The 55893-nt window shown below is 38.8% G+C and overlaps 2 long non-coding RNA genes across 3 annotated transcripts; one reads left to right on the top strand and one right to left on the bottom strand.

Annotated features, from left to right (window-relative positions):
• The first annotated feature begins 1453 nt into the window (after positions 1 to 1453).
• LOC130684229 (uncharacterized) lies at positions 1454 to 55318 on the top strand. The gene is made up of 3 exons (XR_008998419.1): positions 1454 to 1553; positions 35571 to 35633; positions 55206 to 55318. It is a non-coding gene; the product is annotated as an uncharacterized LOC130684229 (long non-coding RNA).
• Positions 29519 to 43542, bottom strand: LOC130684228 (uncharacterized). Of its 2 annotated transcripts, none has more exons than XR_008998418.1 (3): positions 43499 to 43542; positions 39735 to 39911; positions 29519 to 30043 (listed from the first exon to the last, which is right to left on the bottom strand). It is a non-coding gene; the product is annotated as an uncharacterized LOC130684228 (long non-coding RNA). The 2 variants fall into 2 exon arrangements; XR_008998417.1 differs by lacking the exon at positions 29519 to 30043 and adding an exon at positions 38547 to 38838.
• Positions 55319 to 55893: the final 575 nt, after the last annotated feature.

The following is a 55893-nucleotide window of genomic DNA, read 5'->3' on the forward strand; positions in this document are numbered from 1 at the left end:
AAGGGCAGGCTGCCCCAAGATGTGCCACCGCGACATGTAGATTATTTCAGAGTTGAGAGCAGTCAAGTCCCAAAAGACTCAGAAAGAAACTTTGATGCCTCCAACTGCATAAAAAGAATTTAGATCGAGAACTTCTCCAGGAGATCTATCACCATAATGAGCTATACTGTAATGTAAACTAGGTGCAGTAGTAGATAGGAAGGGATGTGGTGTAATCTGTTTAAATTCCTTGATGCGGCCCCTCATCGTTTCTGTGTGGCCCATCAAGTATTTTTGTTTACCAAACATTCACTCTTTTTATCTTCCTCTGAATTACTTTCCCTCCCTTTGAAGTTCTTAGACCCCTGTGCCCTTGACTCAGGCTGACATATACACCTCATTGTCCCTGATTGTCTTTGGAATCCATGTCTGTGGCTTGCCTATATGTATGCAATTAAGCTTTATTTTTTTTCTCCTGTTAATCTGTGTCATATTGATTTGATTCTTAGACCAGCTATAAGAACCTCAAAGAGTAGAAGAATTTTCTTCCCAACAGGGGCAACTGTAGAAATGTTTTTGTCAGTTTTCATGATACTTATTCTATGCCTGTGTATCTGAAATAACCCAACATAAGCGTGAAATGAGTTGGTCTGATTATTTTGATTTTCTTCAGTCAGGCCATTCATTAATAGATTTGTGGGATGTTTTATTAGCAGCGTGTGGCATACTATTGATGTCTTTATTATTTACCCTTGGGATTTAAGGATTGCTTTATGATTTACTATTTTTTCTAGAGTATACTTGTGCTACAGACAACTTAGAAGACAGATTTTTTTGAGATATGTATAGCAAGTGTAAAATATGCTGTCAGCATCTTAGATAAAGCTCTACCAGAGAGGAGCTTAGTATATAACACATCTCTCAGATGTGGCAACTTCATAAAAATTATAAAAACTGCAGGTGATGCCAGAAGTGAGCTCTTAAATTCAAAATGTTGTCATTTACCCTTTTAGATTTCTTAACCATCCAGGAATGGACAAAGGCAAATTATTTACATCCTTACCTTCCTTTTATAAAGAAACATGTTTTAGGAGTCAAACTTGAGTATTAAAACTCTCAAAACTTGCACATCTTGCGCTAAGTCACCCATTTATATTCCTCATTCTTCAAGATATGATTGAGATTATTTGCTACAGTTTGTTTATATTTCCTGGCCAGAGCCAGTTCTTATGTTGGGAAGGAATTCAGTTCGGAGATACAGGGAAGTCAGAGTGAAAACAAAGACAAGACAGCAAAGTAAATTTTATTTTACTCTGTACAAAGTATCAGAGCGGGCCTGCCTAAGGGTAGACAGGTAGGCTACTAAAGAGCATGATCCTACAGCTTCGGTCTTGTCCATGTCACCCAGGCAACAGGAACTTGCAAGCCCAAATCAGAGCTCTCCCTAGCTCCTCCCTGCTTATCTGGAGTAGAACAGAGACAGAGTGAAGACTTGTGCTGAAGCCTGGAGAATAGAATGAAATAGCAAAGTGACAAAGAAGTTTACCACTGGAAGAGCTCAGAGAAAAAACATAGTAAGTTGAGCAGAGAGAAGTCTTTGTTTAAGGCAAAAAGTACACACCTCAAGAAAGGGTAGTGTGGGCAACCTCAGGGAGGAGGTGCCCGTAAAGGTTGAGGGTTGAGGGTTTTATGGGGGCCTTTTGGGTAGGGGTCAGCATAAGGCATGATGTATACAGGTGATTCATAATTCCTTTTATGTTTTATCTTAAGAATAGGATTATTTAGGTGACTGTGTTGGTCTGGATCTCATCATTCTTTATCCACTTAGGTTCATTTACACTTCAGAGGTCTATCTCTTGTCCTGTTACAAAGTCACTTAATTGATAAGGGGCTAAGAGAAGAAGAACAGCATATAGATTAAGTTAAAGAATAATCTGGGCCTTTTTCTTAGGCTGAATAGACGTATGATGGTATGACCTGACATGACCCTTTCCCATTTCCCTGCCCTGCCTCGTGGGGTAGGGCATTTTAATTGACAGTCTTTGGCCTTGGAGTCCTGATTATGATTGGTACAGTGAAGACATGGACTGCAATCTGATGTTTTTCTTTATCTGAGGAATTGCTTTTCATCCGGAAAATATCCAGACATTCCAGGTCACTCCAGGTCACTCCTGGTCATTGAAACTTCAATTAATCAACTAATTAACTCTATGAGTCCTTTCTGGCTCTCTGGTTTTATCTGGTTAACTCTTTGAGGCCCTTTTAGTGGGCTTTACTGGCTTTCTTCTCTCTGCCTAACAGTATCTGTCTTTCTGCCTAACACACTGAGTAAAAATACATACTTCTTATATTGATCAGAGAGGTAAACAAGCCATTCTGTCATCACCTTCCTTGCATTTCTGTGAATTGAATTATGTTTTCTAGCAGTTTGATTTTCTGTTTGACACAGAACAGTGATAAAATAGCATATGTTTTTCTCTGAATTTTCCAGGTTGCTTATTGAGCATTGAAAAACTATGAATTTATTCAATATACTTTAAGTCATTGTTAGTCACCATTATGTTTTACTTATACTTTTAGTTTAAGTAAAATTTGTAGACATTCATTAGGCATTAAACAGTATTTTGTCTAAGTCAAACTGTAGTGCATTCATGTTGGGTTAATATGTTCCATTTCCCCCATTAATTCATCCTCCCTCTCTCCTTTTTTCTTCTCCTTTTTACTCCATGTATTTGGTAAATATTTACAGTGTTTTATTTAAAGTTGCATAGTCATTCCTTTGTCTCCAAGGAACTTACAGTTGAGCAGCTAATGATATCCCCTTTTGAAAATCTTACCTGGTTTATGACTCATGAACTTTCCTTGGTAGAGACATGTTATCATCCATTTGTAGACAGTTTTCTTCTATTGTCTTCTGCTATGTTGCAAGCTATTTTTTATGACTTATTTGACGTTAATTGATTCAATCACCTCTTCAAAAGATACAAATACATCTGTGTCTTTCAGTCCCCTATCAACTCCTCAGTTCTTCAAGATCTTACAAAAATAATTCAGACTGTGGTGAATTCATTAACAGATTCCTGTCATAATTTAGGATTGTCAGACCTGTCAGTGTGTGCAGAGCATATTCAAAATGAGTATTGTCCCTAACCTGTTTATAAAAGAAAAATAACAAATTCCTATTCTTTTAATATTCTTATTGTACCTTGAAATTGTCCATTGTTATTTTCTTTTAAATGAGAACATTTTGTTTTTTTCTCAGCCATCTTAGACCACAATTCTTTTGGAATTTTCTTATGTCAGTAGGCTCACAGTGGTTTAAGGGAAATGTAATATTTGAAAAGCCAATTTATTACCCTGAAAATTATTAAAGTAGCATCAATTTTCTGACACTTCCTAATTTTTAATGGTGGTAATTCTTACTCTGGGAAAATAATTGATACTTAAAAGTCCTACTGAGGTCATACTTGCATTCAGTTTTTCCAGAAATTAGATTTCTTCCATAAGATTGCTTGTTGACCATTATATGCATATTTTCAGGATACACTAGAAATATAAATGATTTGAATATTTAAACCTTTTGTATACCCATGAATACAAATGCTCAATGTTATCTTAGTTTTGCCACTAGATTAAAAAGCAGATGACCCAGGTTTAGTTCCTGGTGCTCTTTTCCCAGGGACATCCAGTCACATGCCTGTGATTATCACTGAGCATCTTATACCTAGTCCAGGCCCCGACTTCTCTCCTCAACTCCAAACTCCCATATCTTACCACATAATCAGCTTCTCCCCTCCAGGTCTAATTGCATCTCAGGCTCATACATTCAGATCTGAACTCCTCATCTGCCCCTCTCAACCCACCAACCTACACCACTCCCAGCCTTGATTCATCCTTACCTCTTTCCTTCCTCTCATTATCACACATTCCATCATCAGGGAACTAGGCTGGCTCTATTTTGAAAGGCATCCAGAAACAAACCACTTTTTACCCCTCCATCTCACTGCTCTGGTCTGCGTGCCATCGCCTTTGATCTGGAGTGCTGTAAAATTATTACCTATTTGTCTTGCTTTTACAAAACTTACCTCTCACCGCACACAGTCACACACTGTGTGGGTTATATGCTATTACTTTCACTATTTAAAAATATTGGCACAGCAGTCAGAGTGATCCTGTTAAAGTATTTGCTCCGAATATGTCCTTCCACTCAATGACCACCTATTTCACTAATTGTCTTAATAATCTTCATATATTTTTCTCCTAGTCCAGGATCCAATCCAGGAACCACATTATATTCAGTTAACCACATTACATTAATCTCTTTCATCTGGAATAGTACCTTAGCCTTTCTTTGTCTAAAATGACATCATGTATTTTTAAAACCTTGTGTGTGAGAACATTGAAGTTCTATTCTTGGCAGATTTCAAGTGTATAATACAGCGTTAACAACTATAGTCACCATATTATACATTAGCTCCTCAGACCTTAATTCATCTCATAGATAAAAGTTTGTACCATTTTATAAAGCTCTCTCCTTAGTTCCCTCACCCCCTCAGCCCCTGGTAACTACAAGTCTATAAAAATACCTGTTTCTATGAGCTCATTTTTTTTTTTTTTAAGATTCCACATATAAGTGAGGCCATGCAGCATTTGTTTTCCTGTCTGGCTTACTTGGCTTAGCATAATGCTGTTAAGATCCATCCATGTTGTTATAAATTGTAGTGTTTCTTTTTCGTGGTTTAGTGATATTCCATTGTATGTATGTATAGCATATTCTTTACCCATTCATCCATTGATGAACACAAGTTGTTTCCATATTTTGGCTTTTGTTGGTAGTGGTGCATTGAACATAGGTGGGCAGATACCTCTTCCATAACCTATTTTCAATTTTCTTTGTATAAATACCTAGAGGTGGGATTGCTAGAGCATAGGAGAGTTCTATTTTTAATTTTTGGAGGAACCTCTATACTTTTTTCCATAGTGCCTGCACCAGTTTCCATTCCCACCACCCATGCACAAGGGTACCATTTTCTACACATAAAAATAGATGGATGTTTTTGAAGAATAAACTAGGTTTAGATTATGTACTTTTTGGAAAGAATACGATTGAAGGGAAATTCTTTCCCTCTCAGGACACATCTTCTCACATCAAGATAGCCCTTTGTAATTTATATCATTTTGTGATTGGTAACTAATTTATAAAGAGATATGTGTAGATTATATAGATATCCTTTTCCTCATTAAATCTTCAGCTAATAGTTTTAGATCCACTGATGATTCTTGGCCTAGTCAATTATTTATTGATTAATTAATCAATTGTTTAAAAGATGACTTTCTATATACTTTATTGCTTCTACATTATAGTGTGAAGAAGAGCTTTCCTTTCACCTTCATTCATCAATTTATTTACTTATATCAGAGTGTGTTCTTGGATTTTTATTAAAATTATTTGGGTTATATGCTATTACTTTCACTATTTAAAATAAGTCACAAGTTGTCCCATATTTGGTTGGTTCTGGGAACTTTGCTTTTATATTTTCATCTTCTTTTGTTCAGTGACACATAGGTGCAAAGAATTTTCTTCACTTGTATTCATGTACTGTCTGAATCACAAAGGTACCATCTTAATGAAATCCAAATAGAAGCATTAAGTAAAAGTATAATTTTCAAAAAGTTAAAAACATGACTCATATATAGCCCTATTGAATATAAGTTAAATAATATTTAATTTATTAATGAAGGGCCCAATAGGATGGTACATCTGGTGAAAGGGGAACTTGAGAGGATGGGTACTTACAGCCAATGAAACACAGAATGCTGAAATAAGATTACACAGTTAGATATCAAACTGGTTAATGTAATAGACAACAATAAAACTGTAACCATTAGTATTATCTTTTCTATAAACAGAAGTATGCAAATTAATAACTAATTTCACAGAGACCAGGCACTAACTGATATAAAACAGTAAAATCAAGCAAAGTTACATTTTCTGAGATATTTAAATAATCCTTGGGTGGGCCTGTTACACAATGCTTAATATTACATTGCAAAAACAGGCACTATCCTTTGCTTTACTTCCAAATTATGGACAATTTTCCTTATTACCTTAAAATGCCAAGTCAGAACTTCTGAGTTCTATTCTTCAATTTTAATAGAAAATATAAAATGTTCACTGGTGTCTTTTGTGCATCTTAAATTTCTTACTGCAATTTAAGCCCAATCACCTGTGAAGTTGGAATTTGTCTTCTGTAATAATCCAACCTGAATGTGAAGACTCACTATACTCTTGGCCTCCTCTTCTTTGAAATAATTAGCCCTTTACATGTTTTCTGGTATTTTCTTTCTTTTCAATCTTTCGGCATTTTTTTCTTTTTCTGGAAAAATTTGGTTTTCTCATAGTTCTTAAAATTGTAGAGTCTCAAACATGATATTCTGATAACAAGTACCTCTACATGTGGCATTTATGCTATTTCAACTTATCCATATCTGAAGGTATGGTACAGGAGAGCAGTCTAGACTTACTATTTTTTAACCAATAAATTAAAATATGGTATATCAAAAATCACCATGTTTTCTATTTATGCTATAAATATGTTTGTTACTCATTAATTCTTTCATTTAGCTGTGCATTCACTTAACCATTCATTCATTCCTTAAAATTTTTTATTATAGAAAAAAATGCGTAACAGAAAATTTGCCATCTTAACTATTTCTGAGTGTGCATTTCAGTAGTGGTAAGCATATTCACATTCTTGTGCACCCATCTCCAGAACCTTCATTTTGCAAAACTGAAACTCTATACTCTTTAAGCAATGACATGACATTTTTCCCCCGCTCCCAGCTTCTGGCAACCACCATTCTACTTTCTGTTTCTATGAATTTGACTACTCTAGACACTTTGTACAAGTGGAACCATACAATATATACTTCTGGTGACTGGCTTATTTCACTGAGCATAATGTCCTCAAGGTTCATCCATGTTGTAACATGTATCAGAATTTCCTTCCTTTCTAAGGCTGAATAATATGTCAGTGTATGTATAAACCACATTTTGTTTATCCACTCATCTGTCAAGACATGTGTGTTGCTTCCACCTCATGACTATTGTGGAGAACAGTCAGAATAGCATAATAACATATTCATACTAGGAATATGGCTATGCAGATACCTCTTTGAGTTTCTGCTTTCAATTCTTCTGGATATATACCTAGAAGTGGAAATGCTGGATCATATGGTAACTGCATTTTTACTTTTTTGGGGAACCTCCATATTGTTTTCCATACCAGCTATACCATTTTACATTTCTATGAGCAACTCAAAAGTGTTCCAATTTCTCCGTATCCTTTCTAACACTACTTTTCTGTTTTTGTGATTGTAGCCATCCAAATGGATATAAGGTGATGTCTTATTGTGGTTTGGATTTGCATTTCCCTAATGATTACTGATATTGAACATGTTTTCATATGCTTGTTGGCCATTTGTGTACAATCTGTAGTCACTCATTCATTTTTAACCATCCATTGAGTGCCTGTTAAGGCTCCAGACCTTGCACTAGTGCTGGAGAAACAAAGATGAATACAATAAGTCTCTAGATCTCAAGAAGTTCATAGTCTACTTAGGAAACTAACCTGTCAATAAATGACTCAGAAACAAACTGATAAGCATCCTGAGAAAGGTGTATACAAAGTACTTTCTGGTCATTCATCTTACTGTATATCTCTAGTATTTTTCTTCTCAGTATTTGCTTCTGAATATACTGGTGGCCACTTATATCTTATTCCTTCAGAGATAATTTATAAGTTTGTCTCTGCACCTACTTACACTTACCTTTCATTAGTCATTGGCTTTTGCAACTAAGTTGAATTTCTTCAGGTCCCATGGTAAAGTTTTACTAATTGAACTACTTGGTTCAATCCACAAACCTAATACCTATATGCTACGCTAATAGAAATCCATCCATTTTCTCTCAGGAAATAGCTGAAATAGTAGTAGAGTCAGACTTACATAAAGTATTAATTAACAAGGAATCATAACAGATCTCTCCATGCAGGGAAAGTATCAGTGATTTACATCAGGCTAATGTATAACTATTAATCACCCATTAATCTTTGACTTAATTCCATATATTCTTTAGTCGGATGTATGTCAGCCTGTGGTAATTTGGCATTTCTTAGAAATCACTGCTAATGTATTTCCCTGGATAGGTATAAACAGGGCAACATTTACTGAAATCTACAAAATAGTTCCAGTTGTAGCCTGTCAATTTATTTCTACCCTGAGACAACATCTTCTAAATATAAGAGTATGATCCTTTTTTTTTTTTTTGATAATTATTTTTTATTGAAGGGTAGTTGACGCACAGTATTACATTACATTAGTTTCAAGTGTACAACACAGTGATAAAACATTTATATACATAATTCTAGGTTCCAACTATCACCCTACCAAGCTGTTACAATATCTTGACTATATTCCTTATGCTATACATTACATCCCGGTTACTTATTTATTTTACCATTGGAAGTCTGTCCTTTTTTTTTTTGTTTTTTTTTTTTTTGTGAGGGCATCTCTCATATTTATTGATCAAATGGTTGTTAACGACAATAAAATTCTGTATAGGGGAGTCAATGCTCAATGCACAATCATTAATCCACCCCAAGCCTAATTTTCGTCAGTCTAAAATCTTCTGAGGCATAACAAACAAGTTCTTACATGGAGAACAAATTCTTACATAATGAATAAGTTACATGGTGAACAGTACAAGGGCAGTCATCACAGAAACTTTCGGTTTTGCTCATGCATTATGAACTATAAACAGTCAGTTCAAATATGAATACACATTTGGTTTTTATACTTGATTTATATGTGGATACCACATTTCTCTCTTTATTATTATTATTTCTAATAAAATGCTGAAGTGGTAGGTAGATACAAGATAAAGGTAGAAAACATAGTTTAGTGTTGTAAGAGAGCAAATGTAGATGATCAGGTGTGTGCCTGTAGACTATGTGTTAATCCAAGCTAGACAAGGGCAATAAAACATCCACGTATGCAGAAGATTTCTCTCAGAACAGGGGGGGTGAGGTTCTAAGCCTCACCTCTGTTGATCCCCAATTTCTCACCTGATGACCCCCCTGCGACTGTGCCTGTCTTAGGTTGTCCTCCCTTGAGGAATCTTACCCGTCTCTGGCTAACCAGTCATCTTCCGGGGCCATACAGGGAAATGTGAAGTTGGTAAGTGAGAGAGAAGCCTTATTGTTTGAAATGGTTAGCTTTTTATTTCCTTGCATATTTATGCCCTGTAGCTTCTATGCCCAGCATTTGTCTTGAGGTATCTTTACCACTTGGAAGAATTATGATACTCGGTAAATTTGATATGAGACACGAATTCTATTTAAGGGTTGTAATTAGGAAGGAAGAAGAAAAGCTATAGAAGTAGCAGGCGGAAGAAAACATGGGAAGATTGATTATTTCTTTGACATATCTTCTTGTAGAGTAACTTCAGCATGTATAGGTTTTAAGCTACTACTTAAATTGCGCACACACATTAACATAATAGGAGTATAGTTACATAACCAAAGCATATCTGTAATTACCAGCCATCTCCAGTGAAACCAAGAAAACCAGTTAGGCACCTTAGGCATTTGTGAAAACTTATCTATGATATGGCGGATATTGTCCAACTGAACTTGAACAGTCTGAGAGAAATCAGACAAATTAAAACAAACCATTCCTGGGGAATGTTCACATCCCTTATGTTCTTTTAACAGTAAATAGTCTGTAGTTGTAAGATTTTGGAGCGCTACAATTTGCACTTCTTCTAATTCTTGGTTGAGTTCCAACAGTATAGATCCAGTCAAATTTGTTGTTTTACTGTATGCACAGGCCAGCTTAGATATCTCCTTCATTCCCATGGCAAGTCCAGGAGCTGGTGGGATGAGTGCATCTCCAACTGTAGCAGTGCGTGGATCTTTGTTGGGGTTTTTTGATGATCATCTTCTGGCATGAGTCTTCCAGAGAGTGCTGATGTTGGAAGTTCTCTTTCATATCGTATCTTAGTTCATTTTCGGGGTAGCCCAATTAGGCTTTGATCTTCTGTATAAACGCAAACAGGCCCTTTGCCTACACTTTTATATGCCCTTCATACCCTTGTGTAGAACTCATTGGAGGTTACCACACAGGAACTGCCCCTTTTTTTTGTTTTGTTTTGTTTTGTTTTGTTTTTGGTATCACTAATCTACACTTAGATGACGAATATTATGTTTACTAGACTCTCCCCTATACCAGGTCTCCCCTATAAACCTCTTTACAGTCACTGTCCATCAGCATAGCAAAATGTTGTAGAATCACTACTTGCCTTCTCTGTGTTGTACAGCCCTCCCTTTTCTCCTACTCCCCCATGCATGTTAATCTTAATACCCCCCTACTTCTCCCCCACCCTTATTCCTCCTTACCCACCCATCCTCCCCAGTCCCTTTCCCTTTGGTACCTGTTAGTCCATTCTTGAGTTCTGTGATTCTGCTACTGTTTTGTTCCTTCAGTTTTTCCTTTGTTCTTATATTCCACAGATAAGTGAAATCATTTGATATTTCTCTTTCTCTGCTTGGCTTGTTTCAGTGAGCATAATACCCTCCGGCTCCATCCATGTTGCTGCAAATGATTGGATTTGCCCTTTTCTTATGGCTGAGTAGTATTCCATTGTATATATGTACCACATCTTCTTTATCCATTCATCTATCGATGGACATTTAGGTTGCTTCCAATTCTTGGCTATTGTAAATAGTGCTGCGATAAACATAGGGGTGCACTGATCTTTCTCATACTTGATTGCTGCATTCTTAGGGTAAATTCCTAGGAGTGCAATTCCTGGGTCAAATGGTAAGTCTGTTTTGAGCATTTTGATGTACCTCCATATGGCTTTCCACAATGGTTGAACTAACTTACATTCCCACCAGCAGTGTAGGAGGGTTCCCCTTTCTCCACAGCCTCGCCAACATTTGTTGTTGTTTGTCTTTTAAATGGCAGCCATCCTTACTGGTGTGAGGTGATACCTCATTGTAGTTTTAATTTGCATTTCTCTGATAATTAGCGATGTGGAGCATCTTTTCATGTGTCTGTTGGCCATCTGTATTTCTTTTTTGGAGAACTGTCTGTTCAGTTCCTCTGCCCATTTTTTAATTGGGTTATTTGTTTTTTGTTTGTTGAGGCGTGTGAGCTCTTTATATATTCTGGACGTCAAGCCTTTATCGGATGTGTCATTTTCAAATATATTCTCCCGTACTGTAGGGATCCTTTTTGTTCTATTGATGGTGTCTTTTGCTGTACAGAAGCTTTTCAGCTTAATATAGTCCCACTTACTCATTTTTGCTGTTGTTTTCCTTGCCCGGGGAGATATGTTCAAGAAGAGGTCACTCATGTTTATGTCTAAGAGGTTTTTGCCTATGTTTTCTTCCAAGAGTTTAATGGTTTCATGACTTACATTCAGGTCTTTGATCCATTTTGAGTTTACTTTTGTATATGGGGTTAGACAATGGTCCAGTTTCATTCTCCTACATGTAGCTGTCCAGTTTTGCCAGCACCACCTGTTGAAGAGACTGTCATTTCGCCATTGTATGTCCATGGCTCCTTTATCAAATATTAATTGACATATATGTCTGGGTTAATGTCTGGATTCTCTAGTCTGTTCCATTGGTCTGTGGCTCTGCTCTTGTGCCAGTACCAAATTGTCTTGATTACTATGGCTTTATAGTAGAGCTTGAAGTTGGGGAGTGAGATCCCCCCTACTTTATTCTTCTTTCTCAGGATTGCTTTGGCTATTCGGGGTGTTTGGTGTTTCCATATGAATTTTTGAATTATTTGTTCCAGTTCATTGAAGAATGTTGCTGGTAGTTTCATAGGGATTGCATCAAATCTGTATATTGCTTTGGGCAGGATGGCCATTTTGACAATATTAATTCTTCCTAGGCACGAGCATGGGATGAGTTTCCATCTGTTAGTGTCCCATTTAATTTCTCTTAAGAGTGACTTGTAGTTTTCAGAGTATAAGTCTTTCACTTCTTTGGTTAGGTTTATTCCTAGGTATTTTATTTTTTTTGATGTAATTGTGAATGGAGTTGTTTTCCTGATTTCTCTTTCTGTTGGTTCATTGTTAGTATATAGGAAAGCCACAGATTTCTGTGTGTTGATTTTGTATCCTGCAACTTTGCTGTATTCCGATATCAGTTCTAGTAGTTTTGGGGTGGAGTCTTTAGGGTTTTTTATGTACAGTATCATGTCATCTGCAAATAGTGACAGTTTAACTTCTTCTTTACCTATCTGGATTCCTTGTATTTCTTTGTTTTGTCTGATTGCCGTGGCTAGGACCTCCAGTACTATGTTAAATAACAGTGGGGAGAGTGGGCATCCCTGTCTAGTTCCCGATCTCAGAGGAAAAGCTTTCAGCTTCTCGCTGTTCAATATAATGTTGGCTGTGGGTTTATCATAGATGGCCTTTATTATGTTGAGGTACTTGCCCTCTATTCCCATTTTGCTGAGAGTTTTTATCATGAATGGATGTTGAACTTTGTCAAATGCTTTTTCAGCATCTATGGAGATGATCATGTGGTTTTTGTCTTTCTTTTTGTTGATGTGGTGGATGATATTGATGGACTTTCGAATGTTGTACCATCCTTGCATCCCTGGGATGAATCCCACTTGGTCATGGTGTACGATGGTTTTGATGTATTTTTGAATTCGGTTTGCTAAAATTTTGTTGAGTATTTTTGCGTCTTCGTTCATCAGGGATATTGGTCTGTAGTTTTCTTTTTTGGTGGTGTCTTTGCCGGGTTTTGGTATTAGGGTGATATTAGCTTCATAGAATGAGTTTGGGAGTATCCCCTCCTCTTCTATTTCTTGGAAAACTTTAAGGAGAATGGGTATTATGTCTTCCCTGTATGTCTGATAAAATTCCGAGGTAAATCCATCTGGCCCGGGGGTTTTGCTCTTTGGTAGTTTTTTGATTACCGCTTCAATTTCATTGCTGGTAATCGGTCTGTTTAGATTTTCTGTTTCTTTTTGGGTCAGTCTTGGAAGGTTGTATTTTTCTAGGAAGTTGTCTATTTCTCCTAGGTTTCCCAGCTTGTTAGCATATAGGTTTTCATAGTAGTCTCTAATAATTCTTTGTATTTCTGCGGGGTCCGTCGTGATTTTTCCTTTCTCGTTTCTGATACTGTTGATTTGTGTTGACTCTCTTTTCCTCTTAATAAGTCTGACTAGAGGCTTATCTGTTTTGTTTATTTTCTCGAAGAACCAGCTCTTGGTTTCATTGATTTTTGCTATTGTTTTATTCTTCTCAATTTTATTTATTTCTTCTCTGATCTTTATTATGTCCCTCCTTCTGCTGACCTTAGGCCTCATTTGTTCTTGTTTTTCCAATTTCGATAGTTGTGACATTAGACCGTTCATTTGGGATTGCTCTTCCTTTTTTAAATATGCTTGGATTGCTATATACTTTCCTCTTAAGACTGCTTTTGCTGTGTCCCACAGAAGTTGGGGCTTAGTGTTGTTGTTGTCATTTGTTTCCATATATTGCTGGATCTCCATTTTGATTTGGTCATTGATCCATTGATTATTTAGGAGCGTGTTGTTAAGCCTCCATGTGTTTGTGAGCCTCTTTGCTTTCTTTGTACAGTTTATTTCTAGTTTTATGCCTTTGTGGTCTGAAAAGTTGGTTGGTAGGATTTCAATCTTTTGGAATTTTCTGAGGCTCTTTTTGTGGCCTAGTATGTGGTCTATTCTGGAGAATGTTCCATATGCACTTGAGAAGAATGTATATCCCGCTGCTTTTGGATGTAGAGTTCTATAGATGTCTATTAGGTCCATCTGCTCTACTGTGTTGTTCAGTGCTTCCGTGTCCTTACTTATTTTCTGCCCAGTGGATCTATCCTTTGGGGTGAGTGGTGTGTTGAAGTCTCCTAGAATGAATGCATTGCAGTCTATATCCCCCTTTAGTTCTGTTAGTATTTGTTTCACATATGCTGGTGCTCCTGTGTTGGGTGCATATATATTTAGAATGGTTATATCCTCTTGTTTGACTGAGCCCTTTATCATTATGTAGTGTCCTTCTTTATCTCTTGTTACTTTCTTTGTTTTGAAGTCTATTTTGTCTGATATTAGTACTGCAACCCCTGCTTTCTTCTCACTGTTGTTTGCTTGAAATATGTTTTTCCATCCTTTGACTTTTAGTCTGTACATGTCTTTGGGTTTGAGGTGAGTTTCTTGTAAGCAGCATATAGATGGGTCTTGCTTTTTTATCCATTCTGTTACTATGTGTCTTTTCATTGGTGCATTCAACCCATTAACATTTAGGGTGACTATTGAAAGATATGTACTTATTGCCATTGCAGGCTTTAAATTCGTGGTTACCAAAGGTTCAAGGTTAGCCTCTTTAGTATCTTACTGCCTAACTTAGCTCGCTTATTGTGCTGTTATATACACTGTCTGGAGATTCTTTTCTTCTCTCCCTTCTTGTTCCTCCTTCTCGATTCTTCATATGTTGGGTGTTTTGTGCTGTGCTCTTTCTAGGAGTGCTCCCATCTAGAGCAGTCCCTGTAAGATGTTCTGTAGAGGTGGTTTCTGGAAAGCAAATTCCCTCAGCTTTTGTTTTCTGGGAATTGTTTAATCCCACCATCATATTTGAATGATAGTCGTGCTGGATTCAGTATCCTTGGTTCAAGGCCCTTCTGTTTCATTGTATTAAATATATCATGCCATTCTCTTCTGGCCTGTAGGGTTTCTGTTGAGAAATCTGATGTTAGCCTGATGGGTTTCCCTTTATAGGTAACCTTTTTCTCTCTAGCTGCCTTTAAAACTCTTTCCTTGTCCTTGATCTTTGCCATTTTAATTATTATGTGTCTTGGTGTTGTCCTCCTTGTATCCTTTCTGTTGGGGGTTCTGTGTATTTCCGTGGTGTGTTCGATTATTTCCTCCCCCAGTTTGGGGAAGTTTTCAGCAATTATTTCTTCTAAGATACTTTCCATCTCTTTTCCTCTCTCTTCTTCTTCTGGGACCCCTATAATACGGATATTGTTCCTTTTGGATTGGTCACACAGTTCTCTTAATATTGTTTCATTCCTGGAGATCCTTTTGTCTCTCTCTATGTCAGCTTCTATGCGTTCCTATTCTCTGATTTCAATTCCATCAATGGCCTCTTGCATTCTATCCATTCTGCTTATAAACCCTTCCAGAGTTTGTTTCATTTCTGCGATCTCCTTTCTGGCATCTGTGATCTCCCTCCGGACTTCATCCCATTTCTCTTGCGTATTTCTCTGCATCTCTGTCAGCATGTTTATGATTCTTATTTTGAATTCTTTTTCAGGAAGACTGGTTAGGTCTGTCTCCTTCTCTGGTGTTGTCTCTGTGATCTTTGTCTGCCTGTAGCTTTGCCTTTTCATGGTGATAGGAATAGTTTGCAGAGCTGGGACGAGTGATGGGCTGGAAGGACTTCCCTTTTTGTTGGTTTGTGGCCCTCCTCTCCTGGGAGAACAGCGACCTCTAGTGGCTTGTGCTGCGCAGCTGCGCGCAGACAGGGTTTCTGCTTCCTGCCCGGCTGCTATGGAGTTAATCTCCGCTGTTGCTGTGGGCGTGGCCTGGCTTGGGCAGCTACTCCAAAATGGTGGAGTCGCGTTGGAGCAGGAGCGGCCGGGAGGCTATTTATCTCCGTAAGGGGCCTCCCTGCTCCCTGCAGCCCAGGGGTTAGGGTGCCCAGAGATCCCGGATTCCCTACCTCTGGATTAAGTGTCCCACCCTGCCCCTTTAAGACTTCCAAAAAGCACCCGCCAAAACAAAACAACGACCACAGAAAAAAAAAAAAAGAAAAAAAAAAAAAAAGAAAAAAAGTGGCCGCTCATTTTTCTTTATTCTCCGGCGCCAGCCTCAGACCTCAGCTCACTGGTCTTGCTGCCATGTTTCCCTAGTATTGGGGTCCCTATCCCTTTAAGACTTCCAAAAAGCGCTCGCCAAAAGAAAACAGCAAAAAAGAAAAAAAAAAAATGGTCACGCGCTTTTCTTATGTCCTCCAGCGCCCGGCCTTCAGTGCCTGCTCACTGTTCTTGCTGCCCTGTTTTCCTAGTATCGAGCGCCCTGCACTCTGGCCCGGATGGCTGGGCTGGGTGTTCGGCAGTCCTGGGCTCCGTCTCCCTCCCGCTCTGCCTGCTCTTCTCCCAGAGTCCAGAGACATATCCACACATACCTGGTCCATTTGATTTTCCACAGACATGCTGCAATAATTCAATGGTGGTGAAACAGTTGGGTATGTGTACAGGAAAAAATAAAGATAACCTCTATTCTTACTTGATATCATACCAAAAATTAACTTGAAATGGACTTAAAAATGAGAGCTAACACTATCAGACTTCTAGAAAAAAGTGTAGGTTAAATAAACAGAATAATAATTGCGCCATTGTGTTAGGCAAAGATTTCTTGAGGACAGAAAGCACAAGCCATGAAAGAAATGTAATTTCACAGACCTGACTCCACACCTACTGAGTCATGACCTCTGATTGGTGGAGCTCAGGAATCTGTTTTTACAAACTCTCCAGGTGATTCTTTTCTGTACTACAGTTTGAGATTAAAACATACTAACATGTGAGCATCCCAATCTCTCCTCATTCTTCCCTTAATAATTAGAGAGTAGGGGAAAAATTCTTTTGAAAACCAAGGCAAAGGAAGGTATGTTGGCATTTGAGGAGTGAGACTCTTCAGGAAATTGTCTGAGTCTCTAGATTATTTTTTAAGCAGTGGAGATAAGGATATTGGATTCACTTTAGCATTCTTTAAGAAACTCAAGTTAATGATTTTTAGAACATTTTCCAAGTTCCTGTTGGTGGTGGGATCATGTTTTGTTGAACTCAACAACACTGTTCTAAGATTTACCATGTGGGTTCATAAGAATTATGGAGGGTCTTTTTGTTTACTCCTCAGTTGCCTAACACTTATCCAATTAATGAACATGTGAAATAATTGAAGGCATACTTCTCCAAGAATTATCAGATATTATTTAAAGAGGAGCATATCACAAAGGAGTCTACATCAAGGTGAATGCATTGCCGTTAATATTTGCAGAGTTCTGTCATCTCTCTCCACATTACAGTTTGGAGACACAGTACAGTTACGTGGCACAAAATGGTATGTGGAGTAAAGCCTCCTAAAGGTTCGCCTTTATAAAGGCTAAGAAAATACCTTGTCCTTCTAAAGTGCGTGCTTCATATCATAAATTTGAAGTAGTGTTGATTAAAATGCAATAGAAAATAAGCAGTTGAAAGTGCTTGAAAAGGGGGCTAATAGAACATACAGCTTTATAATTTAACATTTTAAAAATACTTAGAATGGTGCTTGGGGCATAATAAGCACAATACAAGGGTATGGTAAATTCAATAGAATATATTTATTGATTTTTAAACACCTACCATATTGCAGGTACCAAGCAAAGTGCTGGGGTTAAATGGTGGGCCAAAAAGAGGAGACCCCTATCTTCACGGAATCGAGGGTCTAAAAGTTAAACATGCAAATCATCACATAACTAAAGATATAATTAATTATAACTAGGAAATAAGAGGTATCTGGTGCAGTGAGAACATATGATGTGATCTGATTAGTCAAGTCTTCAGAGAGGAAGTAGTATTTGAGCTAAGTTCTGAGTCCTAAATAGGAATTAACAAGACCAAGGAAAGAGCATGTGCTAATTTTCTGGGTAAGGGATAAAGTTGGCACGTTTCTAAAAATGGAAGCAGGTTTATTTGACTGCTGTAAAGTGAATAAGGTCTAAAGGGGCTTATTGTGAAGTTTGAGAAGGTAGGTAGGTGTAATTTTATGCAAATCTTTTAAACCATGCCAAGATAAAGTGGTAGATCTTCATTCTGAAATCAGTGAAGAACATCCGAGGTCTTAAGTACAAATGTGTCCATGTGAATGTGTGTATATCTGCAGGCATGCATATGTGCAAAAGAGAGAGAGAGAGAGAGACACTAGTTGATGAGGCAACTCTGTCCCCAGTTTGGACATTGGGATGTGGAATGCAGGGGCAAGAGTGGATGCAGGGAGATAATTGGGCATCTAATATAGTCACTTAAGAAAGAAAGGGTATCTTGGACTAAGGAATTAAGGTGGTGATTGTGGCTTTAGGGAGAAATAGGTAGATTTGCAGATTTGCCTGTTTGAATCAGTACAGTTTGTTCCTGGATTGGATTTGGTGGGGAGGTGGTGAAGAAATCAGTGTTAGGGAGACTCATGGGCTTTTTATTTAATATGTCCTTCATTAATAAAAAGCAGAATGGGGGGAGTGGGAGAATTTGAGGGGAATGGGAGAATTTGGAGAGAGATTATAATTTGGTTTTAGTTCTTTGTGTTTGAGGAAGCTTTGTGATTTTTCTCGTAGAGCTGTGAGATAGGCAGTTGATATTGGGAGGTGAGCTCAGAGAAGGGGTTTGGAGTTGGAGATGACCATTCTGGAGTCAGCTATGTTTAGATGGTGTTGGAACCCCTGTGCATGGGTGAGTTTGTACAGTGATTATAGAGTGAGGGGAGTATAGACTTTATGATGAATCCTCTGGAATTTCAATGTTGAATGACCGGGTAGTGGGAGCAGAGTCTGCAGAGAAGTCCGATAACGAGTAGCAGAACAGCAGGTGGCCATCAAGGGAGGAGGTGTTTCTAGAAGAAAGGAATTGTCAACAGTGTTGAATGCTGCTGAGAATGGGTGAAAAAGAACTGGGGGGAAAAAGGCATAGGACAACCACTGCTGACATTGGACAGAGCAGTTTTTGGGGAATGATGAGGGGAGATGATAGATGAAGTGAATTGAAGAGTATATTCTGGAAAAAAATAGCAGATTGGATTAAACAGAGTAATTTCTGTTCAGGAGTGGAGGAGGCTGATTCTGAAGTTCTGCTTACAGATTGTGAAACGTGAATGTGGAACAGTACCAGGAACTGGCAAACACCGTCTTTGACTAGTAGTATGTGACACATACTACTCTTGCCGAATTATTTGAAAGTAAATAGGATAAACCGACATCCGTGCCTCCTAATGTGATTATCTGAGAAGGATCCAGCATAATTTATGTAGGATCTCTACCAACAATGCATAATCTGAGTCCAGTCATGAATAAACATTCAGACAAACCCAAACTGAATTTTATTCTTGAAAATCCATGTCATGGAAGAAAAAGGAAGGCAGAGGCATGGTTTCAGATTAAAGGAAACTAAACAAACACATGACTAAATGCAATGAATTGGGTCCTGAATCCAAAAGGGAAAAATAAAATGTTGTAGAAAACATTTGTGACAATTGATGACATCTGAATATGTACTGTGTATTAGATACTAATAGTCTTGCAGTAACACAAAATTTCCTGAATTAGATTTTTCTCCTGTGGTTGTATAAGAGAACATCCCATTCTTAGGAGATACATGCTGAAGTATTTAGGGGTAAAAGGTCACAAAGCTGCGATTTACTTTCAAATATTTCGGCAAGAGTAATATGTGTATAAATATATGACACACACACATACAAAGCACATGTGATAACATGTTAACAATTGACACCCTATTGAAATTTTTTTGTAAATTTAAAATTCACAGAAAAAATTCATTGTGCTGTTTGTGCAATTTGTCTGTAAATTTGATTTTTTTTCACAGTAGGAAAAAAAATTTAGGGACTATCAGAGCACTACACCATCTGCTAATATCATTTACAAAATGTATCATTTACACATTAGAAAGAACAAGTTTGGATATTGTGAGCATTAGTAAGAATATTCAGCCATGGACATCACTATAATTTGAAACCTAATTTCAGGGGTTAGCAGAGGGACCAGAACAGATACCTTCCATGACCTTTTCTTTACAAGATATTTCTACTAAAATAGTAAGACTGTCTTTCCAGTCAAAAACCATCCCAGTGATCCTACATGAGAACTTAACTAGGTTCAGCTGTCATCCATAGAGCCCACTCTAAGGGTAATCCCAGATCCTAGATATCACAGGAAGTTTGCTGATGAATGTGACCATCGGGGCTCTCAAGAAGCATGCAGTCCTGTGTGGAGGCTCAGACAAGATCACACCATCACAGAAATTCATGAAAACACAATAAATGGGCCTCAGAGGGATAGGGAGGCTACAGAACAATGTTTCCCAGACTCTGGATTGGCCAGAGTGGTGAAGTGTCACCGCCAGCAAAAAGGCTGGTGAAATTTACTTACATACAAAGAGATGAGAAAACACCACCATCCACTTTCATTGTCATTGTATAGAGAAAGAAAAAAATGATGATGGGCAGCATTAAAGTCAAGTCCTTAAAAATGAAATGGATTTCCTTTTATTGAGGGAAAAAATGTAATAATTAAAGCTTAATTAGTTGTACCAGCCAACAAACTTAATGGAGTTCTGAGAAAGTCAAAACATTTTTAATGTTGAGGAAATAAGACTCACTTGAGTCCATAATTAGCTTTGCTTGTTGCAGGTAGATATTAGGCTTTGGGAAATTCACATTCAGGAAATCCACATTACAGGAAGAAGGCCTGTATTGTTTTCTTTAGAGTATCATGGACAGTCAGTCAGCTACAGATATATGATTGGGGTAATTGTAGTAAATACAGAATTAAGTGCGGTTGACCCTGAACAACATGGGGATTAGGGGCTCTGACCCCACCACACAGTTGAACATCTGCATATAACTTTTGGCTCCCTGAAAATGAAACTACTAATAACCTACATTGATTTTATAATAGGAAATGATAAAATAGACTATTATCTATATATAGTTTATGCATTCATGATATATACTTAGTGTTATTTCTTTCGATACTTCTAGACTGTGTGGTTTCTGAGTTTTTTTCAAATTGTTGCAAATCTCCAAAAATGTTTCCAATATATTTATTTAAGAAATTCCATGTTAAGTGGACCTGCACAGTTCAAACCTGTGTTGTTCAAGGGTCACCTGTAATTAAACAGTGTCATGAAGTCTTGAAAGCATAAACTTAACCTCAAAAGCATTTAAGAAAATAGGAGGAACCTTGCTTATTTAAAAAGAAAAAATATATAAATGTGTAAGTGTATTTATATGCATAGTCACACATATATATACCCCTTCTAAAACGTTTTAAGTAATGCTTATAATTGATGGAAGGAAACACTAATTTGCATTATGAATACTGCTATTGAATCAATCTCTTGAAATCTCCCTAGTTTTATCTAAAATAGTAAACTAATACCTGTTCAACATGAGAAGCAAAGACTAAAAGGCACAATATCAATTTTTGTATAAATACTGAAAACAACATTTTGAACTACATAATCATTTCTAGTGGGTATTTTTATAATCAGGCTTTTCTACTCAATACAATAGCTAGACTTTTTTTTGGAAAATTCAATAAACTCATCATTTAATTATGAAGGAAGCAGATGCAAGATAGTAAAGCAGGTCTACTGAAAAATAAAAGAAATCTTCTTTGTGCCTTGTTTCTATTAACAATGTCTTTAAAAGTAATAAATTTATGCATGGTTAAAACAAACTTGCAAACGTTGAATATGTATCCATTTTACACTGTTTTCTTAAATTACTTTCTGCCAAGTACCTAATGAAAGCTGTAGAGTAAACTACATTACATTTCAAACTTTTCTAGTTAAAAATTTAGGTTCAGTATTAGTGGCTCCTTCAGTCTGTAACATCCTGCTAAAGCTTCCAGCAAGTTCACTAATGAGGAAGGTTGTCTTCTGGCCTTCTGACTCCTGTGTCCTGGAGATGCATTGTAAAGACTGAGGTGCATATTTAACATTCAAGAGGAAATCCTGCACCAAGGATGGCTGTCAGTCAAACCAGCCCTCCTGCTCTTTTTATAATCAGAAAAATGCAGATAAAGATTATTGCAACTGACAATATAAACGGGAATACAACAAAACTGGAAAATTTTGAGATCTCCTTACTACATCCTTTTCACAGATCATTGAAATTCTGTTCTATCATGATGTCACTAGAATCAGAAGTAGATCTTATTACTGGATTTGCAGACAGAAATGAACATTGTTTAATATTCTCAAAGCATTTTGACTTTGCACCACTTGTGTAGTCCAGGTTGCGGGACTGAGTAAAAGTCTCGTTTGCTGCCGTTATATCTTCTAATGCATCTATTACTGCAGTTTCTAGCCATTGTTACCAAGTTCTGGGTATTATCTATGCTACAACTCCTGGCAGACAGAAAGGGACCATGACACGGTGATGTTTCCATGTTGTTACTGTACTTTACAATCTGTTAAGTCATCAGTACTCCACTCTGTCTCAGTTTCTTCATCCTTACTGGAATAATTTCCTGCCAGCCACTCCCTCCTCCCCCACCCCCCCACCCACACAGGGTGTGAACTGATAGACCAGGGACATTATGCACACTAAATTAGTTTTTGCTAATGACATGCCTAATCTAGAAATAATAACTCTTGTGTATTGACAGGCATGAATAGAATGCAGGGAAATTTTAGGTTTGGAGACTTAGGGAGAGTGCCTGTAAGTTGTCACTCAAAGCCACGGTGGGAAGACCAGTAGTAGAAGAAACAGATGTGAATAGATCAGAGCCATTACTCAGGTACTTTCTGAGCTTTGCTCATTTACCCACCTTAGAGCAGAAGTAGCTGAAAATGGATAATGAGGAGTGAAGCAAGGAAAAATAGTAGGAACTGGCTCAGGGGGGCTATTTATGCCAACTGTGGTTCATGCCCATCTTTCCAGAAGTCAGAACAGAGTCCTTTTTCAAGGTGACTTTTTTCAAAAAGAGTCCTTGGAATATGAGTTTAGTAGATTTCGAAGCAAGCTACTAGGCTTTAGAGTTACCATTTAAACTTTCCGTCCTTAGTCGCAAAGGGACCAAGGAAGGGCGCATCATAGTCTAATGTAAAAAGCATTGGCCTGTGAATTGGGGGAGCAATCTGGGCGTTAGGGATTAACAATCTTCTAATCCCAAACATAACCTTGTTTTAAATGGTTTATTGGGACCAGTCACCAAATATTTTACTTACAGAAATTTTACTTTTTCATTTTTCCTTTGCTGCAACTTTTTTGCATATCCATAAAATTGATTTCTATCTGAAATATTAGCTTTTGATTTCTACAGCTGAATGTATAAAGGAGAGAAAAAGTCTTAAGTTTACTTTGTTACATTTTATATTCAAATGACTTGTAGCAGATGTTAACTAAACTGAAAGTACAAGTGGTGGGAGGCGCAGCTAAAACTTTTTTCACTGGTACAGTCGGAACTATAACCTCACCCAGGGGCGCTTTCAGGCAAACCATTCGAATCAGAGTTCATTCAGGTATTAACGTGGTACTATAAAAAGAGCATCCATTCCTTGTGAGGGCGAGCGGGCGGGACAGCGCATCACCTTCCAGTGAGGAATGCCAACATGGTAATAGCGTCCCTGTTGCTATTTTTGAAAAATATGTGGGTCAACATTCACAAGCCTGGCAAAACGAACAGCTATTTTTTCACAAACTAGAACAAGCTCCTTAATGATCAGAAAGTACCTTGCTAGCTGATCATGATTATTACCAAACTGAAGACTTCTGCCATTATTTGATTTTCCTGTTATTTCAATATTAGGAAATGAATTACTCCATATTATTATCATTATTTAAAAGTTGGCATAAACATATATATATATATATAAATGATAGTATAACATACAAATTGCTCTGCAGCTTTCTTACCCACTTCAACAAGACACCAAGAGCATCGGTTCATGTCAGCCCACATTGCCTGTTTCTTTTTGGCAGTTGCGGAGTATTCCATATTCTGGGTACAATTATTCATATTGTTCCCCACTTCCATTTTTTCCTGTTCCTGCAATTATTCATTCAGCTACTTTGTCTTTTTTAGTACCTGAGTATCAAATTTTAGAAAACACTTTAGAGTGGTGGTGGACCTGGCTGCCAATAGCTTGCCATTCATTCAATACTGAGGTAAAGCTGGAAACCTGGCATGGTTCATGACTGAGTTCTTAGAGATACCAGTTGACCTGATATAAGTAACAAAGACATTTGATAGTTTTAGCAGAACTGATTTTCTCTTTTTTGTTAAATTTTGAAATTAAAAGAAAAAATATATATATATTCATTTAAGTCTTCTATATTTCATCCATAGAATTAAATAACAATAGCTGGCATTTATTATAAATTTAATTGTGACATATGTTAAGCATTACTGTGCATGTCTGGTGTGTACAGCTGTTGGTGTGAATAGTTGTATATAAGACATGTAAAAATAAAGATTCATAATCAAGTGAATACTTATATACTCGTCACTCAAGTGAGGAAATAAAACTCAATTAGCACTTTAGAAGACCTCCAGTGCTCCGCCTTGATTGCATCTCCTCCCTCCCCAGCCCCACCCCAGGTTACCACCTTATTGAATTTTGTCTTAATAATTCCTGTGGTTTGTTTTATAGTTTACCACCTAGTTTTTGCTACAGGAGTACCTAGGTATGTGCTCCTAAATAGCACATTTGCTTCTCCTTATTTTTGAATCACATAGAAGTAGTACATACAGTATATATGCTTTGGGGGCTTGCTTTTGTTAATCATCATTCTGTTTTTGAGATTCGGCTGTGTTGACATTTGTAGTAGATTATTCATTTTTATGAGTGTACTGTATTACATTACATAAATACACCACATTTTATTTATCCATTTTACTGGTAATGAATATCTGTGTTGCTCAGGTTTTTGCTATCCTAACCTAATAGTGCTGTAATAAACATTATTCTACTTGTCTCCTGGTGTACACATGTAAGACTTTCTGTGGACAGTGGCATTCAAACATTTTTTCCTGAAATGCACAGTAAAAAAATATATTTTTCTTCATAATTCAGTTAACATACACTTAGATAATGTGTGAAAAAAACAATTTCACAAAAAATACCCTAATTGCAGTACATTCTGATTTTTCTGTTTAATTCTATTTTGTTTTCAAATTAGTGTGTAATGACCCACAGTATAATATATATAACTAGGAAGGGAAGTATTGTGTCACTGTATATGCACATGTCCAATTTTATTATATGATACCAAACCCTTTTCCAAGGGCCTTTTGTGCTTCCTTCTTCATCCCTTTGATTATTTTCAGTTTGGTCTGTTTGTCTTTTTCTTACTGATTCCTAGGTGTACTTTACATAGTTTGTGTGCTGATCCAGCATCAGTTAATTATGTTGCTAGTATTTGTTAAATCTGTAGCTTATTTTGTCACTCTTTTAATGATGTCATTTGAACAAAAGTTCATTTTTTAATCTTCCTTAAGGTTGTTGATTTTTAGGCCTTGCTTAAGAAATTGCTCTTTACCCTAAAGTCATGAAGATATTCTCTTACATAATTTTTTTAAAGTTTTATACTTTGCCTATAAATCTTTAATCAGTCTGAAATTGACTTTTATGTGATATAAAGTAGGAGTCAAATTTCATTTTTTTCCATATGAATATGTTAAATTATTTCAGAACTATTTCCTCCAGTGCCTTTTCTCCAATTCTGCAGTGCCAACTTTATTATACTATTGGGGTAGATCTGTTTCTAGATTGAGTTCTCTTCCATTGGTCTGTCTGTCTGTCTCTGCCCCAATACCACACCGGTCCTAATCACATAGCTTTGTAATAAAGCTCGATATCTCGTAGGGTAAGTTTCTTCAACTTCCTTTTCTTCTTCAGTTCTGCCTTGCCTTAGTCCTTAACCCTTCTATATATGTTTTTAGAATGAGTTTGACAATTTCCCCAAAATAACCCTTGGAGATTTTGATCAGCATTGCTTTGACTCTCTAGAACATTATGGAACAAATGACTTCTTTTGGATAGAAAGTTTTCCTAACCAAGAAAATGGCCTAACTTTCCATTTTATTTAGGTCTCTTTAATGTCTCTTAATAATGTCTTAGAATTTTCTCCACAACGGTCTTTCCATGAATTGAAATTGTTGATGGGTATATGTTTGTTGCTATCATACAATTGTCAGGTAAAAATGTGATAAATTTCGAAATATTCATTTTATATGTACAATTCTTTCAGTCTAATATTCTACTTATAAGTCATGTGTATTAGAGTTTTATACTAAGGCATTGTATCATCTATAAATAATGACATTGTTTTTCTTTCTTTCTGACTTTTATACTTAAAAAAATTCCATATTGTAATATCCTGAAGAAGATCTCAAGAACAATTTTGAAAAGAAATGATGACAACAGGCTTCTTGTTTTGCTCCTGATCTGAAAGGGAACCTTCACCACTATCACTGAGCACTATGCATATTTAAGTTTTGCTGTTTGTGGACACCATTTTGTTTTACCCTGCTAGATTACTCTCCACTTTTCCCACTGGCTTGGTGCCCTGAGCCACCCAGGTATTTAGGCCACTTCAACGGCTTTTCTTAGCTTCTGCTGGCTTCCTCTTGGGTTCGGTCCCTGGGGATTACTGGCAGTAGAGGAAGGAGAGCAGAGGGAGAGAGAGGAGGTGTTAGGGTGCTTGTCCTCCTGGCTTCTTCACTGTGGATTCCTTTGTGGACCAGTTACATTACTATGTGGAAGATTCAGTTCATTCCTATGTCTGTGTGTTTTTTCTCCTAGTTAAAAAAACAAAACAAAACAAAACCCCCAGAAACTATCTTCTTTAGACAAGCTTTAGGTTTACAGCAAAATTGAGAGGAAGGTACAGAGATTTCCCATATACCAATTTTCCACCTTCCGCCAGCCCCTACACAAAGCCTCCCGTCAACATCACTCACCAGGGTAACATATTTGTTACAATTGATAAACCTATACTGACACATTATAATTAACCAAAGTCCATAGTTTACATTAGGGTTCACTGTTGATGTTGTGCCTTCAGTGAGATTGGACAAATACATAATGACATGTAGCCATTGTTCTAGAATCATACAGGATAGTTTTGCTGCCCTAAAAACCCTCTGTGTTCCGCCTTTTCATCCTTCTCCCTCAACTCTGGAAATCTCTGATCTTTTTTACTGTCTCAATAGTTCTGTCTTTTCCAAAAGTCATACAATTGGAATCATACAGTACATATGCTTTTCAGACTGACTTCTTCCACCTTAGCAATATGCATTATGGTCCACTCATGTATTTTCATGGCATGATGGCTCACTTATTTTTAGTTTTAAGTAATATTCCATTAATTGGATTTGACACAGTTTATCCATTATTTACCTACAGAAGGGCTTCTTGGTTGCTTCTAAGTTTTGGCAGTTACGAATAAAGCTTGTATAAACATAATGCACAGGTTTTTGTGTGGACATAAGTTTTTACCTCCTTTAGGTAAATACCAAGGAATGTGATCACTGAATCATATGGTAAAAGTATGCTTAGTTTTCTAAGAAACCACCAAACTGCCTTACAAAGTGGCTGTAGTGCTTTGCATTCCCAGTAAAAACAAATGAGCATTCTAGTCGCTCCACATCCTTGTCAGCATTTGGTGACGTCAAGGTTCTGGAATTTCGCTGTTCTAATAAGTGAATAATCATATTTCATTATTGATTTAATTTGCATTTCCCTGATGACATATGATGTAGGCTGTCCCTAGTTAACTTTTGGTTAATAATTCTAAATTCCAGGTAGTCAGTACACCATGTTTGATATCTCTGAAATTTCTTGAGGCTAGCTTTATGGCCTCGCTTTTGGTCAATATTTGTATAATTTCTGTGTTGCTTAAAACATTGTATTCTGCAGTTGGTGGGTGCAGTGTTCATTCTTTCAACAAAAATTTATTGAGGGTCTACTATCTGCTAAGCATTGTTTTAGGTGATGTGGATACAGCAGTGAATGAAGAGACAAAAATTCTTGCTCTTTTGGAGAGCATACCTAGGGGAAGGAATAGGATCCAAAATTTAAAAAGTGGAGCATATAGTATATATAATAGTGATAAACGCTGAGGGGGAAAAATAAAGTAGGCATAGGATGGGAAGTGCTGGAGGCAAAGTTTGATAGTGTTGGTCAAAGCAGCCTCACCAAGAGGGAGGCATTTGAGTCAAGACTGAAAAAAGAAAGTAAGCCATACAACTATTTGTGAAATTGAATGAATATTTGCATTTTATTCCAATGATTTTTATTAACTATATTTTCTGGATATTCCATCTATTTCATAAGGCCTTGGAACATTCTAGAAGTCCCTTTCAAAATCAGTACAACTTTTCATATTTTTTTCATCCACCTGAAAATAAATGTTGTTCTTTTTCTAAAGAAACTACATTCAAGACAAAATTTGGAAGTTTCTGTCAGTTTAGCTCTCCTTTTAATCCCCAAATAATATTATAATAATAATGTTTATGCAATTTTTATAGTAAATTCACAATGTTTAAATTATACATCTAATCTATTAATGTGACCATTTATGACATTTTCATCCCTGGTAAGACTCCTTCCCAGTTCTGAAGAACTGATTCATAATTGGATCCAATATCACTATATATTCTGAATTTAATGTGTGCTTTATTTGATTAAAAATTTTTACCCCATCCTATTGAAGTTTTAATGAGACAAATAATTCCATTTTAATACTTAATTTGAAATCTAGTTCAATCTAAAATAATTTTATATATCACAGAAAAGGCATGTTTTCTCTAAGTAGTTGATATATGTGAGCAAGTTATTTCTGGACCTCAGATTTTTTATCTGTAAAAAACAAGTTAGTTTGCTGGTTTATTTTCCTCTTCGGTCTTCTCCAGTCTTGCTTACCAAGATACCTTTTGAGATAAAGTTGGCACCAGATGACTGCTTAGGGAGGAGAAATCTCTGTTTTTGAAGAATAATTCTTTAAGTATCTGCTAATGGAGAGCAAGGTGTATATAGGGAAGTTCCCTGCATAGGGTTAGAGGAGAGAAGAGAAAACCAAAGATTCTGAAACCTAACAACACGGTAGGAGGGTGGAGTCTGAGTTGACAAAAACAGCCACAAAGGTTTTTAAAGAGGATGTGTAATATTTACTTTAAAACCTTTTGTGGTTTTTCAATATAAATAGCATTCATTTCCCAAATGGTCAGAAAATTACAGTGTAATTTTCCAAATTTAATAATATGGCTTTCATGCAAATATTAAATGAACATATGTCAAAAATTTTATTTAGCTCATTAATGCAGAAAACTATAATATTAAGACTAAAATAAGGATTTGAAGAACAGCCATAAATATATGGAAAATGCTTAAATGAATTTACTAATAGATGCAAAACTGGTTAATTTTTCATAGAGCAGTTACATTTTATATTTGGGTTCAATCTTTTATATTCGGCAGAAATGAATTATATTTTTACTGGCAAAATTCATTCCACTGCCTCAGACAAGAGCAATTTGCATTACTATAATTTTTTTTACAACCCAAGGGAGTTGTAAAACAGCCTAATTAATAGGAAGATAATCAGAGATGCACACCTGTATAAAACCAGATAATCCCCAGATAGTCCACCAGACCATGCCTAGGCCTTTACTGAAAGGACATACAGGAATCTTAGTAATCCCTTTTGCTCATTTATTTCCAAGTGGATGCTTTTTCTTGGTGGAAAAGACAAGGGAATACACACTGTCTTGATGAAAATGATGGAAGAGGATTAAGATACCTGTTTGAGTTGATGTGTTAAAGGAAGTCAATAGCATGGGCAGAATGCTGTGTCAATCCATGCACTCATCTAATTCAGTGGAAGCTAGAGTTCATTGCTTAGGTAATCAGAAGGACAGAAACTAACTGGGAAGTGTTGGGGGAGGACTTCGGACTGCTTATGAGATGCAAACTGGGGCCCCATCAATCCCATTTGGCTTTTTAACAAGATGACCACAAACACAGCTGACATTTTGGCTGTGCTTTTCACAAAATGATACTCAGTTGTAAGCGTTGAGGATTCTACTTCCTTCAACTTCTGTCGGGAAGTTCTGGAGAATAACAAGTTTCAAACCTGTTCAGTAATGGTAACATCTTCAAACATAGCAGCAATTTCATTCCTTTTCCAAAGGCCAGTCTAGCACTTCAAATCCCTGAAGACCATGCCTTCTCTGGGTTGGCACCTAATTTTAAAAAAGCCATGAGTAAATGAACAGAGGTATACTTTTTTTTATTATTTTTTATTGAAGGGTAGTTGACATACAGTATTACATTAGTTTCAGGTGTACAACACAGTGATTCAACATTTATATACATGATAATTCTAGCTACCAGCTATCACCATATAAAGTTGTTACAATATTTTGACTATATTCCTTATGCTATACATTACATCCCGGTTACTTATTTATTTTACAATTGGAAGTGTGTACTTTTTTTTTTTTTGAGAGGGCATCTCTCATATTTATTGATCAAATGGTTGTTAACAACAATAAAATTCTGTATAGGGGAGTCAATGCTCAATGCACAATCATTAATCCACCCCAAGCCTAATTTTCATCAGTCTCCAATCTTCTGAAGCATAATGAACAAGTTCTTACATGGAGAACAAATTCTTACATACTGAATAAGTTACATGGTGAACAGTACAAGGGCAGTCATCACAGAAACTTTTGGTTTTGCTCATGCATTATGAACTATAAACAATCGGTTCAAATATGAATATTTGTTTGATTTTTTATACTTGATTTATAGGTGGATACCACATTTCTCTCTTTATTATTATTATTTCTAATAAAATGCTGAAGTGGTAGGTAGATGCAAGATAAAGGTAGAAAACATAGTTTAGTGTTGTAAGAGAGCAAATGTAGATGATCAGGTGTGTGCCTGTATACTATGTGTTAATCCAAGCTAGACAAGGGCAATAAAACATCCACGGATGCAGAAGATTTCTCTCAGAACAGGGGGGGTGAGGTTCTAAGCCTCACCTCTGTTGATCCCCAATTTCTCACCTGATGGCCCCCTGCGACTGTGCCTGTCTTAGGTTGTTCCTCCCTTGAGGAATCTTACCCGTCTCTGGCTAACCAGTCATCTTCTGGGGCCATACAGGGAAATGTAAAGTTGGTAAGAGAGAAGCCTTATTGTTTGAAAAGGTTAGCTTTTTACTTCTTTGCATATTTATGCCCTGTAGCTTCTATGCCCAGCTTTTGTCTTGAGGTATCTTTACCACTTGGAAGAATTATGATACTCGGTAAATTCGATATAAGGCACGAATTCTATTTAAGGGTTGTAATTAGGAAGGAAGAAGAAAAGCTATAGAAGTAGCAGGCGGTAGAAAACATGGGAAGATTGATTATTTCTTTGACATATCTTCTTGTAGAGTAACTTCAGCATGTATAGATTTTAAACTACTAATTAAATTGCACACATACATTAACATAATAGGAGTACAGTTACATAACCAAAGCAGACCTATAATTACCAGCCATCTTCAGTCAGAGGTATACTTTTATCAGCAATGGCTCCTAAGGTGGTTGAGGATTCTTCTCATTTCCCCGTCCCTGTCCCTGTCAGAGATTTTGGGTCACTGTTTGGAGGTAACTAAGGAGATCAGAGAACTAGCTGGATCTGGTTCCAACAACCAAATCAAAACCTAAAGTTGGATGTTCTAGACTTCTTAATGCCACAGTGCCATTTTGCAATCTTGGGAGAAATTCAGGACTTGTTTCAAGAGGCAGCATAGCACAGTGGTTAAGAGTTCTGGTCTGATAACCATACTCCCTGAGTTTGAATCACGATTCTACCCTTTACCAGTAACATAACCCTGGACAAGTAACCTAACTTCTCTCTACTTCAGGTTCCTTAATAATAAAAGATGATAGGTGTTAATGTTCTTACAGAATTGAAGCAAGTGTTAAATAAGTCAATTTGTATAAAATAAGCCTGACACGTACTAAGTATTATAGATACTAGCTTTTGTTCTAAATTGGCAGTTTTAGCTCCAAGATCAAGGTTAAGAAATGTTTCCATGTTCAAATACACACACACACATATGTATGTGTATGTGTATATATCAAGTGTATGAATCAGAATTCTACCAGAGAAATAGAATCAATAGGGTACATATACACACACATACATATTTGTTGAGTGATATTAGATGTGTGTGTGTGTATAATAAATATAAAGAAAGAAAGCATATATATAACATGTATATATATATATATATATATACATGTTATATATATAACATGTATTATATTGTATTGTCAATGGGTTTCAGTCCTGGGCAAGTTCGCTATGAATTCAGTGTGACCAAAAAAAATGACAGTAAAACGTTCTTGGGGTGAAAGGGTTATACCCAACTTTATTTCCATGGTGGCAGGTCAATCACTAAAATCCCATCCACTCAGAGCGAGTCTGCATGCAGCAAGCTGGTCTCTGCCTCTGGGCCTCTCTGCCTGCACAGCCGTCCTCTGGGCCTCTGTCCTTGGTGCTGCCACCACTCCAGCCTCTGCTTTGCTCTACTGCAGCTGCAGCTGTGCCACCCTGTCACACAGAGCACTGGGTGGAGCTCCTTATATAGAGTCAATAGCAACGTATTACCCGCATGTGTATAGTGAGCTAGGCAACCAGGGCCAGGTGAGAATCCTGGCCACGGGTTTTATCCACATATATACACACACAAACACACGCACACATATTGATTATGAGGAATTGGTTTATGCATTGTGGGGTCTAGCTTGGAAAGTCCAATATCCATAAGGCAGGCCAGCTAGCTAGAACCTCTTAGGCAGCAGCTAACACTGCTAAGTGTCCACAGGTGGAATTTCTTTTTCTTCAGGGAAACCTCCATTTTGTTCTTAAGGCTTTTCAACTGATTAGATGATACCCACCCATATTACAGAGGAGACTCTCCTTTACTTAAAGTCAACTGCTCGTAGATATTAAGCACATACGCAAAATACCTTCACAGCAGCTCTTAGATTTGGGTTTGATTGAATAAGTGGTTACTACAGCCTAGTAAGTTGACACAAAACTAAACGTCGCAGGAATCTTCCCTTTCTAGATTGTACTTCCTGATGTCTAGGCTTTTTAATAGAGCATTAGGAAGTAGACTTCACCCTGGCAGTATTATGACTTTGCTGGCATCATTTGTTTTTGATTCTGAGAAATAATTAGGTAGCTCTTTGTGAACAATATCCAGAAGCTGTTTTTCCTTTACTTTTCCCCACTGGAGAAGTACTTCAAGAAGATCATCAAGATGTAATTGCTCTTGACATCTGAGTTTGTCACTTTCCATCATCCAATTAGGGGCACGATTTTCTTCATAGTAACTGAAGAGAGTCTTGGCGTTAGGGAAGGAGCCTTGCATTTCATCTAGTAAGGACCCTAGAATCATAGAATTTCAGAGGCTAAAGAGCCACTGTCCTTCCTCCTTGTATAACAAAGGTGCTGAAGCCCAAAGGATCTGGTATCACACAACAAATCAGGTTTGAAGCAGGAATACAGCCAGGTTTTCTAATTCCCAGGTGAGGCTTTAATCCCTCCTGATCTTTTCCACTCTTTTTCTGGTCAATACATTATCCTCAGCTATTCAAAGTATAATGACAAAAGTCCTAGCATTAAACCTAAAGATTCTGTAAAGCATCTTTAAACCTTTTCAGGAAAGTTAGTGTTAAGTCAAGGTAGTTATAATTTCATTATTTTTGCTTCTTTCTTACAGTAGTGGAAATGGTGGAATACTTGATAATATAATGCTTTAGATAAGCACAAAAAGTGTAAAGAGAGAATGAATACTTAAATTTGAATCACTAAAAATCTAAGTGAATGTTTATTTCTAAAACATCTCAACTTGTGTGACAATGGGTAGTAAGCTTTGTTTCCTTGGTGCATAGACTAAACAGCTACAAAGGATGTCATTCAAAAACCAAGAGGATTGATTTCAAATGAATATTTATTTATGTGGACATAGAGGCCACAGTCAGTCTTATACCAAAATTAGATATGAGAATGTCTGTCTCCTTAAAGGCCCATATTGGAGCCTGTGGGTAAATTGAAAGATCCTATGGCCAGGATTCTCATCTGGTCCTGGTCAGCTTGTTCACTACACATGTGTGGGCAGTACCTTGTTATTGACTCTATATAAAGAGCTCTACCCAGTGCTCTGGGTGACACCATGGCATGGCTGCAGGAGAGCAGAGACTGGAGTGGTGGCAGCACCGAGGACAGAGACTGAAATGGCTGTGGGGGCAGAGAGGTCCAGAGGCAGAGACTGGCTTACTGCATGCACACTTGCTCTGAGTGGATGGGATTCTAGTGATTGACTTGCTGTCCTGGGAATAAAGTTGGGTATAAACTCTTTCACCCCAAATATATTCCATTATCATTTTTCATTTTCATTGAATCCATAGTGAACTTGCCTGGGGTTGAAACCCATTGGCAAGAGCCCTTTGATAATCAAATATCATTAATGATTTTTAACCTGTAGTGCAAAGAACAGTGTTTGACACATACCTGAAAATTAAAAGATGAATTAAGTGCACTCCTAGAATTAAGGTCTTCTACTTGCTTTAATATAGGTGGTTAGGGATGGCAAAACACTGCCCAGTTCTTTTGAGATGGAGCAAATTGTCATTACTTATTAGTTATTTGTGAGATATGTATTCAGAAATATGTTTGAAGCATTTATGCTGGAGGTATGGTCAAGTGTTTTCAAAGAGGAATGACAAGGCATGAAGATAATAAAACATTGAAAGTAACATATTTACAAAGTAACATAACAATGAGTTACTGCTTTGCTTCCTTATATATAGTGAGAATGGGACATGAGATATATTGTACATCTTTGTATTTCTCTTTTTTTCTATTAAAAAGGGGCCCAATTAGGAAGTTTCAATATTTAGTATTTATACAATATATAATCATATAATTAAATGTTGGGCTTATAATATATAATAAAACATTTATAAGCCTGTTTCAAATTTTTATAGCTCTATTACATGTATATAGGACTTACCAAGTTATGTTTACTGCAGGGTTAAACATGTAGGAAAGAAAAAGTGGAATGGCTAAAACATAGAAATCCCTTTGGGAAAGTATGATGCCACCAGTAGACACCGTAATACAGGCAGACCCTCTGATTGTCTAATCCACAGACAGATGCCAATATTCAACAAGATCCCAGCTAGCAAGTCCTTTGTGGATAGTATTTGTTGAAGGTTGAAACTATTTCTAATTTGGTACCTATAAATCAGTCATTCTCTAATAGACCTGCATTTCTTAAAAAGAGTTTAAATTCTAAGACAAGCCCAGTCTCAGGAAGTTTATATGTTTTAAAGGAAATTTTGTGAAATGTACTGTACCTGAATTTCTTAATTTGAAACATTTGGGACCAACTTTCTATCACCATGAAGAAGGTTATGCATTTCTGTGTAAGGCTGTGAGCCACTGGAGGGTAGGGACAGTGTACTTGTCTTTTATGCAGTATAGTACTTGGCATGTGTAGTAATGGTAACAGTAAATACCATTTATTGAACATTTATTTAATGGCCAGTAATTACATTAGTTTAATAATATCAAAATGTTAATTAGGTAAATAAATTATATTAATTTAATGTAGATAATGGCTCTATGCACTTAAAACACACTGCAGTGTTTGATGTTAACACCAGGTTTGCATTTATTTATGAATTTATCTCCATTTTAAAGGGAAGAACTAGACTCAGAGATGTACAGGAACATAACTAGAAAGTGGCAGAGTCAAATTTCAAGGTGAGATCTGGCAGATTCCATTGGGTCTGCCTCCTTTCTCCTGCACTCAATAAATGTTGAATGAATGAATGGTCTACTTTAAAATCTTTATAAACTATGGGATAGTTGCATGTATGCATTTAATATTAAGGAACTAATGAGACACTTAAACTTTAAGGGATTATTGCCATGTTCTAAAGTAGACATTTTATTTCTGATAGCACAAGAACAAACACCCTGGTATTATATTCATTCATAAGCTTTGGGTGTTTTCCAGTGATTCTGATACAGCATGTTTGTTCATGCAATACATTGATTTACTGTTGTCCTCCCACTAGGGAGGAGACTCCTTCTTATTCACACAGGATACCTTCTATTTAGATCACCACTTTGATAAACACATGTTCAACTGGAATTGAGTAAGATTTAGGATATAAAAGTGTGATCAATTGACACATCATTCTCATCATGATTACAAAGTGCAAAGTGTACAAAATCCTCCTGATCTCTAGGCAAAGAGATTTGCCACTTTATAAGCATCTCATCACTGTAAGAAAGAGTGCTTGGGGCAGTTTGCAAACTCTGCCCCTGACTGCCACATTTGCATCAAATCTTGAAAGCAAGCAAAGAAGTGATCCTGTGTTGCATGAGGATAATCTAGAATTTTTGTATGTGTATTTATCTTATATAAGGTTGAATAAAGCAGTGAATGAAGAGTAAGGTGTATAACTTTTATATACTGTTTACTATATGCCAAGTAATACTCAAGATGGTCTACTAAAATTTTTTCATTTAATCCTCTCCTTTAAAGCTTCTATGAGGTTGGCACTATTAACTTCATTTTATGCATGAAGACACAGCAGAAAGAGTAAGTTGCCAAGAGGCACACAGAGGCAGGAGTGAAAGAAGGATGCAAACTCAATTGTCTAACTCCAGGGCCCACATGCTTAACCTCTTTCCAAACTGCTTCTGAACAGTCTTCCTTGACTCAAAGATTGAGACACTTTGACCCAGTACAAGTTGTCTGTGGACATTTAAGACTTCACATGTTTACAACAAACTCTTTCCTCTCCTGCCCCACCACCGTGGCTCTGATTGTCCTCCTCTTCTTTCTTTGCCTCTTATTTCTTTTCACATAGTCCTCAAATGTGAAACACCATCATCTCTCAGTTACCCCTACTATTTAATTTGTTGTCAAGCTCTGTAACTTCATTCTGCAATGTGCCTTGATTGTCTTCTTTTTTTTCCTAACCAATTTCCACTACTTCAGAGCTCATCCCTTCTCATCTAGGATCCTGCAGTCATTTTCTGATTAATGGTCCCACTTCCTTTATCGTTATCGTTGTCATTATTATTATTATTATCAGTACATCCAATCATTATTCCAAACTTCATCCTAAAGCTAAGCTGTGACGATTCCTGACCCCAGATTTTTTAAAACAATCCTTACATCTCTTTTGCATATGAGATTATGTCCAATTTTCTCACCTGAGTCTGTGAGGAAATGAATGGAGACCTCCCTTCCCATTTGCTTTCAGAAAAGGGTCAGGGTTTTTCCAACCATTCTCAAGTTCGGCTGTGGCCCTGGATTTCAAACAGCCACCAGAAGTAGTCACATGGTTCTTTTCATAGTAAGTCCTGGGTTGTTATTTCATAGGCAGGGAAATCAAGGCCATGTTACAAATAGAAATATGATTTCCTCATAGGAGACTAAACTGTTGTTTTTAGAAGGAAATTAGCATTTGCTCTAGTGAGATGTGTTTGCTGACTTTGGAGGAACCCAGTTAGAGCCTCTGATCGTTCAGCTTCTCCCCCCACCTCAAGGGAGCAGAACCCATTCGGCCTCTTCAGAGCTTGAGAATGCTAAGCAAAGGAAAGACTGCTTTAGTATTTAGTTGAAGACTAAGGCTCCAATGCTGTCAAAATACAAGAAGGGGAGTAGCTTTCTTTTCTTAGTGGGAAAGGGATGGAGATTTGAGACAAAACAGATTGGGATTCCATAGGTGGAGAACTGAGACTGAAAAGGGATTATGAGATGATTGTCAGGGATTTAAAAGATAAACGCTGGCTGGGAATGAAAGGGGCAACCTCCCTCTCTATCATTCTCTGTAAGGATAAACCCTTATTCTGACTTTTTCTGTTCTTCTTTTCTCTTCCTTCTTCCTCTCTCTTTTTAGCACCGATCACCCCAGGATTTATAAATCAGTTTGTCTGATTGTTGTCTATCTTCCTCTACTAAAATAAAAGCTGCATGAGGGCAAGGAACTTTATATAATTTTCGGCTTTCTTCCTAAACTCTGGAACAGGGCCTGGCACAAATTAGGTGCTCAATAAACAGGTGTTGAATGAAAGAAGGAAGGCATGAAAGGGCTTGGAAGGCACAAACTGTGAAGACTTTCCCCATCGTGTGTAGGGTAAGGGACTGGGTTGGACCTTGTTTTCCTACATTATCCCACTTTGGGAAGCTTTCCTGATTTTTCAGGAAGTGAACTGCTTAAACATGGATGAATCTCATAAATTCAGTACAGAGCAAAAGAAGGAAGGTACAAGAGAATCCATACAATATGACTCTGTTTACATAAAGTTGAGCAGACAAAACTAAACTATATTGTTACAGAACACCTTCAAGGTTGGTAAGACTATTTAAAAAACAAAAACAAAAACAAGGAAATGATTATCAAAAACGCCAGGATAATGAGAGTTAGAAAGGTGTGATTGGTTGGGCTATTTTTCAGCCAGTATACACCCACACAACCCTCCTGGTTGCTCTCGGTACTATTCTAACTTTTCCATGAACTTGAAAATATCTTAAATAATACCCCTAGTGATCTGGGAAATGTTGACAGTCACTTATTGTATAGCAAAACTCCCCAAAACTTAGTGATATAAAATTTTAAAAGAAGTTTATTATGTTCACAGACTTAGCTAAAGATTACAGGGCTGGTTAATGGCTGAGCTAGAGTTTGAATCAAGACTCCTGAATTCCAGCTGTTACTTTGCACAGTCTGGCTCTTTGCTTCCCTTTCATTGAGTTCTTTTCTCTTCATTTCCTAGTGTTTTGATTTTTAGGTGAGCAGGAATAATAGAGGAGGCAATTAGGATCTTATGTCATTCTTTTATGAGGCAGACTTCAAAGCTGGAGATGGCCTTTGATCTGTCTGTTGGTCTGAGAGCTTCCATCACCAAGCTCTGCTTCAGGCCAACGCTTGGTCAAGAGGAGGAGAGACTAGAACAACCAAGTACATAGTAAAGGAAACAAATCAGCTAAAACAACTAAGAAATTATAAGTACTATAGGAGGTGGGAGGAATGGCTTATCCTAAATATTCTGGTAAAACAAAAGTGCCCAGGTGAAGTGAGAGTGACACACACATCCTGGAATTCCAGACCTTTAAACAAGGTGACTTGTACTTTTGGTTGCATAAGACATCAGTATAACTCATAGTAAAACAAAAGCTAGGATTTCCATCTGGGTTTGTCAGTCTTCGTGCTGGGAGTACTCCCTGACTTAGACGTGATGTCGACAGGTTCACTGACAGATTGGTTTCCCCTCTGGTGCACAGACATATTCTTTATGTATTATCTGTAGTAACAAATGTGGTATCTGGTAGAAATAGGTTCAGAAGAGTAAACAGCATAGACCAGCCATTTACAATCAAAGTGCTACTTGCTGGTTAGCTTTCTTGAAAATGGATTCTCAAAATAAAGAGAAACACACACCCACAAAACACTGTGCTTATGCTGGTTATTGGTCTCATTTCAAAATTTTCTTACACTCATATTTGTCTACCCAGGGGAAAAGAAGACATTATTTGTACAGCATGGGGTATGATGTTTGGATTTTTTAAAAATTGGGGCAAAAGCGTAGTCATATCCTATTGCTTTGGGAACTGTTGCAGAGGTAAAGCATCAGAGAATCTGTCCAGACCACCTATTCAAGTTAGCTTACACTTGCCATCAGAAATAAAGTTCCAACTATTAGAAAGTTGAAGAGACTGTGAAATACCTCTTAAAATCATTTCGTTTTTGGTATGACTGATAATACACCAACCAAACGTATGTCATTTTTCACACTGATAACTTCTGAGCCCCCCTCCCTCAAACAGTTGTGAAAGGTCCTTACTTGTTCATACTTGAAGGGAGTTTTCCTCAGCATGTGCTCATTATGCAGCATCCTTGCTCATTTCTGGGTGGCCAGCTGTGCTTCTGTCTCTCCTCCTGTGCTTTCCTGTACCTCTTTGCTTCTCCAAGTCACTCACACGTCTCTGGACCACTTGACTTCCGTGGAGGCAGGAGGCATCTGTGTGGGGAAGGTCCCAGCTCATCCCATGATCCTTTCCAAGGCTTTAACTGGGTGTGGTGTATCCTGCTGTCTACTCCCACCACCTTGACAGCCTGGGAGAGGGAAGATGACAGAGCGTGGCCCCTCCCAAATGGGGCCTAGAGTAGGGGGGTCCAAGGGGACTGTTCTTAACCCACACTAAATCTCCAGGCTCAAAGAGGGCCTTCTCAGGACCCCTCTCAGTGTTCTAGCACAGTCCCCACATGAGCCACTGCAACTCTGCTAGGCCTGTCACATATTTTACTAATTTGTTAGTTTCTTGGTCTATCACTAGATTAATCTTTAAGAAGGGCCGCCCGTATAGCATTTCAAAAGGACTGACACCTACAGTCGTTGGTGTGTTTCTGAGTCTCAGTCGGGCCAGAGGGAGCAGTGTTGTTCAAGGCAGGTGTGTCTCTTGTGATAGTTTGCGTGTTTCTTAAGGTTCTCGTTTGTTTTTTCTACTTTCTCTGAGGATTGAGACCTCCGAGCACAGTGTAGAGGATATCAATGCCTAGAGTCCGAGAGACCCCCTGTGTCACTGACCCCTAAATGCAGGCCCATGTCACTCTGGATTCCTTGTGGTGTATTGAAATGAGGAATTTCTTGCACCAGTGCCTTGATAACTTCTCTAGCCTGCTCAGTCCTATGGGGGAAGGCTTCTACCCATCTGGTAAAGGTGTCTACCCGTACAAGTAGACACTCTAGTCCCTTGTTTATTGGCATGTGAGCAAGATCTATCTGCCAGTCCTCCCCGATACCTCCCTGCCTGCTGTAACCCTGGAGGGCCATTCCTGCGGTTGAAGGGGTTATTTCACTGGCATAGCTCACATCCCTTAACAGTTGGCATTACTGTCTTCCTTACTCCGTTGCCTGTGAAAAGGCCCTTAGCTAGCTGATAAGTATTCTTAATTCCTAAGTATAAAGTCTGATGCAGTGTTTGAGGACCTTCCCTGGGCTGCCGGGGATAGGATGAGTTCGCCCTCCTCAGTTTGAAGCCACCCAGCAGGGAGAAGGATAATTCCCAAAGAGAGAGCCTCCTGTAGCTCCTCTGGGCTATGGTGGGGCCTCACATCCGTGGGGGGACCCAGTCCACAAGAGGGGCCTGCAGCTCAGAATGCCCCGTCGGGCTGCCAGCTTGACTTGCTGCTGGCCCTCCTGTTCCTTCCCCTGTTTCATTGGCAGTCCCTTACAGTGGATGGCTGCTACTTTCTTGGGCTTGTGGACAGCCTGTAATAAGCGTCCTATTTCCTGGTGGTGCTTTATAGGGCTTCCCTCTGAAGTGGTAAAGTTCCTTTCCTTCCAGAAAGCAGCATGAGAATGGAGGACTGCGCATGCGTATTCAGGGTCGGTGTATAGGCTGACTCTCGTTGCTGCTCCTGCCGCTAGCGCCCTGGCCCCCGCCATGAGCTCTGCTGACTGCGTGCTCGTGCCAGGCAGGAGAGGTATCTCTCTAAGATGTCAAAAGGAGAGACTACAGCACACGCTGCTCTGTGCTCCCCTCCTTCCACAAATGAACCCCCATCTGTAAACATGGTTAAGTCCAGATTTGGGAGAGGGTGTCCTTCAGATCCTTACAAGCGCAAGACTTTAGAGCCAATATTTGTTGACAGTTATACTCTAGGGTTTCCTACCGTGGATCCTGAAGAAAAGTAGCTAGATTTAAGACAGAACATGTCCACAGCTGGACTACAGGTCCTTCAGGAAGAAGTGGCTGGTACCTGAGGAGTCGGCTGCCCGACAGCCACAGCCCTCCTTTGGTGTTCAGAATGCCCAACACATCATGTGGTGTGTGAACTGTTAGATCCTGACCTGTGATAAGTTTGGTGGCCTCTGGCACCAGCAAGGCCACTGCCACCACTGCCACCCTTGGCTACCATGGCCAAGTCCTTACTCAGGAACACCACGGGTTGTTAGCATCACTCCTCAGGGTTGGGTCAGGATCCCAGAGCTATTCCTGACCTCTCAGTGACAAAAAGATCAGACTCACTACTCGTAGGTTGAGTTGGGGCTTGAAGAAGGGCCTTTTGTAAAGCTTTAAAGGCCTGAATAGCCTCTACCTCCCATTGTAGGATCTGTTACCTGTCCTGCTGGGCCTCTTTTAATAGTTGGTATAAAGGTGTGTCCAGCTCCCCATATCTGGGAATTCAGATCCTACAATAGCCAGTTAGCAAAGGAAGACCCAGAGTTGTCTGACTGTGCTAGGAACATGCTGTTGCAGGATTGGTTTCACCCTCTCTTCCCCTAAGGCATGGAGTCCACGGGAGAGTTCAAGTCCTAGGTACCTGACTTTTCACTGGCTGATCTGTGCCTTAGACTGGAACACCCTGTAGCCACACAGCAAGGTAACTGAGGAGGTTCTGAGTAGCCTGAACACACTCCTCCCTAGTATCAGCACAGAGAAGAATGTCATCTACATACTGAATAACTGCTGCCTGCCCTGGTGGCTAGAAGGAGACTGAATCTTTGGTCAGCACCTGTCCGAACAGGTGGGGGCTCTCTTGGAAGCCCTGGGGCAGCCCTGTCCATGTCAGCTGAGTTGAGGAGTCAGAGGGGTCTTCAAAGGCAAACAAAAACTATGACTCTTGGGCCACTGGGGTGCAAAAGAAAGCATCCTTTAAGTCTAACACTGTGAACCAGGCCACCTCCTCAGGGATCCAAGAGAGGAGGGTATAAGGATTAGGCACTGCAGGGTGTAGGAATAACAGCCTTGTTGATATTGATAAGGTGGAGGTCCTGCACTAAGGGCCATTCCCCATTAGGCTTTTGGACACCTAAAATTGGTGTATTGCAAGGGCTGTTGCAAAGGGTCAGGAGGCCTGATCTCTTTAAATTTTCAATGATTGCTATGAGTCCTTTTCGGGCTTCAGGCTTAAGTGGGTACTGTCTCTGGTGGCAAAGTGGTTAGAGTCTTTAAGAGTAGTGCATACTGGCTGGGCCGAGATTGCTGTCCCAAACTTACCCCCTGTGGCCCAGACCTCAGGACTGATGTCCATTCATGTCAAAGGGCAGCACAGAACCTCTGGACTTTCCAGGTTCCTGTGCACTGAGGCCTGGGCTTTGGAGAATGTGCCCCTCCCAGGAGGTGAGCTGGGCTTTCTGGAATGACTAGAAAAGCATGAGAAAACCAGTCCCAGTCACAACTTAAAGGTTGTGTAAACAATTTGGTCATCAGCTTCCCAGATACACCTCTGATGGTTACAGACCAGGAGGAAGGAGGTCCAGGATTAAAAAGGAGGACAGACAGAATATGTGGCTCCTCTATCCAAAGGAAATTAGTAGTTCGGGCTCCTACAGTTAGGATTACCCAGGGCTCCTGTGGTGAGATAGAGACAGGAGCCACAGTGGGCAGCCCCAGGCCCCTTCAGTCCTGATCCCAGCTGTGGGACCCGGACCCCAGCTGCCTGCGCCTCTGGGGGCAGTCCCATCTCCAGTGATCCCTTAACAAAGAGGGCTCTGGCCTCCTTCAGGCATTCCCACTGGAAATGTCCTTCCTTGTTACAGAGGAGGCAGGCCCTTGGCCTCACTCTCCTCCTCCTGCCAGCTCCCGGAGCCCCTAGGCTTACCCCCTGTAGGGCCATAGCGAGAGCCTCTGCCTCTTGGTTTTTCCTATCTTCTCCTTTCTCTCCTCATCACGGTTGTAAAAGACTGAAGTAGCAGTTTACAGCAGGCTTTCTAAATCCTGTTCAGGGCCAAATGCCAATTTTTGTAACTTCCTTCTGATACCTGGGGTTGATTAGGTAATACATACTGACTTGGCCCTCCACTGACTCTGGGACCATGGGCATATGTTTCTTTAACGCCTCCAACAGCCGGTCCAGAAAGGCAGAGGGCTTTCCTTATCTCCCCAGTTACATCAGACAGCTTGGAATAATTTAAGGGCTTAGTGCACACTCTCCTCAGGCGCTCCACAATGCGTGTGATTAAGTGATTTCTATCCCAGTTATCTGCGTCTTCTGTGTCTGAGGACCACTTAGGATCGCTCAGGGGCACGGCCTGGCTCCCCATAGGGTAACCAGCCCATTCCTCGTCTGCCTTGCCCTGGGCATTTGCAGCACACCATTCATCTCCTCATTCCTGTGTGCTGTTAATCACTCTGTCCTTCTCTTCCCCTGTTAGGGTTTGGTTCAATAGGAGCATAATATGTCTCCAAGTTAGCTCAAAGGACTGGGTCAGGCTCAGGAAAACCTCCAGATATTCTTCAGGGTCATCTGTGAACTTTCCCAGATAGGTTTTTATCTGCCTAAGTCCTGGAGAGAGAAAGGGATGTGTACCCTCACTGGTCCCCACCCTCCGTTTGCTACTTGCTGTAGGGGCAACAGGGAGGAAGGTGGGCTTTTTGGTAGTAGGGGCCCAGGAGCCTGTCGCTTTGGCCTGGCAACTGCTAGGGGTTTCAGGTTAGTTGACTGACTTTTCTCTGTGGGCCGAGTATGTGGGGAACAAGAGACCGCTGAGGGTGAAGAATTTGTCAGGGTGCCTGAGGCAGGTGTGAGCCCACAGAATCTACTCGTGTTTGGTCTGTCCCTAAGTGCAAAGAAAGCCTGTACATACTGGACCTCTGACCAATTACACTCCTTATGACAAAACAGATCTAATTGGGGGATGGTGTTATAGTTAGTGCTTCTTTGTGGGGGCCATGTCTCTCCATCAGATGATTTGCACTGTGGCCATGCCTGAGTGCAGAAAAAGGTAAGACACTTCTTCAGGGTCTGGGGATCAAACTGTTCCCACTCCTTCAGAGTACTGCTAGCAGCATGCCTGATTTCAGGCTTGAAGACAAAGCTCCCATTTGAAAAAGAGAGAAAGACTGGTGTCCAGCACCTGATGAAACCTCTTTTTGGTGGGGTGTCCCCTCGCATTGGGAGCCCAGGTGACTGGTTCATCACCCTCCTTGGGCTTGCTGGACCTAACCACTCCTTACCAACATGGCATACTTGATACCCCTGCCTTGACCCGTGTAGGGCAGGGGCACAGGAGACTGGACTGAGGGGTCTTTACCGGCTCTCCCACTACCACCTTTGCTGGGAAGAAAACGTCATCCACACCCCAGTTCTTAAGTGTTGCACCTCTCAGTGGCACACATGCCAGTGGAGGTGGGGGTGGAAGTAGAGTTCTAGCACTAGGCACGCAAAGAGATTTTAACATGCACTTCGTCAGAGGGAATATAGTCGCACCCTGCTGGAATCGATGGAGGGCCCAAATTAAGTGGCCCCCTGACTCGAGGGTCTTGAGGAAAACTGCCTGACGTATGATATGACTCCACTCATGGTCCCCTGTTCTAAGCTGGGGAGTAAGGTACACTCCTAGACTTAGGCCTAAGAGCCAGTATTCTCTTCTCTTCCCTCTGCTCCGAGTCCTCAAATACCTTGGCTTCTGGGCTACAATGGAGGAAGTGCAGAACCCCTTGGAGAAGGAGTAAGTAGGGCTCCTCTCACCAGCAGGGCTAGATTGAGCCACCAAATGGGCACCAGGGGCATGGCCTGAAGGGTTCCCAGTTACTTGGAGTGGGCGAGACTGTGCTGTCCCCGTGAGGGCCCTGGATTTCATTGCCTCTCGCAGGAAAGTGTGACTATGGGGAGAAAGGCCTCAAAGGCGGGGCTGCCTGGTTCCTCCCCTCCCTGCAGCCCACTCTCGAGTGACATTCTAACGGGTTTCTCACAGATGGGTGAGAGAGAGAGAAAGGGAAGAAATGGCACCAGGAAACACCAACATTCCCATCCGAAGACGGGGGATTGCTGAGCCCGGGTCACCATGAAACCCTTCGCCGAGACTTGAGACTGGCAGCCATGCTGTTGCTTTGAAGACAGCTGAGGGGTACCCAGAAATGCCTCTGGTCAAAAGAGAAAGCAAGGCAAGTGGGAGCTGGGAGCGTTCGCTGCCTACCTTGCGGCAATGAATGTCGGACCTGGACACTCGAGGGGTCCCAGCGAGGGAGACATCACTTATTTTGTAACAGTAAACAGACAGTAAAGGAAAGTGCCCAGTCCGCATCAGGGGGCTTTCTGCAAGGAGCTGAACAAGGTCACCCAAGTCACTCGCAAGAGAGGATACTGAGGGGAGCCTCCTGCAGCTTCCCCCGCACCACCCAGGGAAGGGAGAAGCAGCGCCTTATGGACGCCCGGTGGGCAGTCGGGGCCTGCGTTCCAACAGGAGACCTTCGAGAGCCCACTGAGGTGTGGCCTCGGCCGGTTGTCTGCCTGCCTCCCTCAGCCCCTCGCCTCCAAGGAGAGCTTCGGGAGAGAATCTGGCCCCACTCAGCCAACATTCCCGACTCCTGAGGATCCACTGACGGACACTCAGAGGAACCCGGTGCCTGAGATTTGAGGTCGGCAGCCCGGCTAGTTTCATTTAAATGGCTGACGGGTGCCTGATACCTTGCACCACGGACGGCGTCTTAGTACGAGGACAGTGAAAGAAAAGGAGTCCAATTGCCGATGCTCACCTACGAAGGAAATCCCAGACGCGCCCCCAGAAGACGAGACCAGACTCGTGTTCGCGGAGTTCAAGAATGACCTTGACAAACGTTCAAGGTAGACAAGCAGAAGAAAGGCTTTTTTATTCAGAGAAAGCAAAAGTAGGGAATTCCCAGTGCTCGCTGGGAGGGGCCAAGAGTGCCGTGTCTGGCCTTTGTCAAGGAGTCTATAGATCAAATTTAACTGATTGCTTTATTTCTGTTGGTTCCCATTGGTAAGCTATTCATTGTTTTAACTAATCTCATTGAAAGTTGTCTATATTTCTAAATTTGGCATGCTCACGGGACTCTGCTAGCAAAAAAACCAAGGACATTCACTGCGGCTGTTCTTCCCTTTCCGAGGCCCTTGTCCTGCTCCAGCTGGACAGAGGCCGCCCCCCTTCATCTTTCCCTGTCTCAATAGGCAGCAGGCAGAAAAACGGAAAAGCTGAAGAGGTGTGGATAATCCAGAAACTGTTGTTAATCCAAACTGTTGATAGTTGCTCTTTTTTTTTTTTTTTTTAAAGATGGTAGGAGTAGAATTTTAGAAGTTAGGATATAAAAAGTATTTCATTTTTGGTCAACCAATCTGATTGTGAAATCTTCCTGAATCAAGTTTCTCTCTCCATATCACCCTCTTTCTGATTTTCTTGCTACATTTTAACTCATAGTATTTTTGAAGTGATGTACTAATTGCACATAAAATGTAATACTTGAGCTTAATAGCACATATTGTTCCAGCAGTCTTTAGTGCACTTTATTGTTTGTCTAAGGGTTAAATATGGTTGTTTTAATTCTTTGCTTAAAGAATTGGAAGGTTAAATGATTTGCACACAAGGTCTCTTGTTTCAATGTGCAATTTGATAATCATTCCTGAAATAGCTGGAATTAAGGGCAATAATTTTAATGAGAATTGAGCATCAAATTAAATATAATAAATTGTGCATTGATATATGTCCTGTAGACTAATTTAAAATACTGAGACATTTTAGTCTATCCAGTAATTTTTTCATTTTGGCAATTTGGTGTATGCAGGCCTATCTGAACTTCCAAATTAACATGTAGAGCGTGAATATAACTTGGCCTGCTAGGTTGTCAATCACTATAGTGTGTTTAAAACAAAAGCAAAAACAGCTTGTAAATGTGCAAGGCTGTAAGGAGAAATGGTCAGGATGGATGAGACCAGTAGAAAGGATCTAGGGAGTGTAGATATTTGTAGTTTTAAACTTTAGAAGAAAGCAGCAATCCACTATTTCAGTGCAAGCGTGGTGCTATTTACATGATTGTACTATTAAAACTGGAATAAGATTGTAGTTGATCCTATACATTTAGGAGCTTTATTATGGAATAAATTGAAAATCAATACATACGAAGTTCAAGAGAGGGTCATTGTACTAAAACGTTGGTAGTCATAAAAAGTCCTGCAATAAATGCCTAAAACATGAAGGTTTACAGTAAACTTTGCATTTAGAGATGAAGCTAAAATAAAGGCTAATGTATAAAAATGAGTCTGTGTAGGGACTTCTTGAAACTTAACTTTTGAATAAAATTTTGGGGTCTTCTTACAAAATATTCTACCCTTCCGCTTACCTAACACTCATGCTGTAACCCCGTTTAACCCAAAGACTAGGTTCTTCTTTGCATTTCTTCAGGGTTAGTCTTCCACAGTTACCACGTGGTGAGAAGTGGGACATTGCTCTTTCAGAGACCATGTGGAGATGAACGGCCCTTGCTTTGTTCCTTCACTGTGATTCCCTCCCCACCACCAACTGTTCTTATTAGATCAAGGGCACTTGTGGGTTGTTTTTTTTTCATATGAAGGTTTTATGGCCTAGACTGGACCAAATGTCTCAGAAAATTCCTTCCAGACATTGCAACTCCTCTTCCTCTGAATTCTAGGAGACCCCTTGGTAAGTTCTTCACTACTGAGGTCAGTTGTATTGTCTTTACTTTCTTCTGGGAATGAAAGTAATTTTTGTTTTCATTATGAAGTTTCATAACAATGCTCCCTTTTGTTGCTGTAGTTTGTGTTGGTTATGCCTAAGATCAAAACTGATAGAGCCTTCAACTTTCTGGGATTCTTCCTTCTAAAAAGAAAGGAAAGGCAAATACCCCACTGACCCAGCCACTCTGCCATTTTATTCTGTGTGGGGGAAATTTTGAGCTAGTCTTTCTTCCAGTTATGAACAGAATTTTTTTTATAACAAATTAACTGAGCTGAACTGTCTGACCATCACTGAAAGACTTTTAGACTTACGCTCTGCTTTTCCACCAGTAGCATGAACAGTTAGCACATTGCCCACAAAGTGAAGAGACATATGTAGATAAATAGAACTCACCAGATATTAGTAGACCAATGAGGGGAACCACCCCTCATTTTGTAATAAACAAGCTCAGAATTAAATACAAACAAATGAATATTTTTCTGGGTAATCATTTGTTAGACTCATTTTTTGGGTTTATTTAGTTATTTTCATTTTAGTTTTTGAATACACAATACATGTAAATGGTTCAAAACAGTGAAGTATGTAAAAAATGCATACTCAGCAATGTCTTATTCCTATTTATGCATTTCCATCCACACATATAGATATTCTTTGCCATTAGTTTCTGGTTTATTCTTCATGTGCTTCTTTCTATCTATTGACTTATAATCTATCTATCTATATCTATCTATATATTTATAATTTAATTATGTTATCTATCTTCTATCATCTATTAAATCTATCTAATCAATCTAATTTCTATCTAATCAATTTATATTTATTTAATCAATCAATCAATCAAACTACATCACAGTAGTTTAACAGTCCCCCTGCCCCTCCCCCTCTTCCCCATCTACTCCCCTCCCTCTTAGTAACCACTAGTTACTTCTCAGTGTTTGAGTCTAATGCTATTTTATTCCTTCTGTTTTGCTTTCTTTTTATATTCCACAAATAAGTGAAATCTTATGGTATTGGCCTTTCTCTACCTGGCTTATGTCATTGAGCATAATACCTTCTAGATCCATCCATGTTGTTGCAAATGGCAGGCTTTCTTTTCTTTTTAGGCTGAATAATATTCCATTGTGTATATGTACCACCTAGTCTTTCTCCAGTCATGTATTGATGGACACTTAGGTTGCTTCCATATCTTAGCTATTGCAAACAGTGTGGCGATAAACATAGGGGTGCATATATCTTTCAAATCAGGGATCTTGTTTTCTTCGGGTAAATTCCTTGGAGTGGAATTACTGTGTCAAATGGTATTTCTATTTTAGTTTTTTTAGGAACTTCCATACTTCTTTCCACAGAGGTTGTACCAATTTGCAGTCCCACCAACAGTGAAGGAGGGTTTCTATTCCTCCACATCCTCACCAGCATTTGTTGGTTCTTGTCTTTTGGATAGTGGCCATTCTAACTGCTGTGAGGTGATATCTCATTGTAGTTTTAATTTGCATTTTCCTGATGATTAGCAATGTGGAGCATCTTTTCATGTGCCTGTTGGCCATCTGAATTTCTTCTTTGGAGAAGTGTCTGTTCAGGGCCTTTGCCCATGTTTTAGTCAGGTTATTTGTTTTTGGCGTGTTGAGGTGTATGAGTTCTTTTTATATTTTGGATGTTATCCCCTTATCAGATGAGTCATTTACAAATATATACTCCCATACTATAGGATGCCTTTTTGTTCTGCTGATGGTGTCCTTTGCTGTACAGAGCTTTTTAGTTTGATGTAGTCCCACGTGTTCTTTTTTTATTTTGTTTCACTAGCCTGAGGAGGTATGTCTAGGAAAAAATTGCTCATGCTTATATTGAAGAGATTTTTTCCTATGGTTTCTTCTAAGAGTTTTATGGTTTCATGACTTACATTCAGATCTCTGATCTATTTCAAGTTTACTTTTGTGTATTGAGTTAGACAATCTAGTTTCATTTTCTTATATGTAGCTAACCAGTTTTGCCAACATCAGTTGTTGAGGAATTTGTCTTTTCCCCATTGTATATTCTTGGTTGTTTTATTATATATTAATTGACTATATATGTCTGGCTTTATATCTGGGTTCTCTATCCTGTTCCATTGATCTATGGGCCTGTTCTTGTGCCAGTACTAAATTGATTTGGTTAGTGTAGCTTTGTAGTAGAGCTTTAAGTCAGGGAGTGTAGTCCCCCTAGCTATATTCTTCCTTCTCAGGATAGCTTTGGCTATTTGGGGTCTTTTGTGGAATTCATATGGAATTTTAGGTCTATTTGTTCTAGTTGGTTGAAGAATGTTGTTGGAATTTTGGTAAGGATTGCATTGAATATGTAAATTGCTTTGGGCAGAATGGCCATTTTGAAAATATTAATTCTTCTTACCATTTCCATTTTTTAGTGTTTTCTTTAATTTCATGAATGTCTTTTAATTTTTAGAGTATAGGTCTTTCACTTCCTTGGTTAGGTTTATTCCTAGATATTTTATTCTTTTTGATGCAGTTGTAAATGGAGTTGTTTTCCTAATTTCTCCTTCTACTAGTTTGTTGTTAGTATATAGCATTGCAGCAGATTTCTGTGTTTTAATTTTGTATCCTGCAACTTTGCTGATTTCAGTTATTATTTGTAGTTTTTTGGTGGAGTCTTTAGGGTTTTCTATGTATAATATCATGTTATCTGCACATAGTGAGAGTTTAACTTCTTCCTTACCAATTTGGATGTCTTTTATCTCTTTGTATTGTCTGATTGCTGTGGCTAGGACCTCCAATACTATGATGAATAAAAGTGGTGAGAGTGGGCATCCTTTTCTTGTTCCCAATATTAGTGGAAAAGCTTTCAGCTTTTCACTATTGAGTATGATGTTGGCTGTGAGTTTGTCATATATGGCCTGTATTATTTTGAGGTAGTACCCTGTATACCCATTTTGTTGAGAGTTTTACTGTGAAAGGATGTTGAATTTTGTCAAATGCTGTTTCAGCATCTATTGAGATGATCACGTGTTATTTATCCTTCTTTTTGTTAATGTGGTGTATGATATTGATTTGATTTACAAGTATTGTACAATCCTTGAATCCCTGGAATAAATCCCACTTGGTCATGATGGATGACCTTTTTGATGTAATTTTGGATTCAGTGTGCTATTATTTTGTTGAGTATTTTTGCATCTATGTTGATCAGGGATATTGGTCTGTAATTTTCTTTTATTGTGTTGTCTTTGCCTGGTTTTCGTATTAGAGTGATGCTGGCCTCACAGAATGAGTTTGGAAGTATTTCCTCCTCTTCTACTTTTTGGAATGCTTTTAGAAGGATAGGTATTAATGTTTGTTAAAATTTGACTATGACATTGTCTGTACCTGGTGTTTTGTTTTTGTGGAGTTTTTGATTACCAATTCAATTTCATTGCTGGTAATTAGTCTGTTAAGATTTTCTATTTTTTTGTGGGTCAGTCTTAGAAGGTCATATTTTTCTAGGACATTGTCCATTTCTTCTAAGTTGTTCAATTTATTGGCATATAATTTTTCATAGTATTCTCTAATAATTCTTTGTATTTCTATGATATCCATTGTGATTAATCCTTCTTCATTTCTCATTCTGTTTATGTGTGTAGACTCTCTCTTTTTTTGATAAATCTGGCTAGGGCTTTATCTATTTTGTTTATTTTCTCAAAGAACCAGCTCCTGGTTTCATTGATGTTTTTTCTTTTGTTTTATTCTTCTCTATTTTATTTCTGTTCTGATCTTTATTATGTCCCTCCTTCTACTGACTTTGGGTTTCATTTGTTCTTCTTTTTCTAGTTTCCTTAATTGTGATTTTAGGCTGTTTATTTGGAATTATTCTTGTTTCTTGAGGTAAGCCTATATTGCTATGTACTTTCCTCTTAGAACTGCCTTTGCCACATCCCACAGATTTTGGCTGTTGTGTTTTTGTTTTCATTTGTCTCCATGTATTGCTTGATTATTGTTTTAATTTTTTCATTGATCCATTGATTATTTGTTTAGTCTCCATGTCTGTGTATGTCTTTTTGTTTTCTTTGTGCAGTTTATTTCTAGTTTCATACCTTTGTGGTCTGAGAAGTTTCTTGATACAGTTTCAATCTTTATGAATTTATTGAGGCTCTTCTTGTGGCCTAGTGTGTGGCCTAGTGTGTGATCTCTCCTGGAGAACATTCCATGCACACTTGAGAAAAATGTGTATTCTTCTGTTTTTGAGTAGAGTGTTCTCTAGATATCTGTGAAGTCCATTTGATCTGATGTGTTGTTCAATGCCTCTGTTCCCTTATTTATTTTCTGTCTGGTTGATATGTCTATTGATGTGAGTGGTGTGTGAAAGTCTCCTAAAAGGAATGTGTTGCAATTTCCTCCTTTAATTCTGTTAGTGTTTGTTTTACATATGTAGGTGCTCCTGTGTTGGGTGCATGGCTATTTGTAATGGTTATATCCTCCTGTTGGGCTGAGCCCTTTATGATTTTGTCATGTCCTTCTTTGTCTCCTGTTACTTTCTTTGTTTTCAAGTCTATTTTGCCTGATATAAGTACTGCTACTGCTGCTTTTTCTCCAATGATTTGCATGAAATTTCTTTTCCATCCCTTCACTTCTAGTCTGTGTATGTCTTTGGGTCTGAAAGGAGTCTCTTATAGGCAGCATATAGATGAGTCTTGTTTTCTTATTCATTCTGCCACTCTTTGTCTTTTGATTGGTGCATTCAGTCAATTTACATTTAAGGTGATTACTAATAGTTATATGCTTACTGCCATTTTATTAATTTTTCTCTGGCTGTTTTTTATATCTCCTCTCTGTTCTCTTCTTCCTCTATTATACTCTTGTCTTGTGGTTGATGGTTTTCTTTAGTGTTAGATTTCCTTCTTTTTTTAATTAATTAATTTTTTATGTGTATTTATTTATTGCACACTTCAGTTTTGTGGTTGCCAGAGGTTCATATTTTCTTTACTATATAATAGTATATCTTAAATTGCTGATTACTCTATTTCAAACACAATATAAAGGTAGTTTTTGTTTTTCTTCTTCTTCCTACTCCACATTTTTTGTATTGGATATCATAATCTGCACTTTTTGTGTGTCCCTTAACTGATTTTTTGTATAGTTGATTTGCTCCTTTTGTTTTGTTTTAACATCATATTTTCTTGGTAATTAGTTTGTCTACTACCTTTACAGTGAGTTTATTTTCACTGGTGGAAGCTTCTTAGCCTTAGGGTCATTTGCATCTATAGCAATGACTTTAACATATCATGTAAGACTGGCTTAGTGGTAGCGGAGTCCTTCAATTTTTGTTTATCTGGAAATTGTTTAATACCTGCTTCAAATTTAAATGATAATCTTGCCAGTGAGAGGATACTTGGTTGGAGGTCCTTCTGTTTCAGCACATTAAATATATCGTGCCATGCCCTTCTGGCCTGTAAAATTTCTTCTGAGAAGTCTGCTGATAGTGTGATGGGATTTCCTATATAAGTAATCTTGTTTCTCTCTCTGGCTGCTTTCAACCCACTCTCCTTATCCTTGATCTTTGCCATTTATTATTATTATATGTCTTGGTGTTTTCTTCTTGGGGTTCCTTTTGTTAGGGGCTCTCTGTGCTTCTTTGACCTGTATGTCTACTTCCTTCTCCAGATTGGGGACGTTTTCAACAATTATTTCCTTAAAGAGACTTTCTATCCCTTTGTTTTTCTCTTCTCCTTCTGGTACCCCTGTTACGTGAATATTGTTTCATTTGGACTGCCCACACAGCTCTCATAATTCTTTCATTACTAAAGATCCTTTTTTCTCTCTGTTCCTCAGCTTCTTTGTTTTCTTGTTCTCTAATTTCTATTTCATTTACCATCTCTTCCAGATTATCTAATTTCTTTTAAATCCCTCCATTGTATGTTTCATGCAGATACTCCATTACTCTATTCTTCAACTCTGAGTGCCTCTTCTACAAGTTTTCTATCTCTTTGTTGAAGTCCTTCCTGAGATCTTGGACACTTTTCTGTAAATATGTGAGCATGTTTATTACTTTTAATTTTGAAATCTTTATCAAAAAGATTGGTGATCTCTGTTTCATTGAGCCCTTTTTCTGGGGTCCTGTCTTGAAGTTTTGTTTGGATGAAATTCCTCTGCCTGCTTGTTTTGTCAGGATTCTGTAATTCTTCCTTTGTATTAGGTGTCTCTACTACACTTTCTGGTCTACAGAATAATAGCTTTATGAAGAAGATGTGCTATAGTGCCCAGAAGCTCAAGATTCTTTACTTTCTACTGCTTGGTTCTACTTTGCGGAGGTCCCAGTTGTTTGTGTGCCATGGGTTGGGCCGCCTTTCTGTCTGGCTTCTATCTGATATAGGTCTGGATGGGCAGTTTGCTTGATTTCCTAACTTTGTAATCAGCTCAGGAATCTCTGTTGAGCTCGCTGTGCATGGGCCCACCCTTTGCCTGGCCTGCAGCAATGGCAGGGCTGTAGTGTTATTGGGGTGGGCAGACTGATGTATGCTGATGGACATGCAGCACTGGGTTTGGACACCAGCAGGGGCAGAGCTCCTGGGGCTGGATCCTCCATGCATCTCCCCAGTTAGGCTGAAATGGAGCCAAGTAAGCTAGGAGAGTCTTCCTCTGCCTGCCAGGCAGCAAAGTCTGATACTCCTGCTGAGCTAAGTGGGCTGTCTGCTGGCAGCACATGCAGGGAGGAGCCTCAGGGATGTGTTGCCAGCAAGGGGAATGGAGCATGTGGGGCTCCTGAGAGTTCCCAATCTGTTGGACTGAGGAAGGGCTAGGAGGTATCTTCCACCTGCCCTGTCTCCTGAGAAGAGAGTTCCATCCAACCCTTGTCACCTCTGGTACCTGTACTGCTGTCAGAATTCTTTCAAACTGTCACCTCTGCTTTTGGTCTTAGGACTGGAGGAACATGCCTGTCCTCCTCACTGGCTGGAGTCTCAGTCTCCCAGAGTGTTCCGCCTGCCCCTGATGTCCAGCCCCAATAATCACCAGAACCCAGTGTAATGTGGGCTTGTGCTCCTGGAGCAGGTCTACCTTGTCAGGTATGCAGAGCTCCGCAGAGCTCCTGGGCTCGTACCCCTCCCTGCTCTGTTCCTATTTCTCCGGCCAGTAGGCTGGGGTAGGGGGAGGGCTTGGGTCCTTCTCAGTCTTAGCTTTGCTGCCTCATCCTTTTCTGTGTGGTGCTCTCTTCTTCCTCAGGTGTGGGGGTCTGTTCTGCAGTCTTCAGGTTATTTCAGGTCTAGCTGCATTTACTGTATTTTCCTCTTTTATGTATTTTTGGAAGGAGGTTTTTCCATCTTGCCTTCCTTTTCTGCCATCTTTAATCCACCTCCTTATGTTTCTTTTTGCAAAAATTAGCAAATGTGTGTGTGTTTATGTATGTAATATATATTATTTTCCTTTTTTCTTATACAAAAGATAGCATAGTATATATACATTCTTTTGCTTTTTAACAATAATAGTTCACAGAATTCATTCTTGTACCTTTTGTTTGTTAGTTTCTGCATAGTTATTCCATCATGTAAATATTGTAATAAATATTTTTGGTAAAAATATCCCAAAGTAAAATAGTGATAAAAACTACA

Source organism: Manis pentadactyla, chromosome 6, assembly GCF_030020395.1.
Source record: "Manis pentadactyla isolate mManPen7 chromosome 6, mManPen7.hap1, whole genome shotgun sequence".
NCBI lineage: Eukaryota > Metazoa > Chordata > Mammalia > Pholidota > Manidae > Manis > Manis pentadactyla.